The sequence below is a fragment of the Anastrepha ludens genome, chromosome 5 (assembly GCF_028408465.1).
Source record: "Anastrepha ludens isolate Willacy chromosome 5, idAnaLude1.1, whole genome shotgun sequence".
Taxonomy (NCBI): domain Eukaryota; kingdom Metazoa; phylum Arthropoda; class Insecta; order Diptera; family Tephritidae; genus Anastrepha; species Anastrepha ludens.
In genome coordinates, this window is record NC_071501.1 from 126,599,140 (window position 1) to 126,668,002 (window position 68,863).

General features: G+C 38.5%; 9 protein-coding genes across 20 annotated transcripts; 4 read left to right on the forward strand and 5 right to left on the reverse strand.

The window, feature by feature from the left end:
- The first annotated feature begins 4,286 nt into the window (after positions 1 to 4,286).
- On the forward strand, positions 4,287 to 15,457 carry LOC128863407 (putative mediator of RNA polymerase II transcription subunit 26). The gene has a single exon (XM_054102541.1). It carries the CDS (start codon positions 4,289 to 4,291, stop codon positions 7,925 to 7,927), a length of 3,639 nt encoding a protein of 1,212 aa, XP_053958516.1. The 5' UTR covers positions 4,287 to 4,288; the 3' UTR covers positions 7,928 to 15,457.
- Positions 15,458 to 17,296: 1,839 nt separating this feature from the next.
- Positions 17,297 to 35,075, reverse strand: LOC128865069 (nicotinate phosphoribosyltransferase). Of its 12 annotated transcripts, none has more exons than XM_054105016.1 (13): positions 34,918 to 35,075; positions 33,306 to 33,515; positions 28,800 to 28,970; positions 28,611 to 28,737; positions 27,282 to 27,365; positions 27,089 to 27,216; positions 26,043 to 26,183; positions 25,787 to 25,958; positions 24,728 to 25,081; positions 22,321 to 22,586; positions 22,086 to 22,212; positions 18,918 to 19,200; positions 17,297 to 18,688 (listed from the first exon to the last, which is right to left on the reverse strand). In XM_054105016.1, the coding sequence occupies exons 2-13, from the start codon at positions 33,400 to 33,402 to the stop codon at positions 18,611 to 18,613; spliced, it is 2,028 nt and encodes a 675-aa protein (XP_053960991.1). In that variant the 5' UTR covers positions 33,403 to 33,515; positions 34,918 to 35,075; the 3' UTR covers positions 17,297 to 18,610. The 12 variants fall into 12 exon arrangements, with proteins under 12 accessions (XP_053960991.1, XP_053960987.1, XP_053960989.1 ...); XM_054105012.1 differs by having other exon boundaries at positions 33,306 to 33,533; XM_054105014.1 differs by having other exon boundaries at positions 33,306 to 33,533; positions 34,907 to 35,075.
- Positions 35,076 to 36,402: 1,327 nt separating this feature from the next.
- On the reverse strand, positions 36,403 to 37,482 carry LOC128865073 (NADH dehydrogenase [ubiquinone] iron-sulfur protein 5). Its single transcript, XM_054105022.1, has 3 exons — positions 37,376 to 37,482; positions 36,946 to 37,163; positions 36,403 to 36,871 (listed from the first exon to the last, which is right to left on the reverse strand). Exons 2-3 carry the CDS (start codon positions 37,156 to 37,158, stop codon positions 36,779 to 36,781), a joined length of 306 nt encoding a protein of 101 aa, XP_053960997.1. The 5' UTR covers positions 37,159 to 37,163; positions 37,376 to 37,482; the 3' UTR covers positions 36,403 to 36,778.
- Positions 37,483 to 37,495: 13 nt separating this feature from the next.
- LOC128865071 (putative tRNA pseudouridine synthase Pus10) lies at positions 37,496 to 39,345 on the forward strand. Its single transcript, XM_054105019.1, has 3 exons — positions 37,496 to 37,745; positions 37,805 to 38,547; positions 38,648 to 39,345. Exons 1-3 carry the CDS (start codon positions 37,626 to 37,628, stop codon positions 39,252 to 39,254), a joined length of 1,470 nt encoding a protein of 489 aa, XP_053960994.1. The 5' UTR covers positions 37,496 to 37,625; the 3' UTR covers positions 39,255 to 39,345.
- Positions 39,303 to 40,199, reverse strand: LOC128865072 (probable proteasome subunit beta type-2). The gene is made up of 3 exons (XM_054105021.1): positions 40,003 to 40,199; positions 39,712 to 39,937; positions 39,303 to 39,654 (listed from the first exon to the last, which is right to left on the reverse strand). The coding sequence occupies exons 1-3, from the start codon at positions 40,091 to 40,093 to the stop codon at positions 39,363 to 39,365; spliced, it is 609 nt and encodes a 202-aa protein (XP_053960996.1). The 5' UTR covers positions 40,094 to 40,199; the 3' UTR covers positions 39,303 to 39,362.
- Positions 40,200 to 47,484: 7,285 nt separating this feature from the next.
- On the forward strand, positions 47,485 to 49,578 carry LOC128863451 (minor histocompatibility antigen H13). The gene is made up of 3 exons (XM_054102612.1): positions 47,485 to 47,817; positions 48,289 to 49,139; positions 49,197 to 49,578. The coding sequence occupies exons 1-3, from the start codon at positions 47,617 to 47,619 to the stop codon at positions 49,300 to 49,302; spliced, it is 1,158 nt and encodes a 385-aa protein (XP_053958587.1). The 5' UTR covers positions 47,485 to 47,616; the 3' UTR covers positions 49,303 to 49,578.
- LOC128863452 (tRNA selenocysteine 1-associated protein 1) lies at positions 49,197 to 51,208 on the reverse strand. The gene is made up of 2 exons (XM_054102613.1): positions 50,970 to 51,208; positions 49,197 to 50,907 (listed from the first exon to the last, which is right to left on the reverse strand). The coding sequence occupies exons 1-2, from the start codon at positions 51,006 to 51,008 to the stop codon at positions 49,906 to 49,908; spliced, it is 1,041 nt and encodes a 346-aa protein (XP_053958588.1). The 5' UTR covers positions 51,009 to 51,208; the 3' UTR covers positions 49,197 to 49,905.
- Positions 51,209 to 56,754: 5,546 nt separating this feature from the next.
- On the forward strand, positions 56,755 to 57,854 carry LOC128864936 (zinc finger protein 330 homolog). The gene has a single exon (XM_054104719.1). It carries the CDS (start codon positions 56,851 to 56,853, stop codon positions 57,751 to 57,753), a length of 903 nt encoding a protein of 300 aa, XP_053960694.1. The 5' UTR covers positions 56,755 to 56,850; the 3' UTR covers positions 57,754 to 57,854.
- On the reverse strand, positions 57,760 to 58,491 carry LOC128864937 (DNA-directed RNA polymerase I subunit RPA12). Its single transcript, XM_054104720.1, has 3 exons — positions 58,268 to 58,491; positions 57,982 to 58,201; positions 57,760 to 57,921 (listed from the first exon to the last, which is right to left on the reverse strand). The coding sequence occupies exons 1-3, from the start codon at positions 58,383 to 58,385 to the stop codon at positions 57,897 to 57,899; spliced, it is 363 nt and encodes a 120-aa protein (XP_053960695.1). The 5' UTR covers positions 58,386 to 58,491; the 3' UTR covers positions 57,760 to 57,896.
- Positions 58,492 to 68,863: the final 10,372 nt, after the last annotated feature.

Below are 68,863 nucleotides of genomic sequence, written 5' to 3' on the forward strand. Positions count from 1 at the left end.
CCCAGCCCTGAAGTGAGAACCTGAATAAGAGGAAATATTTTCTACTCCACGACTAACTCCTTTTCTGTAAATGCGGACTAGATTGGCAGAAATCCGGTAAATTGTATATGGATATACGATTATGGATTACCTTTATTTGGTATATGTGTTTTCGTTTTAGGAATGACCAATAGCTTTTTTATAATTTCATTCATTTATGTAGGTACAAAAATCCACCAGTTTCTCGAAGTTCATTTTGTTAAGTAATGTTTCAAAATATGTAATTAAAATAATCTTTATTTAAAAAAATTAAATACGAATTAAAGAAGTACTTTTTTATAAATTTGGTTCATATATGCATATTCACCATAGTGGCGCATTGTTGACACATTCTAGATATATATCTATTTGGTATTTTCTTTGATCCTGCACGATGCAATTTTTAATACCCCGTCACTTAGCATCCCCTTTTTACAAGTACAACATACAATTGCTTTACTACTTATAGTTTCTGTTTGATTGACGTTTTTCGCTTCACCCGCGGTTCTTGTGCGATCCTCCTCATCCAGGTAAATGACTATGAATGCACTCATTCAAGTGTTCTTCCTTCCAACTGGCTCTTTCTATCCGCCTTCTCAAAATGATGTTGTCAGCATTTGACAGATTTCCAAATAAACATGAGGGGCAGGTCAGAAGGCCAGAGAAATTTCCCAACTTTAGTGAACACAAGTCTGAAGTGTATGCGAACGTGCTCCTAGTCAATTCCAATTTTCTTTTATCCACTTTGCTGGATGCCGATTTCGTTTGTTTTGTTCTTTTTACGAAAAGTTTGAAAACAATATTCATATGAGTTGAGTGCCAGAAATACTCTCGCCGTTCTTGAATTTAGTTATCTATTTATTTTTTTCAATGTATGTTAATTAAATCTCACAAACTGTATAAAAGATAAAAGGCTTAATTCAAAGAAATAACAAAATGATTAAAAGCACTTGAATTTGACAAATTCACTCGGACTCAGGCACTCACATCTATAATATGTAGGGATGTACTTGTGTATGTGTTTGTCAACTAACTGAGTATGCGAGTTCAATGCAATGTGCAAACTTATTCTATATTTTGATAGGTAGAGTTGGAAAAAACGTTCAATATTATGCGTAAATAACAAAAATTATCCTAAAACGCACCCCTTTCGGGACTGGGTAGCATTTCAAGCCTCGAGTAAGCATCTTTGGTTTGGAATCCAATTTATGCTTCTCATTCAAATAGAATTGAACGGGTACAACGAAATTTTATTCGATTCGTTCTGCAACCTCTCCATTTCTCTGATCTACTACCACCACCCTTCAGTGTTCGGTGCATGCTAATAAATCTGGAGTGATTTACCAATAGACGTAGCCTTCAGTCCTTCATGTTTGTTTAGATGTTATTTGTGGTTCTGTTAATTGTCCTGAAGTTCTTGAAGACATTCGCTTCAAAGTTTCTTACAAAACTTTACGATTTTAACGTCAACGACCTAGATTTTATAATGCCAAGATTTCTTTCCCATTCGGGAATTGCATCCCACTATTCATAACGGCTCCCTTTCGTACTAGCTTGTAAGAGTTCTTCTTCTTCGCGATAACCGAGGAACTTAAAAACTGGTTAAAAGTTCAAAATTATGGGCAAGCCACTTTTTACGTCACTACTTTGTTATTGAAAGAAAAGTAATAATAATCGTAGAGCGGATGATGTGGTTGATGTCGTACCTCCTGCACATTTAGCTGCTTCCTCGATGGCCATCACTGCCATTTTCCGCATCCACATTTTTCGCACTAAGCACCAACCTTGGCCATAAATTCGAGTGATCATTAATTTACCATGCCGAAAATCTCAGCTCTTTCTCCAACATTCAACGCAACTTTCTTCAAGTATTTCCTCTCACAAACCCGCTTCCTGCATACGCTATTTATTGATATTGCTTTGTATAATTCTACCAGTCGACGTTTTTTATATTTATTGGACATTTGATATCATAACCATAGACGGGCTGCATTGTCAATTCTGTCAAGACAATGCTGGTATCGGAAATGTTAATGATAGTTGTTTCTGTTATTTGCTTGGATAGCTTATTGTGTATTTGTATGTATGGGTGCATAGCTTAAATATTTATGGCATGCAAGGCACACATCTGGACTTCAGCAGCTTCGAGTATTAACATAGTTAACTTGCGCTGAGGTCCGAGGAGAGCTTTCTTTTCCCTTAATCTTTGATATATTTTTGTTATAATTCGTCAATAAAAACTGAAGGTTGGTTTTATCCGCCTATTTTGGAGCAATGCGAGTGTATCTTCTGCTTCCAATACTCTCTTCTTGTCGAGTTCAATCTTGGTATTTTCATTAATTTTTTAACTAAGAAATATTCAATAATAGTTTCGAGTGCAGTTATGTATATGTGTATTTTTGGGCATATCTATGTGTGTCAAATATTTTCATATTCAAATAAATAATATACATATACGTGGATGGTATACGCAGAATGCACAACACTACACCCTCATCGTTTACCCGGATCGTAGATCATGTCCAAGCAGACGCTGGCTATCAGATGGAACATTTCAGTGTCCAGATGCCACAATCTCCACAGCCACACAGAGGTAGCCAATTGCATTCAACTCGCTGTCCGTTTGTCTGTCCTTTTCTTCGTCTATTTGTCTGTCTATCCAGCTTGTGACGTTTGTGGTGACAACAAACAGCTCCATGGTATTGTGCCGCCACCTTCAACCCCACCAAATACTGAATGCGCTCTACTACTGCGGCTGTCAATGCTGTTGGCCATGATTTTAAAGGTTTTATGGCGAGTGGGGCGTCTTCGTAAAAATCAAGAGCCTTTGATCAGTGCTTTAAAAAACTCGCTTTCCTCTTGCTCTCGCCCTTGCTCTGTTCGGTCTGTACCATTGTCACACGGAATGGCTGCTGCAGCGTTGTTGTTCGTTGTCAAGCTAAGCATTCTTTTACAGTTGGGCTGACATGGTGCCCCTTTGGACATAAGACTTTTCAGCTTTTGCTGATTTTCTTTATAACCCTGGATTTTTACGACTATTGCGCTTAATGGGTCGTTTGTTTTTTTGCGATACTGATATCTCGCCCGTTTGTCTGTCTGTTCTCCTGCCGCGACCAAGGCGGCGCGGTAGCTATGACAACAATCGATTCACTACCGCCATTCAGTCTCTAGTCTGTTGGCTAACCAGCAGCAATCGACAAACGCCAGTCAAGAGTCAACAGGCACCAGCCAGTAATCTGCCACCAGCAACCAGCAGTAAACTGGCGATTAACCCTGTCGCTATGCTTTGGTAAGTGGAATAAACTAGCGGCTGTTTTGCAAAGAATTGCAATTGAAACTTTTAGCTTTTTTATCCACCACTTCCAGTGCCAATTTCTTTGCGCGAATAGTTGGTCACGCTTGTTTCTTTGCAGTTGGAGAAGTTCTTCTACTACTTCATCTGGTGCTCATTGCCATCAAGGTTTCCTGACCTGCCAACTTAACAGCCAATTTCATGTTGAATTTATGTTTGAATTGTCGGCGCATCGGTTTTTACAACATGTTTACATGCTTGGCGCAACCCAATGTGTCCGTGGCTCAATGTGTTCACCCGAGCACAAGTTTACGTACAACGTAACTATGATTGTGTGGATAAGTTTACATATATGGATATATTAATAGGTATGTATGTATGTGTGAAGCTATCCTGGTTTTGCTGGAGTAATGCCGCCGTCATGCAACTGAAGGAGAAGCCAGTTCGTAATGGGCGAGAGTTGTTTTTGCTCAGCAAGAATACGAAAACTTAGAAATATTTAAGACTGTCACCAAGCGGCTAATAACGACTTCTTTCATTGGTATTTAACTAGTTTTTATTAATTGTACGTTTTGCATTTTTAATGGCGGGAGATGTACATCGAACATACAAAGTTAGATCTGATTATCTGACTACTGGTAATCAAATGTTGTTCGAGGCTACCCAATTTAATTTGTAAAGTAAAATCAGCAAACACCAGAAACGTATGCGCTACCGAGCTCAAATAATAAAGCCGTAAATGGCTCACTCATAAACTCAGGTAGCACTCCCATACTCAGTTTCACCACTCTCCCAATAGTAAGCGCAATTTTAGGATATAATCGGTATTTTTGTATCTTCCGAAGAATTTTCCCTTAAATACTCCTTGAAATTCAGAACTTTGATTTGTTAAAGGAAATTATAATTTAAAATTGTTTTACTTTTAGTTCAATAATATGGTAAATTAACTTCACATTTTTTTTTTCATTATAGGCTGTAATGCATGTGGACGACGAAATGCTCGCTTCTCAGCTTGGGCATCCACTGCCAGGTATGGCACCACCATCACACCATCAGATTCACGGTCTAAGCGACAAGCAGCGCACCGAAATGCTTGACATTCCAACGAAGAAAGCGAAAGGTCTCGATGAAACCTCTGCTTATCAGATCGAATACCAGCGCTACCAATCGCTTATGTACGCGCACTGCGCGCAGCAGCAGCGCGTTGGCTCAATGTCTGCGTTCAGGCCATGGGCACCGAAACCCTTCCTGCACCCGGCTGCTACATATAACGCGGTGGCGGCGTTCTCCACATTACCTTATCTAAGTCAAGAACCACCAGTGTTGCAGAATCCGGAAAGAGTAGTGCGCAGCACAGACCGTGAACGCTTCGAACGCACCTACCAACCAAATGTGGCGCTTGTGCCTCGTAAATGTATTTTGGCGAAGGAAAGGGAGAAGGAGCAGCGTGAGTACAAAGAACGGGAAAGAGATCGTGAACGTATCGAGCGGGAGAGAGAAGTGGTGGAACGAATGCGGGAGCGCGAACAGGAGCGTAAGTTGGAACGTTCTAGAGAGCGGGAACAGACGCGGGAACGGGAACAGCGTGAGCTAGAGCGAGAGCGAAGAGAGCGTGAAGTGCAACATAGACAGCAACATTTGTTGCAGCAACAAAATCTGCATCAGGAACAACAAACGCTACAAGAGCAGGTGACGCTTTCGAATTTGTGCGCAACTGAGGTTCAAATAAAACAAGAACGTGCCAATACACCAAACGAGACTCCCCAGTCCCCACCCCTTGACAATGCCAATGGTGGCGACGAGGAGACTACAGATCGACGCGGTAACGTACCCCTTGACGAGGACACCACATTGCCCATGATATCGTCCATGTCGTTGAAAATGAGTCAGCAGCAACGAAAAATGCCAAGCAATAATAACACGGACATCAATCACAGCAACAGCAACAGTAACAGTAGTAGCAGTCATAGTGATTTAGATACTACGCAGCAACAGCAGCAGCTGCAGCAACAACAACAACTGCAGGAGCAGCAGCAGTCACAACCGCGGCGACACTCGCTTTATACCTCAAACTCTTCCGCCTGTTCAACATCATCGACGAAATCAACAACGCCGCCACAGCAACAGCTACTGTCCGCGCACCTGCCCCCGCCACAACAGTACCAACAACAACAACAGCAGCAACAGGAGCAGCAAAGGCATATGCAGTATTTACCGCTGCAACAACAGCAGGCCTGCCTTCGTCAATCGCCCCGCACGTTTCCATCATCGCCTACAGATACGCACAGCTCCGAAGAATTTTCGGGCTCGAACGAAATCACATCTTCCACGTCCCCCGCCCCGTGTAATGAGAACAAATGCATAAGCCGCGATCACGCGCCACATCACACCCATACTCAGCAATCAAAACGAGAGCAAAAAGCGCAAGCCCTCATTGCAACAGTTAATCAGCATGCCAAACTTCTCCCGACGCCGATATCAGCAACCTTTACTGCCAGCAATAATAGCAACAGCAACAACAACAACGAATTACAAAGCCGAATTCGCATAAGTAAAAACTTAATCAATCGGGCGAATATAATTAGATCGCCTACACCTCCACCACCACTACCTCCAATATCCGCATTAGCCCAACTCCATCCGCAGCAAGAGCAGCACCGCCCACAACAACGACAACAGCAACAACCCCAGCTGCAAATATTGCAACATCACCAACAACAGTATGAATACTACAAGCAAAACCATCGACTTTTTGATCAGAAACGACAGCACCAACAAATGTCATCAATACAACACCAACACCTCATTATGCGTTCCCATCATCATTCACAGCAAACGCAACATTCGCCTTCACCCTCACAGTCTTCCACTTCAACCGGGCTGAACCTGAGCACCCACTCCACAAAAGCGACAATGCAGTCGCCGGCATCAGATGTACAAATTCAGAAACAATCTCAACAGCAACGTTCACACAACAGTCTTCCGTACGTCGGCTCCGAATTTGAATTGTCAACAGACACAGACGATGACAGTGTGAGTGGGGAAGCGGATAGCAGCAATATTTTGGCGCCTTGGGACTTAGCTGTTGAAGCGTTGCGTGAAACCAGACCCAAGGAACGAGAACGCGTTCTCGGTTTGCTCCGGAAATTGTTGCATGAAAATCAACAAATGCGTTACAGCAATCTTCAACTCAGCGAAATGGTACACAGGCGCGATACTATGATCAGAGAACTCCGAGAGCAGCTACAAACTTGCCGACATCACATGCAAATGCTCAGTTTGCAGCAAGAGATTCCAGTGCAGACGAATGGATTGCACCACAGCGAGAGTTTTCAAGACGAAGATATGCAAAAATCGCTTTCGCCGGCGGAATGTCGCTATTTAGATAACCATACCGAAACCAAAGATCCTGCCACCAATGAAAATTGTGCTAATGTAAGGAATGTTCTGAGTCCGGCGGAGGCCAGTGGGAAAAAGAACCTAAGTCAATCCGAAAATGACATGCTAAGTGAGAGTGAGGATGAAAGGGAAATTATCTGCATTCGTAAAGGAAGCGATGATGATAACGACAACGGAAGTGATGCAGAAAGTGAGAATGATGCTGCTGACGACATCCGAAATGATGTCGACATGCGGGAGAATACGGATATTGCCAGGAATAATAGAAATGACTTAAAGGACGCTGACATAAGCACACAACCGCAGGTGAAACGTTTAAGGATCGAAAGTGGCAGCGAAAGTATTTGCAGTTTAAGCCGAAAAGTTAAAGCTATGGCTCGAAGAGACGATTACCCATCGCACCAAACTCAGCATAACAGTTCTATTGACTCCGAAGATGAAACACCGAAGCCCAATGCTCAGAGGGGTGCAATAATGAATATAACCGACGAGAGCTCGAATGCCAAAAATAAAGAATACACACAAATAAACAACAACAATGGCATTGAAGATGAAGACGAAGAAGAGGCTACCCGCTTTACAGTCATAAACGGCAGCGGCACTGATACGAACACATCCGATGATAGCGGAGACGAAAACAGCCTTCACCCTATGCGCTCGCTTGCGGGCGAAACTGATGCACAGGCACCTCACAGCAGTGCGTTAGCTACGCCACCAACCGCAACCACGCCACTGTCGCCTCATTCTGCTGCAACTGCTGGACAGTTGTTCGACAGCAGCAATAGTAGTGACGAATCGTCCATGAAGAAGGCGCAAATGTCAGCATCCGACGCGCTTGCCAAAATAACTGAATCTGTTGACGATGGTAACGAGGCATTAAGACTAAAAGAAAATGCGAAATCTGACAAAGTCGAAGACGACCAAGATAGTGTCGGTGCGGAGGCAGAAACAAGTGATGACACTGGAAATATGAAAGCAAGTAAATTTGTCATCAATAAAGAGGAATACTGTACGCGTGACGCACGATACGCTGCCAACTCACGTGAAGCACACAAAACACAAGGTTGCGACGATCAAAATTTCGACGACAACATCAAAACCAGCACCACTGACATTGGTGTCGAACAGATGCCGCGCATACCACTGGCAACGAAAGCCAGCAAAAAACAAACGCCAACAACGAACGTCGAGTTGCGGATCAAAAAGGAAATAATTTAACCATTTCAAAGCACTAAAGGCCGAACTCGCGGTATTGGCGGTTCCCATCACAGGACTCATTGAGCCATGCACACAAGACGAAAGACCCTTCCATGCATACATACATACATATACTCACATGTACATGCAATATATGGATGCATATGTATGTAACTTAACTGTTCCCTACGAGGCCGTTTACTACCCCAAGCACACAGTTTCTCAAGTGCATCGCAATCGCTCCAAATCTATTAAACTCCTATGCTTATGCCGTATGTAAGCTGCACTCTACGAAAGCTGGCATAATGTTTTTAAAGCTTACAGCAAGAACAACACAAATTAGGAAGTAATTTAAAAAAAATTTTATTGACTTAATGTAGGTTGCAAGATTAAATAGAAGGCACCACAAGAATTATGAATGCTAACATTTTCACAATACGAAGAGAACATACATATATACGGATGGAGTCATAATTTATTCTCCCTTTTGATATGCCACTGAAATTTGCAAAACTAACGGTACATTATTATTAATATTACTATGTATCAAGCATAAAGTACACATGCATATATACTATGTATGTATGTATGTATGCTTTGAAGAATAAAACACAATATTTAAAGAAAACCAGGGCATAACAGTTACGCGTCTCATAACAAACACTTTGCTCTATAATAGCTATTAGATAAGAAATGCTTTTTACTTCGCCAATAGGAGTTACATCCCAACATTTAACATATTTTTTAAATTGCTGATTGCTGATATCTAACGACTGGTGCGCTTTGCTAAACTCGCCTAAAACGCTTAAGCGTCCTCAAAAGTGATAGTATCACCTTCAAAGTACATGAAACATTATTTTCGGTATAGCCAGCAGAGTCGTCTTCGATTGTTCGATTACTTCTTTCGGCTGTTGAAACGTTAAACTACGTTCCCGATAATCGTTTTTCGACTCGATCAAACAGAAAAAAACGCAGAGAACCATATCAGGTGAATTCTCTAACTTTTGTATGCTATAATTCTTCGTTCTTGATAAAAAATGCACGGATAATGATGGCACTGTGGTTTTCCCACAAATAATTTCTTTTTTGCGAATTGTCTTACGTACACGTCTCTAACGCCCATATTAACTGGCAGAAATTCGTGGTGTACAATGCCGTTGTAATCCATAAAAATCATAAGCATCGCTTTCCTTTTTGACAGAAAACGACGTGGGTTTTTTGATCTTGGTTCATTCGGAGCTCTCCACTTAGTCGCCTGATATGTGAATTGCGTACTCATAACTCTCGATTAATCTCCAGTATTAATGCGTTTGATGATTCGGAAATCATGTCTTTGGCGATATGAACGCATGAAATTCAAGTATTTTGGGGCCAACTTTGCAGCAACATGGTGCAAACCCAAATCATTAGCTACAATGTCCTGGACGCATCCATAAACAATGTTCAAGTCCTCTGTCAGCTCTCTGATGGTCTGATGTTAAATGAGTTGAACCATTAAGTAAGAGTATCATGGAGTCACAGCCTCAGTACTAGCACCCGGTCGTACTGCGTCTGGCACTCGTTCCTCGAGGTTGTCCCATTTATTTCGATTTCTGATTGTTGAAAACCGAACGAAGGGTGCAAAAAATGCCTTCGCATGATAGATAGATTTGTATGTAGGTATGTATTAATGTAGAGATGTGGATACAGATTGGCAATGTACAAAGTATTTCCCATCAAATAATTGTTACGAAACAACTTTTTCGTTAAACTTCGGAATTCGGGCAACGTTTGCAATTTATAAATGCGAGATAACTGTTATTTTTGGTCCCTGAAGAAAACAGTACAATTGTGCATGCGAGTAAATTTCGTTTCAAACAGCGAAAATTATGAATTGTGTACGAAGACACATAATATGTTTGTATATATTTATATGGTAGTTGTTTATGTATATATATATTGGTTAAATATTGAATTGAAATTGTTCAAAAGTTGTAGTCAGTGATGAGGTAGAGCTACATCCGGTTTGCGAAATTCTTTGCTTCGGTTAATGCAAATTAAAACAGCCACACCAACCGACTTAGGTGGCCACCATTAATGTCAAATCATGTATGTATGAATATGCATATATAATATACATATATGTATATGTATATATTTTCTTTTTCTTTTGATAAGTTAAGGAGTGTTAGAAAATGTTATATAAAATAAAATTCAATCAATTAAATTCTAAGTGAAATACTAAAAAAAGAGACTTAAAAATGTGACAAAGATCGAACGCCAACAAATAAAATGATTAAATGAGTGGGAGACATTTAATGTACATACGGACATAAGTGTAATTCAAAAATTCAGTTTCGTTTCCTTTTTTATGTTTTTTTGGTTTGGCTTTAGTTTTTTTACCCGCTTGGTTCTTATTCCTGTTGAATTGTTCAAAAAGTTTTCAATTTGACAAAATCAGTCTATGCATGCCGGAGCTATAACAAACCGAATTATTGCTTGATCTATCCAGGATGCTTGGGTAGGTGACAAATACTACAATTACGCACATATGACTATTTTCACGGTGCATATTTTTGTATGTGTTCTATGATTTTCCTTCGCCTTTACCACCTTTCATCTTCAGAGTCTTTCTAAAGATTTTTTTTTTGTTTTTTCTTAAAAACGTGAGGAAAATTTTGGAAAAATTCTTTGTGATCTACCATTTATCTGGACTTTCTAAACTAACTCTGCTCAATTACAACAACATGAACACAAAAGAAAAGAATATTTATTCACTGAAACCAAAGCTTTAAAAGGAATTAAAAATATTATATAATTTAAGATATGCGTGATGAATAAATATTTGTAGGTGGCACTTTTGTTCATTTAGTTTTTATTTGTATGTTACGCCATTAGGTTTTAGCTGATAACTCTATAATTAGAATTTGTAACTTATAAAAAAGGAAGTAAATTTAAAAATTTGTACAAGCAAGAATGTATAGGAAGCAGGATATACTTGCAAGTGCATACGCATATGAACTTACACACATAGGTACATGCGTACACATTCATGCAACGAAGCGTATATGCGTTTATAGGGTTTTCCGATAGCGGCGGTTCGAAATGGAGTGAAATACATTCATGCGCCATCATTCATGCAGCGGAGCGTATATGCGTTTATAGGGTTTTCCGATAGGGGCGGTTCGAAATGGAGTGAAATACATTCATGCGCCATCATTCATGCAGCGGAGCGTATATGCGTTTATAGGGTTTTCCGATAGGGGCGGTTCGAAATGGAGTGAAACAAACTGCACGTGACGTATTAATAAAATATTTGTTTGAGGTAAAAGAAATCCATTATTATTGCGTAAAATTTCGATGGTTTCTGTGATTTTATCGACGCTTTCTTTAACATCAAAACTGCCTCAACGCAAATTGTAATTAGCTGTTACAGTATCGGCCCCATAAACACCATTCACAATTTTAGCGGCTTGCAATTTCGCCTTTGTGCAAGAAAAACTGTAAAATGTAAGAAATTTCCTGTTTGCTGACTTCGATTTTTAAAATCCTGTAGCTCACAACTGAATGAAACAAAATAATTTTTTAAGTGTATAAAAACCGAGCATAAACTTCAAGTTGTTTGATCCATACTTTACGAGATGCCGCTCATGGCCGGCACAGATGCCGAAATATGGCCGGCACACCAGTTAAGATCGAGCCGTCCCTATGTTCCCATTTTAAAATAAAGAGAGTGAAGGTTGATATGGATTGGGTGTATTGGTAAACTCCTGCCCCCAAGACTTTAGCGGGGTTAACAGCACAGCTAAACGTACATACGACAAATAGTTAAAGCTCTTGTACATCTCTGTGGTTTTGAGTTTTGAAAGAATAAATCGCATATTACGAGTATAGGGCGAAACGACTTTGCGGTGTGAAAATTATACAAAAGCTTTGAAAACAATTAGATTTTAATGATTTTGCACGTTTGATTCTTAAAATTGTTAGATATTTAAAAGTAAATTTAAGTACAATAGAATTTTTACAAACGCATACATGTACGTGTATGCACATATGTACATATATTTGTTTTTATTACAGAAACAAAAACAAGCCAGATAAACCCACCAGTTAAATTATAAACGAGTTCTTTTTGAAGGATGCAAATAATAAAATGCAAGTATATTTTTTTATTCATTGAAAGGTAAAGAAACATACACACGCACGTACGTACAGGCGTGCGGGTATAAGAATTATTATGAACTCATAATTTGTAGGAGCGTCCAACTTACTTATATTTACATACATATACACACGTATTAATAGGCATGTACTGCACACATACAAACACACTATTTGGTTTGATGTTCAATTACGTTTAATTTAAATTTAATGTAAAAATTGCTCATAGTTTTTTAGAATTGATTTTAATATTTATTTTAGCATTAAAACGCTGATATGCCTAAATTCTATTGAAATGTAAATATTTGTTGTGTTTTTTTACATCTAATCTGAAATTTCTTCCTTTTGTGTGTCTTCATCACGATTGCCACTCTGTCGTTGATTTTTATATTTCTAATATACCTACTTTGTTGCCTCTTGATATTTTGACCAAATTAATATTAATTTAAAAATTAAAATAAATTTAGAAAATTGAGTGTGATTTTGTTTTGTTCAAAAAGCAAAGAAAAAAAAAACAAATTGTAACGATTTCTAAAATCAAATTAGGTTTATTAATAAAAAAGTGTAAAAATATAAAGAACCATATAAATTAGTTTCAAAAACGCCAGAAAGGTGCAAAAAACAATTTTGTTATATATTACATACATACATACATATGTATGTAATTTATGAGAGAAGTAATTACGTACGTACAATTTACGCTATCGCAGGAATGATTGGGAACGATCGGATTCTAGTGAGCTGACAAAGATAGCACAACCATCTTAAATCTAATATTTAAGTTTCACGTTTTATAGCAGATCGTGCATATAATTTTGTAAATTGTAAAAATGAAACAAGAAATTAGTAACCTAAAATCTATAATGTTAAAGTTGGAGAAGGACTTATCCAAAGTCTGTATGACTACAAAAATGCTGTAGAAGCAACTCAATATGAAATAATATGGAACATACAAAGTTTTAAACTTATGCTACTGTAAACATAAAGAGAAGTTTCAAATTTTCTGAAAATAAAATGCAATCATTTATAAACATTTTTGTGTTTTATTTTATTTTGTCAAAAACATTATTTTTCGTTTTGTTTCTCTTAGGTTCTCAATTTTAAAATCGCCCGCTACGCGCAAATGGAAACTTACGAGTAAAAGGGTGTGGGCATAATACTACAATATTAGGTCTGTTGATGTAAAAATTAGCCAGTAACTTAATTTGCAAGAATTCGCACTCAAAGAGAAAAATGTCGAAAAAGTACATGAACGCAAAACCAGCAACAATTTGCAAGTTTTACGAACAGCTGATTAAATTCTGGGCGGGAAAAATTATTATAAATTAAAGCAAAAAATTAAAAATTTCTTCAATTGAGCTACCTTGTATTAAATTTAAAAAATATAAAGCGATAAAAATGCAAAATAAAGAGCTTAGCATTACATGATTTTGTCCACTTGTCCATTTGTTTCATTTACTCCTCGTTATCAGCTGATTAACATTCCATTAGCAATGGTATTGTTGTGGCTAACACAGCTCTCTTCATGTGTATGTGTATATGTGCATATTGCCAAACTAGTTGATAACCAAGAAGTAAAAGCATAAACACAAAAGATACCTTCAATGCTAACGATTTGTATTGCGGAAACTGCAGCGACGGTGACTGGAGGCTGTAGTCATTGTACAGATCCATAAGTAAAAACACCTTCAGCTGGTTGTCAAAAAATGCCCACAGCTGAGAACACCTGATTGCGAAACGCGCTTTTATGTAACATGGCTATTACGTAAATATATTAAAAATATCTGTTATTGTAAATTTTGTAAGTCAAAGATATTATTTTATATTTTTTGTCGATACTCGCTTGTTTTTAATGTTACCATAAAAATTCTAATTTGGCAAAACCGCCAATACGTACAAGTGAAACGACCAAGCACTGACACCATCACACACTTGACTGCCTGTCAAACTCACACCAAGGGTGCCCGCCAACAATAGGAAGAAGAAGAGTGTTTTTACTTGAATTTTTGTGCAATGACTGTCGTTCAGAAGTGCATACCTCTATATCATTAGCCGATTCCTATTTAATATATGACTTCAAATAAACTTTATAAAATTGTTCTAAAATAAATTCACTTACATTCTCTATTCTAATCACAACTTTTATTTAAAGTTAGAACTTGAGTCAGTTCGCTAATTTGAATTCGTGTTTATTTTTACTTTGCGATCTGCCGTTCTTCTCACTTGCAAATTCTTACAAATACAAATGTATCCAGTAAAAAGTTGCAACTTCCCCTCAAAATGAAATGCCAAGTGAGAGATCCCCTACTTTGCAAGTGTTTTGGATTCACGAACACCAACAATTGTGACATTATTTGCTTCATGAACAGACCTTTGATAATTTCAACGCATATTTGAGTTCATTTTTTTCCAGAAAGTTTGTTAGTCGAACACAACTCCTAACCGAGCGAACAATCATTTAATCATGCGAAAAACTTTAATCCAGGTTAAAAATAGTTAAAATACATACACCAATATTAAGAAGCACGGAAATGTGCATAAGAAAAATAAAGGAAACCTAATCTAAGACCATAGAAATCCACGACGTCAAGATTTAGGCTAAACGCAAAACATTAACGTTTATAAGCATACTCAATCACACATTTCTTCATTAACATTTTTTTATAACGCTTATTGCCATTTTTATATTCCCGAAAGCGAACTTTCGTGACCCAAAAAGCAAGTATTAATGTTTAAATTGTTAAAGGGCAAAGTGCCACTAAAAATATATTAAATATAAATGCCAAAGACCTCTAACAACAAATTAAGCAGGGGGAATCGTTAAACAAAAATATGATCAATAAATAAAAACTCAAAAGTTATGTGTCTGTAACTTTTTCATTTCCGATTAAGAAAAATACTCGTAATTACTATATGATATTAAACAGACAGCTAGCGAATCGAATAGGGTTTTGTCTGCGTTAAGATTTTCATTGTACGCGTACAATTTGACTACTCAATAATTAATAAAAACAAAAGATGTACAAATACTCAAAACTCAAAGAAACATAACCAAACAATAAAATAATTATACTTAACAAAGTAATGGTTAATGATGAACACAAAATCAACTTATCTTCAACGTTAAAAAGATTCATATTGCATAGTGAATAATATACAAAATATGTATGTGCATCTACATTCTGTATTAATGAACGTAAATTAGCATACAAAATATATCTACAAACAATCCCCGTAAGACGAGTAACCGTAGGCAAGGAGAATATTTCATAACAGTGTAATAATAATAATTATTAAAGATGAATTTTTGAAATGTACAAGACAATGCAACCAATTAATAAATAAAGAAAAGTATTACAATAAAATTACTATAAAACAAATATGAAACGAGTGTTTGAATTCTCAGTGTGTACTCCTTTTTATATGATTATTTGTATGTGGTTTTGACAAAATCGAAGAGTTGCCCTACCCGCAGGAGTAGCAAAAAAGAATGAAGATAATGCCTAAATCCTAATCCCGTGACCGCAGGATAGCGGAATGGAAGGTGCTGAGATGATTTCAAAAGTGACTCAAAGTAATCTCAAGTTGCACCGCAGAGCGCGTAACGAGCAACGTGCGGATAGGGCATATTCGAGAGCTGTGACTTTGCAAGGCTTAAAAGCTCCTCAGACCGCCTCCAACCCACTTGTGGTTAGAAAGATCTCGCAATTTTCTCGCTGAGTTAGCGCGAAGCCAACTTTCCAGAAGCAGGCTACAAGTTATTAAGGGGAAAAACACCTCACGGTCTAACTCCCATTCGAATTAAGGAATGACAATTTTTATTATCAGTACCGATTCGACAAAGTCACTGTGGCGTTCATAATTCTGTGAGCCGGGTAAAATAAGGAATGTTAAAAGTTGTGGCATTGCTACCGGATGTGCTATTTATTATTGAGAATAGGTGACCTGCAGTCAAACTTACCACTGAAATACCTTACCACCAATTTATTTTGCAGCTAAAATAGCGCGTTTTTTCAACACTAGCGAATAGTATTTTTAGCATTGGCATATCTAACGAATTGTCAGAAGCTAACCCATGCAGCCTCATTACATGAGTTAATGAACAAAATCCATTATGATGATGAAGTTTAATTGTTTCCCGCGCTCAGTAACAATGTGATTTCGGAGTATTGGGCTGTTAGCTTAGAACCCCTAGAGTCCCTATCCTCGTGGTGGGCTGCCAACTTAGGCACAGCTTGTGAGGAATAGCATTTTCAAGAGACAACCGCTCGCTGCGAAACAGACGTTGCTTGAGCCGCTCCTCACATGACGACGGGTGCTGTGATGTGGAATTAGGGCAGAATACTTATTTGATGGCGGCATTGTTTGATGAACTGTCCAATCCCCACACACACCCACTGCTTCTCCGCGAATGATTAATTGTAAATAAAAATTGATAAACGTTTCAAAAATATTTTATTTTGAATTAAAATATGATGGACATAATGGACTTACCTCCAGCAAGCCTTACCATTTTTGTTGATAGTCAAGCAGCGATTAAGGCACTGGCCTCAACGCGCATCAATTCAAGATGTGTTAAAGAATGCAGGAGGTCGCTCTCGCTTATCCAACATCACCACACCACACTTTGTTGCGTTCCCGCCTACTCTGGAGTGGAGGGAAATGAAGAGCGGATGAGTGTGCAAAGAAAAGCTCTGAGCTTGACCTTCAGCGAGTGGTAGAGGTCATGAGCATTTCTCTGAACGCACTGTACACCGCGATTGGCTTGAGTATAATCGCAGAAGCTAATAGAAGTTGATCCCTGACTACCAACTGCAGGGCCCCCAAGCGCTTTGACCAAAACTAAATCTTAAAAGGACAAAATGTCTGCTTGGATCAACCCATCAACTACCAGCGTCCTCACAGGTGATGAAATGAGTCAATGCACTTTGACACTTTAGCCTGCACTGCACTTTGACACTTCTGCAGGAGCTGTGCAGATGAAGAAGAAATTGAGTCGGTACAACACCTCCTCTGTGAATGCCCTGCACTTCAAAGAAGCCTTACCAAATATCTTGGCGGTTATTTCTTTGAAGCCATGGGAAATTTGCAAAATGTCTATGTACTTAAAAAGATCTAAGTTGTTTGTTTGGCTCGGCAAAGTTTTTGACGCTGATAAAATATAATGTTTTTGAAATATCTTTTTTCCTTCCTGGTGTCCATTTTTGTTTCCAACCTTCCATTCATAGAAACAATCAAACCAAAGTGGGATCTCGTTGAACAATTAAGCTTTTATTTTTCCAATATTGTGGTCCCTAAGCTTTTGAAATTTAAATTCCATCAAACTGTTAAAAATGTACAAAATATGTTGCCTGTATAATTAATATTAACAAAAACATGACTTAAATAGCTACGGATATTTAACTGTAAAATTAAATTATGCATTTATAAAAGACACCAAAATTTCGATAGTAAAATATTACCGACTTTCAGAAGCTAGAGCTGGATGATTTGTTATATAAATCGGAATGAGCATATAATAATGCACTTGAAGCGCAATAAAACACTACACTGGTTTTTCTTTTTAATTTTAAGACAAAAGTAAATATTATTTTTTTCCAAATCCATTTAAGTTGTATTTTTCTTTCTTTTGGCATCGGCTGTAACTCCGAAATAACTGACAATTACGAGTGTACGAGTAGTACAACTGCTATTTTAAACTACATATTTATACTTGCAACGCAAATATTTTTAAAAGCTCACATACATACCTACAAAACATGCCTACTTGCATATGCAACAATTATACTTATAAATCACATATATTTATATGTATATACAATGGAGTCTGTGTACATTAAGGCACAAGACGCATTCCTGAAAAGTTGTGCTGAAATTTTGTTATATTAATTATGAAATCTTCATGATTTACGTACATACATCGTGTATTTATAAATCTATGTATGCATGTTTAACTTTACCAATCTAATATATCGTCCCCTTAGTATAACAATAGCCTATGTGCTCATAGGCCATTATTTTTTTATTGAATTTTTGGATTCTCCATCGTCGATTTTATATGTGGTCAAAATTTGGTCAAATTCTAGTTCCACAAAGTGGGTCAAAACGTCAGTCAAAAATAATAAATATTTACAGACATAACGAGATTTGAGTGAGAGCTACTTTCGACAAAAAGTTTGAAATTCATTTTCTCAAAACATCAAAAAATTTATAGGCTATTTTAATACTAAGGGGACGATATGTACATACATATATGCATGCAATATTAATTCTGATAAACGTGATACTTTATCTTCGTTTGAATAATTATCTGCAACGTGTTTAATGAAAAGAACAACTCTAGTCAATGTTAGTGCAAGTGGTAGTGGCCATTAAATTTGCTGAAACTAAGTCACTTTAATCTTAAGTCTACTCTACATATGTAGGTATGTCGTACGTAACCAATCAAGTATGCATCATAGACCTAAAACACTTTCAAATTTGTTATTCAATCAAGTTTCAAAAACTCTCCTCACAATAGGCTCGTACGATTTGCGCCAAGACTAAGCCAGGGTATTATATAGATCATGAAAGTTCCCCGATCGGTGCGTTTTGCAACCACAAATCGTGAATGAAATTATACAAATTATCGCTCACAGCTACCTGGGAAAAGAAAATCAAAAATGTTAATTTAAAAAATATATACGAGTATATGCCTAACTTTTGATTCTATGATACTTTACAAATTTTAGATTATAATACAAATACAATTCCATTTACCGATCTTATTACAACATGTAATTAAAACAAATATTATACGTCCACTGATGTTTTGTGCATATTCATATATGTATGTGTGTATATACATATATGCAGATATTCATAATCATACCTTGTAGGGTGTTGGATTGAGTGTGCGTTTGTGATCATTCCGCAAGGTCTTAAGAGAAATCTGCACTTTTTCGCGAACTTGTTCCAAGGTCGGCAGCTGTTGCACAATTTTACCATCCTTCCAATAGATTTTGTACAATAACTCAACATGTGTGGGAATCACATAGGCCCGCTTTGATTCTTGGAACGGATGGCGGCATAAGACTTTCTGACCAACACTCGGTGGTGGTTCCGTAACTTTCTGCAGCAAATCAATCAAAGCATGACCGTCGGCGCTATATAATCTGCCAAAGAGATATCCGATATGTATTTATTGTATCGCAAAGAAAATGAATGTTCAAAACAAAGCTTTGCTTTCTATAAATAATCAAATCTGAGAAATACCAAGAATAAAAATAGAACATAATCTTGACAAGTAAAAAGTGATTTCATCATGTCAAAGCATTGCCAAATACATATGTACGAGTGCATGGAAAATCCCTCTGCTGCGTTAATTTTGTCTTTTCCTTCGGACATACGGTAGTGGTCACGAATTTGGCACTCTATGCCAAGACAACATTTTCTCGATAGTTTTTCTTCTTAGCAAAACAACATTTTTCTTGGAAAGTGATTCACTAAGTAGGGGGCATGCGCTCCTATAATTGTTGCCTGATATATTCCTCTTTTTCTCATAAAACTCATTTACATGCAATCAATACCGGTTATAGCTGGAGTCGAATTTATCAAGGATAAGAAAACTTTTTTAACGTTACTTAATTTTAACGTTAAATTACTTCTACAAGCAGAGAAAAATACAATAATGTAGTAGTTCCCACGACAGTCGGTTCTACGTAACCGGAACCACCCGGATTTATATTCGGCCAAGGAATGTTTATGCACTACAACAACAACAAAAATTTAGTTATAAATCATGGCGACAGTACCCTGGTGCTATGAAGAGCAGTAGCAGTTTGCTCAGAACATAAAATTATCTAGGAGCTTATCTATGAAGCGGCCGCCGAAGCCGAAAAAGCTCCTCATAAAAAAGCCGTTCGGAGTCGGCTTGAAACTGTAGGACCCTCCATTTGTGGAACAAAATCAAGACGCACACCTCAAATAGAAGGAGGTGCTCGGTCATACACCCAAAACGGGTGTATACGCCAATTATATATATACATATTATATATATATATATACATATATATATATCTATACTATAAAGGTGAATGTCTGTACGTTGTCCGCGCATCACTACGAAACAACAAAACCAAATGACGTAAAAATTTGTATACATTCATATTTTCACCCAATGAAGGTTATAGGCATGTTTTTATGATGGAACTCCTTTCCTACAGCCCCCAGCCCGCGCCACCACTCTCATTCGACACTAATAATAGAATATTTCCTTAAATTTAACCTAAAAAATCTTAGTTTTTCCTATTTCCCACTATTTATAGCACACTCTAGACTTCATAATCCGCATAAGCTGTTCAACTATGACCCAAATGCAAAGTTCAAAACCGGTTTGAGATAGAAAATTAATAAAAATAAATTTGCTTGATATTTTTCTGATCGGTTGTTTTGATTTTATTCAACGAGGCATAGCAACGGATGCCGAGTATTGTAATATTATGGTTATTAATAAAAAATTATTTTCTATAAAACTATTGTTTGTAATTCTTTTATATACATATCCTATATCCCTCAAAACTTCTCCTACGAGCGGGGCCGCGGGTTAAAGCTAGTATATATATAACTCTGAAAATATAGAAGCATTTGCGATGTATTAAGCACATGATTTATATTGTACTTAAACTTCTTGTACTTAAATTCAAAAATGGGACAAGACACTGAGCACGAAACCACTCTTAGAGAAAATGAGTTGATATACATAGCTTCAATGGCAGACCCATTTAAAAGCTCCAGCGTGATCCAAATTGAAGTGTCGTCAACATAAGTTCCAAAACAATGTGTAGACGATTGAATAAAAAAAATGTATGTACGTGGGGCATAGCGCATCGTAAGCCACTTATTGCAAAGAAAATTAAACATCCTGACTTTTGCTCGCCATTTTGTGGAGTGGTGAATCGAAGTTCTGTAATTTTAGATCTAATGAAAAAGGTAAGGTAAGGTAAAGCATTGCGGTGGTAATGTTATAGTATGGGCATCTTTTTTTCTGGCCTGGCGTAGATCCAGATCATAAAACAAACACCTATCACAGACGTAATGATACCATAAGCAGAAGAAGATTCGGTCTTACGATAGCGTTTCATGCATGAAAATTATCGAGCAACGCTACCACGACACTAAGCCAAAAAAATACTGCAAGGTTTGCTCTGACCGTAACACGCCTGGATGTAGGCGGTTCCCGCAAGCAAAATAAGGCCTGTAGTGCAAAGGGATAGATAAATTTACGTTATAATTCTAGGAAAATATGACAATTTCCGTTATAACTATAAAAAATCAAGGCAGTTATGATTTTTTTATTCGGTTGCTGTTTGCAATATTGCATTTTACTACAGATCATTCAAGTGGTAAGTTCTAGAAATAATTGTATAACGCAGTTTTTAGTTTTGCTGTTGTTTTCGCAGTGACTGGAATTCAGATATATAGTCGTCTACAATTTCTTGAAATTATAATTTTAGGTGTGTAAATAGGTTTCTAATTTTGGCTAATTTATTTATTCCAATTTATATCTAATCCCAAGGATGTCCGGAATTTCAAAAATTAGGGAGCTATTGCAGGAAATAAATAGTATAAGATTGATGAACGTCCACAATCTGAAAGAGATAATTTGTCTGAATTTCCCGAATGTAACTATGAAATCTATGGCGAATATGAACATGAGTCGTCGAACACAGAAGAAGAGGAAAATATTTTTCGTTTCCACGACAGTCGGTTCTATGTAACCGGAACGACCCGGATTTATATCCTGCCAGGGACTGTCACTAAAGCAGCATTCCCCGTATATGTTTGGGAATGTTTATGCTGCTACACCAACAACAAAAAGTAAACTATTTCGAATGCAAATAGGAGGCGAAAAAGAATACGGTTGATAACAGAAGTTTGTTAAGTTAAAATTTTGCGATGTATAGTTATTTTGCTATGATAATATAAAAAAGCTATATATGGATATATTAAATAATTATATGCTGTATGTAGATTTCATACAGCATATATTTGAGTGTACCTGAATGCGTTTTTATGCCCTGGCATAGTGACCTTCTCGACATCTTGACTCAATTTAATACGCGGCTGTCCATTTATTTCCACCAGTTTATAAACACAACCGAGGGCTGGCTGTCGTTGACAAGTTACTGCAAAATAAAGACTATTAACATTTAAAACAATTAGGTATTTTTTAGAAATAATTTTGTATGCGTACACAAATATGTATATTTATCCAACACATATGCAGAACTCACCCAGATGAGTACCGATACCGAAGCAATCAATTTTATGGCCCTGTTCATTCAAACTGAGAATAGTGTCTTCATTAATGTCATTCGATGCTACAATTGTCAATTTATTGAACCATGGCACCTTGAAACATTCAGCTACCTTTTCGAATGTTTCGCGCGCCAAACAAGATAAATACGCCAAATCCCCGGAATCAATACGGATACCAACCGCATGATAACCCAAATCGTTGAGTCCCAAGGCGACAGCACAGAAATTCAGAAGCCCGCTTCTATTGCCAAAATTCGATTTCGAAAGAAGAGATGAAGATAAAATTACGAATGTAAACATGGGCATATATATGACATAAGTGCAATTTAATATTATATAAATGCTTTTTACAGTTAGGAGTAAACTCGAAATGCCTACGGTGTGTATCATGAACATAGAACCGCTTAAATATTGACCAAAAGGGATAATTTGGAAGTTTGAAAAAAAAAACAATTTTTTTTAAATGTAAGTTTCATGAGTTATTTAGTTTTCTAACATGAAAAATAAAAAAATGCTGGCGAATAATAAATTTACTTGCTCAAATAATCTTACAAAAGTAATAAACACTACTGGTAAAATGTTAGGAATCCGGTTGAGTTTAAAAAACTTTCGTGTAACTTAATTTCATTTATGTCTTTTATATAAAAATGTTTATTATTTTTAGTAAAGACGCTATTGGGATATACCGTACCACCATTGGACAATATCTAAGCGGCCCGAAAGCGATAGTCAATATAACGATACTAATATTGTGCTTTTCAATAAAAATATTGCTTAAAATACTCGAAAATGGGTATCGAATGTGCTTCAGAGTGAAAATACTTTTGCTGCTTTTCTTTGTAAGTCAGAAGTCGGAGATCTACAAACTGGGCTGCAATTACGCCCGATGCTACTACTATTTGCCTATTTGTACACGTGTGTGTACCTATTGCCACTAGCGAGTGATTTCATGTTGCTAATTGTTTTTGTTTTGGTAACATAAAAGTATGGATTAATATGGCGATATGATAAAATTAAATTGAACAACAACAAGCTAATAATACATAGTTAATAAGTTTTAAAATGCACAAGAAACACACAAGCCATGCAGTGTGCTCTCTCGGAAACAATTTTTTTTAACTGTGGACGGACTAGTGAGAGGATAGAGTTATAAACAGTTCGGTGAAACAAAACAAATGTATTTTTCTAGTTCTCTATTGCATGTACATATGTATTTATGTGTGTACATAATAAACACGTTTCAATGTTATGTATGTAGGCAAAATATGTACCTTTTTCAGCCATACTTATGTGTACTTATGTATGTATGTATTCAAATACATAATCGAATTGTGTTAGTAAATTTACACAGTTCACACAGCACAAAGGTATTGGAGAAAATTACTCTTTACTTAGATTCTGTAAATGTATCTGTGCAAATTATTTGTGCTTGGATTTCCCACGTTGAGTTTTGTAATATGTATGTATGTATATGATACAATGGGCGATGCGAAATTTCGTTTTATATTTTGGGTTATACGACATAAATGTGTGAATTTCGTTTTACATACCTCTGCCAAAATAGTGCCGGGAAGTCATTTGTATTGAGGTTTCGGTTTTTCCGTTTTAGTAAATATTTTTCATAAAGGAAACATAGGTTTTTACGATCAATACACGATGAATACACAAAAAATATGCACATGAAAACGCCATTCTTATTTATTTACTTTACATTTTAAATGGGAATTTCAATTTAAATACGCTTAAATGTATAAACTTTAATATTACTTATGAATGTATGTATGTATGTATATATGGTATGCATGTGCATGTGCAACACTTGCATATACTAAAAGTAAATCGCTGTTATGGTTCATGGCCAAACTAACCACTTCTGGTACCAGGCGATAATATTTAACTTTAATTGAAGTTCCAAATTGGATGTCAAATGAGAATACTTTTAGCAGATCGCAACTTGTTTATATGTATATAATATCTGAGATTTTGTGAATTTTGATCATTTAGCTATTCACATTGAGTATGGTCATATACATATATTGATTATATATACATACATAAATAATTACTTAGGTGTAAGTGTGCGCAGTTGTGTTAAAAAATGAAAACATTAAATTATATGAATGCAATATTGTTATGGGTAAATAAATTATAAATATGCATATGTGGCCATGTTGTGAAAAAGAAAATTCATTTTTTTTAATTGACTGTAGCATTTAGAGAGATTCGGTCGAAGTTAGGAACTGATGTATCGCAGCAAAGCACATAATTAAGAATATACATATGTATGCCAATGAGACATAAATAGATATGAAATTTGGATCACACAAAATATTATATTTGAAAACAGCCTCGAGGAATATTAAAATCCTATTAATGATTTACCTGAATGACTTCTCGACACTTTTTGGCAGATACGCGCTTGGAGTAGATGAGGATATAGTCTGATTAGACTTAGGATTTTTGAGATCATTCGGCGATTGTACAGAAATTTTGTTTCGGATAATCATGTTAGATTTACTGGTTGAATTCAAAAGCGAACTTGACTTAGTTGAATTATGCTCCACTAAATCACCAACATATGCTCCGCCGTTAATAGTAGCAGCTTGAAGGTTATTATAGGTGACATGTTTATTAGCCGCCTCCGGAAGATTGTGCCCGTTTAATTGTGATAAGTCGGTTTGAATTTTGTTATCTGTTGTACTGTTGTCTTTATTTGATTTTGAAGTTTGAACTTTGCTGTTAAATACATTTGGTTTTATTTGCACTTCTTTGCAAACTAATTAAGATACTCAAATAAATAGCGAGACGACACACAGGTTCAATTGCACACGTAATAAAATGATTAGGATAAAATTATAAGATACTCAACCTACCCGATTTGGATATGTATGTGCACCTTGTACTCAAACAGTATTGGCCAAAACATTAGCACCCATTTAGTATACGTTTTTTAAAAAGGTTTTTTTTATGAAATCGACGTTATTTATTTCTACTTATCCATATAATATATTATTTATTTAATTAAGCATTAAAATTCAACGTTTTGTCAATAAAAAAATTGCAATTAACTATTTTTAACGAAATTGTATCGCGATAATTGTTAACAATAGCATTCAGAAACGCTTGCTTGAAGCTTTTGCAAAAGTAGTAGCGCTAGTTACATTTTTTTTATTCCCACCTTTCTTTCAGATGAAGTTTTTATTTATGGAACGCTTTATGCTCCATGTATAGGAAGTTCTAGCCAATACTGTATAAATGAACGCACGCGTGCTATTTATAATCTATAAATTACTGTTTTGATTGGATTTAAAAAAAATAGTATAGTATTGGATATAATAAAATTTAACGACAAATATCTATAAGTATGTATACGTCAACAACAAAATAAGGAAATTAAGAAAAAATTGTTGTTCCGAGAGAATCTGCCTAGAAGCGAAATACCTCTTAACATCATACGTATCGACAAGCGCCATGAATCCATCTGGAAATGCTATTGCGTAGGACACCATTGCCGCCAGCTCGCCTTCGCTTGACTCCTCTTGTGATACATCGAGTACATGTGCCAACGCCTGGCGATGTCGCACTGCATGATCCAGCAGATCACCGGTAATACCTATTGGTTCAAATAAATGTTTCCGATATTTTAAAGTTCGTTTACTTTACTAAGTGCATACGACCACAATCTGGCCGCTCATACCTGTTGTCTTGTGCCTTAACAAACGCGTCTTTAACTCGCCAATACCGGAAAATGAAGTTATGTAAGCATGAGCATGAGTACCCTTAACAGGTATGTTGAAAAGCTTTCCTGCCAGTACATTGGAAGTGCCATCGAAACCACCTTAATTACAAATATTAGCTTTAATTAACAAAAACGTGAAATCTTGTGTAATCTTGTGTAATCTCGAAATTGGCTACACTCCCAGCTTAATTTTATTTTTATTGAAAAAAGCTGAATCTATATTTATGTAAAAATTGTGCACTTATGAGTTTGGAGCAGGCATATTCTCGCTCCAGTAACTTTTACATAACCAAAGCTTTCGCAATGTTGGCAGTTTTGTGTTAGCCAATCCTTCCGAGAAAGTTTACGTCACACATAAAAAATAACCCGACACGGAATGGTATACAGCAAAATAATTGCATACAAACACCTTTTCTACGTTAACTTTTTGGAAGGGAATTCCCGGACACATTAAGGGCACTTTTTGCTATTTATTGCCTTGAGCATTACTCAATAACAATGAATGCGCATACATACATACTGAAGCATATATACAAAATCGTAATGCATATATATATTATATATGTATCAGTTTTAAACATGAATAGTGTGTGTACGTGTGTAGAAAAGGTGTTACTTCACATCTGACTCATGCCCTGTCAAATTGTAACACATTAAAGTGATTGCATGCAAGCACATCATAAAGTAGTTGGTGAAAAAACTTTTGCACAGCTGAAACGGCTTAGGCATTTAAATCAATGAGGCACCTACATAGGTGGTGGATCCGCAGCGTAGTATTTTTAATTGATTATAAGCAATAAGCATGCGATGTACTAGTACCAACTCGCAACAATTTTCTGCTTCGAACCTTTTCGATTGTATTACAAATTAAAAGAAAAAAGTATATTCTCCTTCTTTTGGCCTTCACTCTCATATTGATTTGTTGTTTTTGTGGATACAGCCATAAAGCAGCGATCGAAAAAATTAAGTCGAATAAAAAATGCATGAAAGGATATTACAATTACCTGTGTAGGAATATTTTGAAGCCGATAGCCCGCCATCGGGCCCTTGAGCGCGTCGCAAGCCAAATTCCAACAGCTTTACATGCTTTCCAGCCACCATGCGATAACGTGCCGCATTCGTAGCCATTAAACTGCAATTGACAAGGGATTAGGATGGAACATTCACAGAAACGAATAAAGAACTTCAAATAAATACCTCGCATAATTTACCAGTGTTAATAATGTTGTCTCCAGTAGCTGCACAATTATCAAGGGGCCTTCAACTTTGATAATGGGGACCCTATTTCATTAAATGCAGACACATATGTACGTACATATATAAATATGCTGTTGTAAATTATTTCAATCTTTAAATAAAGATGTAATTCACTTATTTGCTGTGATTAAAATTTTTTGCACTTTCATATAATGTATAAGTCTACTGTAGAGATTACGAGTGTAGGTATACATATATCTTAAGAGTTGGGTTTTTTTTTTTATTGTATATACGCGAAATTTTGTGCGAATAATCGAATAATCAGTAGGGCATATTTCGTCTGAGCTCTATTTTGCTTAACTTCAAACCTTTTCTTTTCTTGCAAAACTATTGGATTAATTCAACCGTGAACTTTTCACAACATTGCTGTCATGAAAAATATTCGATATTCTTTACTCATGCGTTTCTTTCAGGATTTGATATTATATAGATTTTTAAATGGTAATAATCAAAACTATTCATTTATAAAACTTTGGCATCAAGCAGCTGATTTCTGAAAATTATATATGATCTATAGCTTTTTCACCCTTTGCACTCGAGAGGTGAGTCCCGCTCACCACATGATTTACATGATTTAATGTCGCATCTCGAGAGTGAGCGCACATTGTTTGGTGCGGAAATTCGATGGGAACGCATCTCGGCAGTGTCACATCAAATATCATTCGAAGAAAACTTACAAAGACTAATGTTTAAGAAATGGTTACCGCCCTAGCCGAACGGGTTGGTGCGTGACTACCATTCGATAGTACGTAGGTTCGAATCTCCGTGCATGAAACTCCAAAATAGTAGAACAAGTTTTTTCTAATAGCGGTCGCCCCTCGGCAGGCAATGAAAAACCTCTGAGAGTATTTCTCTCATGAAAAATATAATTATAAAAACCCCGATCTGGAGTCAGCATAAAACTCTAGATCCCTTCATTAGTGGAAAACATCAAGACGCACATCACAAATAGGAGGAGGAGCTCGGAGGAGCTCATTAAATATTGAAAATTAAAATTTTTTGTGTTTCTTATGTATGTAATAATTTTTAGTTAGCAGTAATTTCACCAAAAGCGCTACGAAACGCTTCGAGTTGCTGTGGGATTGTCTGCGCGGAAATGGCCTCAAGTGCAAAGAGTTAAGCCTTCACGCTTCTTAAAATAACGCCAATTATTGACATATAAAAGGCAATACTTATTTCTTGAATAGAAAACATCATCACTTATCAAAATTAGCCACGTATCTGCAGCCTTTTCACCAGCAACCAAAAGAGAAGTCATAAATGTATTACCTTGGAAAAGCTACTGTACCCTCGTCAATGGCATATAAAGTAACATCTTTTGCTGTCAAACTGGCCAAGTAGTTAAAAAACTCATTTTCTACACCTTCGGGTAGTGTCTGTCGGAGGTATTCAATATCTGCGAGTAAAGAAGAAATATAATTTCGTATTTAAGCAATAAAAAAACATATAATATATTACCGCTATCGGAATAATGAAAACTGTCCAAAAACTTGAGACATTCCTCCAATCCAGCAAATATAGTGAATTCCCCGTGAAACGGATTTGTGCGGAAAAACAAGTCAAACACAGCGTGGTCGACAGTTTTGCCTGACTTCCAATAAGCATAAGCCATAGTTATCTGGTATAAATCTAAAAAATTCAATTGTATTTAAAATTAATGATCGAATGAAAAATGAAAGTATAAAAAAATAAACAAAATATGTATATACTCATATAAAATATAATATATACTTTATTTTTGCATAGGGAAGAATAAAAATCTAGCTACACTGTACAGTTCTTACTGCACCTGTTTCTTTTACTGAATACAAATTTGTCCTTTTGGCCTTAAACATTTTGCACTATTCTTGCAACTGTCTCACCGAGCTCACATAAGTATTGGCATGTGGAGATGGACAATTAAATATTTAAATTTTTGTATTGTTTATAAAGTATTTTATAAGTTACTAAAATTAGAGGATTATACTACATAAATAATTCACCAGAACTTAAAAATAATTGTTATTTGTCATATAAACTTAACAACATATAAAAAAATCAGAATTCATCATATTTAATATATCGCAAAAAAACCATTATTTGTGGAAACAACCTAATTTTCAACAAATCTCGGGAGGCATATTTCTCCATTTCTCGCGGGAAACAGCGTTAAGCTCACTTTTTGATAAAATTTTGTGTTTCCTCTCCTTATCCTCGAGATATGACCAAACATTTCCTATCGGGTTGATGCCAGGACTTTGGGGAGGTATTTGCAAGTGCTTTGTGTGGAAAAGTATCCACATTTTAACGCCATAGCTGTATGCCTGGTATCGTTGTCGTGTAAATAAATAAAAACTCGCTTTTTGAGTGATTTTCTGCTCCAGAATAAAGACGCTTATCCATCGTTAAAAAAAATAGTTTTCTGAAACTCTTAGCTACCATGACAGATTCTCAGTTTTGATTCGCTCCGTTTTTGATTCCCAGCACTTCATTTGGCTTCCGCCACGCTGACTATCCGATTCAAAAATGTGATACTTGCGTTTGTCACTAAAGATTACGGTTTTCTATAACTCAAAACTTTTTATTTAGGTGCTGGAGAATAAATGTTGTTATTCTTTATTTACGTACAATATTTTTATAAGACCGGTTGTTGTAGCAGTATGAACATTCCCCATAAATATACGAGGAATGCTGCTGAAGTGACAGTCCTTGGCCGGATATAAATTCGCTTCGTTCCGGTTACGTAGAACCGACTGTCGTGGGAACGTATCAGACCGGCTTTTGCCGTGTTACCCGACCAGGAGTATTATTACTCCCGATTACTGTGCGCCAATTCTCATTGGATATTTGGGTGTGAAGTATTGTATTTAGTTTGTCTTTAGTGTTTGGGTCTAATACATGTGGGTTTTCGCAACATTCTTTTAAAATATGGAGTTCTTCTCTGACTGCCAGCAACTTTAACCGACCACCTCGTGTTATATTTCCTAAATTACTGCGTTCTTCACGCCGTTTTATTACGTTTTCTATCATTTAGCGGCATCGGCCAAAGATTTTATAAATGTATATTAATTTCTAGACTTTCCTTCATTGTGAAAATACATATAAAATAATTATTTTTCCAGTTGTAGTTAATTATTTACCTTTTGGCATTTTCGATATGAATGGTAGCAAAATTGCAAACGAAATGAATTTAAATATAAGTAGAATTAATAATAATATATGTAATAAACTAATAACAATAAATACTTTTGTGAGCAAATCTCTAAGTCTAATTGTAATGCACGTCATTTGTTACAATTACTTAACCGTATATTATTTCTACTGCTGACTACCGAATTTCTTTAGGAAATGCACAGCAATTATAATATCCATTTAAAACAGTAAATTAGTTTACTTAATAAATTAAAAAAATTTAATTTGTGCATACAAAATACTTCGGTGAGCCACTGTATTGGTGTATAACAAATAATAGGCCACAAAGACAATCTACGGCCATTTGTGAACAAAAACTACCCGACGGTGAGGCCGGGGCATTGTAGATATGAAACACAAGAAGATAGCAAAGGTTTTTTCTAATAGCGATCCCTCGTCGACAGGCAATGACAAACCTCCGAGTGCATTTGTGTCATGAAAAATCTCCACATAAAACAAACCGTCTGACGTACAGAGGCGGCACCAATTCAGAGGTCTCTAATTAAGGGGGGCTGCTCCTCCAACACTTTCAAATTTTCCTTTATTTTCGTTTTAAAAACTCATTTACAATCTAAAGAATATTTTTTCAATGTTTTAAGCTTAACAGAAAGTCTAAAAAGTTTCTATAAAGTCAGTGAAGTGATAAGCGTCGAACGAAAGATAAGTAAGAATGAAACCTTTAATCTCGTTTTTCTCGAAATACGTTTTTACGCGCTGTCGAATATAACTCAAAAAGTAATCAAGATATCAACTTAAAATTTTACAGGGATTTTCTTTAACACATTGCTTTTGCATATACCTCAAATTTTATATTAATTATCACTAAAAATATTGTTTGGATCAATTTGTTTATAAAAAAGTGTAATTTTTATCTTTTTCAGTTCAAATTTTCATTTTTCTTTTATTTTGTTAAAAATAGGTAAGTGCAAAACGGAATAACTTATTTTAATGAAAAATGTTTGTCTGGTTGATTTCAATTGATTACAAGAGGCTGTACATTTCACGGCGCAAATTAAAGGAGCCACGTTTAAGCAGCTGTAGCGCAGCCATTTTTTATTTAAAAAACAACTTTTGAAAACATGATTAAGATAATAAATACTCTCAGTTTTCCACAAAAAATTATTGAAAAGCCTGATCTGGAGGAGCTCCCCCTTAAAAATCAACGGTTGAACGAATTTTCGAAAATGAGCGGTTAACCGAATAGTCGATAGCTTTCGGCTATTCGAATAGGTAATCCCGACCGAGTATTTTTATCCAACGAATATGGTATTCGAATATCGATTGATAGCAAGAGCCCTAATCCCAAGGTTAAGTAAATTTATATATATAAAAGGTAGTTAACCTCACCACATTTGTGTGCGATAACAGGCTACCGAGACATATAGTAATTTTTCGTAAATTAAGTTTGGGGATGTTTTTCCAATTTGTGTTTTTTTTTTGTTGTTTTGCGTTTGCGGCGGCCGCCGTAGCCGAATGGGTTGGTGCGTGATTACCATTCGGAATTCACAGAGAGACGTCGGTTCGAATCTCGGTGAAAGCAAAATTAATAAAAAAACATTTTTCTAATAGCGGTCGCCCCTCGGCAGGCAATGGCAAACCTCCGAGTGTATTTCTGCCATGAAAAAGCTCCTCATAAAAATATCTGCCGTTCGGAGTCGGCTTGAAACTGTAGGTCCCTCCATTTGTGGAACAACATCTACACGCACACCACAAATAGGAGGAGGAGCTCGGCCAAACGCCTAACAGAAGTGTACGCGCCAATTATTATTATTATTATTTGCGTTTTTTATTTTGCAAAATTAATTTTTTTTGTTTATTTGCTAAACTAGTAATAATTATATTACATTCCACAAAGACACTCGTAACTAAGACTCTCGGCTATTGGAAAGACAAATTTACACTAAGGACTTTCAGCATATACTACGAGACACAAATTGAACTTATATATATTAGAAGCAGATGTTTTGGAGAAAATTTAGTTTTCTAAATCCTCTGCAGGGTCTTGAATAATTATTTATTAAAGAAAGATATTTGAATCTTTCGAATATATTTATATAACAGTTATTGTAACAAAAACCCATAGACTAGTATATCTTGCGATAAGCGTGAGCTCATCAACAAATAGACTTGCAAAATGTTAAGTAAACATGCTCCACAAATAGAGATTCCAACAGGACAGCAGCCTAAACATGCTTTTAAAGTGTATAAGTAAGACCTGCCGCCTTCAGAACAAATATAATTATATCTCTTTATTACCTTGCCTAATACCTCTATCTTAATCCTATTGAGAGCATGTGGAAAATTGTTAACACGAATATCAACAGAAATAATTGGGTCGTGAAAATATCTTCGGGAGGGATATAACCGTATGCCATCCTCTATGCCAAAGAGATGTCCAGGTTGCATCCAGAATAATGTTTTGTATTACGTATTCTAACTGAAGGGACACTGTCTCACTCCATCGTACGCGGCCAAACTGAAGCTAGTGCCGAACGATATATGCACAATATGTAACAAAGTCAACGCGAGAGGAACTCTGAAACACCTACTCTGCCGCTGCCATGCCATTAGCAAACCACGAATATACTGCTTAGGTTCGGCATCATTTTCAACCTTAGAAAGAGTGGCAGCCTACTTAAATTAACTAAACTGTCTATTAAAGACAAATACTTGGTATCACTATAGATGAATATCTGTTGTATACGTGCCTACTGGCCAAGTCCAACCTAGCCTAACCTACGTATTCTAATTTGGAAAGGAACATACAACAGTAAAACCGTTAAGCCGACTTACCTGTTAAAAGAGGTTGCACAACACCATTTTGATTCATGCGTCCCCGATCCATAAATTGACCACCAGAATTACAACTTTGTTGTTCACGGTCACCCATTTTAATTTTTCTGCGCTTTTTATTGCTTTAGATACAAAACAATGTCTTAGGAACACGATACACATGCGTCGCTGAATTATTTTGAATTTTATATATTTTGATTATTAACTCTTCTGAAAGTAAATTTTCTTCTGCAAATATAAACCAGCCCAAAAGTACTATACTATCTATCACAGTTTAAAAGAGTAAAATTAAATTTGAACATTTGTTTGTATATTTCCTATTACATACTTTAATAAATTGAATATGAACATACATATTTTACCTATTTCAATTATATTATGTACTGCGATCGCATTAAACTCTTATTACAGCATATGAAACTTAATTCACATGAGAGAGATTGAAATTGAAGCAAGTGCGAAAGCATAGGGAGTTAGATATACATATATACATACATAATATACATATATACATCAAAGATAATCCAAAAGTAACTAGTATTAAATCCCAATATAAAAGTTATTTAACCGGTTATTTCCGTTGAAAAAAATAAATAGATTTAAAAAAAATCTAGTACAATGCTGCCTCCTATGAGCCCTGTTGATATGTTTATGCAAAAAACCGTTTCAATTATACTATCCTTTTTTAGTCCGTAAAATTTTACAGAAAATTTAAAACATTGACTAAAATAAAAGCATTTGCATCATAAAAATAGAAAAGTTCTGAATGGTCACAGTGATTCAAAATTTCACACGAGTACTGAGACTTGAATATGTAGTTAACACATCCATAACAACATAAGGAAATATCGGTTATCAGTTCATCCAAATGCAAGTGCAAATACTTTACATATGTAGGCACTTGTTTTAAATAAAAACAAAATATGATTATGGCACTGTGGGCAGGCTTATCACTGGAAGTAAATGTTGAACTTTTTTTAATTAGTATACAAGATACCTAGGTTTTTTTTATAATGGTGAAATGCAAATAGAAGTTTATCCTAACTATATACACGTACATAGTATACACATATATGTATATATATATTTTTTTCTCACTTTAAAATAAAATTATTATCCGCCGGTTTATGTTAATAGCTGTTGGTTCACTACACTGTAAGCACTAAACAAGTCTTTGACGACTTTTTAAAATTTATAACCCTAATTTTGTTTATTTTGGGTTACTTAGCAGCGATAACAAAACAGTAATTCACATGAAGTAAGCAGTGCAATTGCTTAATGCACAGCGCCAATAAGAGCATCAAACCAATCAAATGTGAGGCACACGTGAGGTGTAGCTGAAGGTTACCTGAAGGTCGGAGGGAGTCACTCCTTTCGACTTATTTGGGGTGGTTAAACCTTGTTCAAATATATGTAATCTATTGCCAAACCAGTAAAGCTCACTAACAACTTACGGGCTGTATGACCCAACAAATCAACATTTGATAAATCAACAAATTGCAGTTAACTTTGCATTTTAGCACCACAACTATTGTGACTAAACTTATTAACTTGTTGTTAATAATTTCCACCTATTGGTACACTTTATGCGAACATCCTACTTTGCGCTAACATTTCACAACTTCCTTCCGCCAATTTACGAATCTGTAAATAATTTTCCCTCTTCGGTGAATGTTATTTCTGATAAGAACAGATGTCAAGTGTGTATAAATATGTATAATGCATAAATGCATATGTAAACTGATTTGTCAATTTTAAGGCTGCCGTATTTGGCACTTGAGAGCAAATGAGTTCAGAAACCTGTGATAGTGTCGATACGGCAGTGATCTGGTACTTTACCACGGTATACAGAATACTGAAGGTGGCGTCTTCCGAAAACCGCTACTTTATTTTTCGCGGTTTTGACAACCGGTGGACGTCACTACTGGAAATAAAACACAACAAACTAAATTATTTGCTTTTAAATATTTAGTCTTCTCAATACCTGAAGTAGGCACAATCAAGGATGATAGATTACAAGGTTTAGCCATCCGAAGAAAAATTGTGACTCGGCAGCGAAATTCTGCCCGCCCATTTCAAATGCATTCTTACAGTACAGTGATTTAGACTACAAGAAAGTAATATGATTAATGGCTGTGTTAATTTTTTTATTATATCACTAACACAATCTCAGTTTTGTCGTAAACACTGTGTAACATCAGCAAATCAGTTGATTCCTTCAAAATCGCAGAGAGTCGGTTAACGGTCTAATGTTCACCATACCATCTGTATTTTCTCCTCGGCGGGCCAATAATGCGAGCCAATCGAGAACGTACCTCTCGAGCCCGATCATACGAAAAATACATAAAAATAACGTAGATATGAACATTCGAATAAAGAAATAGGATTGGTCCGCCGTAGCCGAATGGCTGGGTGCGTAACTAACATTCGGTAGGGCGCAAGTTCGAGTTTCGTGCATGAAACACCAAATGATAGATACAGTTTTTCTAATAGCGATCTTCCCTCGGAAGTAATGGCAAACCTCCGAGTGTTTTTCTGGCATGAACAAACTCCTCATAAAAAAGCATTTGCCGTTCGGACTCGGCTTAAAACTGTAGGTCCCTCTATTTGTAAAACAAAATCAATACGCACGCAAAGATTCCGCATACAAATTTAGAGAGTAAGAGAGACACTTATTTTGTGTTGGAAAAATTTGAAGAGAAACAAATTTATTTTTTGATGAATGTGGTCTTTTGTATAGGTACTTCCGCCCTTGTGCCGACCTGAAATTTTTTAGTTTACAGTTAGATGCGATAAATGGAAAATTTGGCAACAAAAATTATATTTATGGTAATTTTTTTGGACAACGCAAAATTGTAAACAAGCTTTGCTGATATTTCTTCTTCTCCCGGTTTTTGCAAGATATAGGATATCTTGAGTTCGTTAACTTGTTGCATTTTCTTCTCATTGGGAGAGAATATTCGTTTTCGGTATTGACTTGAATTAATGATACCACTAATTTTGTTATTGAACAATTAAAACATAAACTATTCTATGCCAAAACTTACATTAAAAGAGGAACGGTTCATAATTTGAGATTTGGGAATAAAATACATCATTGGAATATAATTGCATTGCTCCAAACAATTATTTATTTTCAAGAATTTTTTCTTTTTATTTTTAAACACAAAGCGTTCTCTCTTTATATGGTTTCAACTTTCTTACTCGTATATCCAAACAAATTATCACTTTTTGACCGTCAACTATTGAATAACATTTCCATTTTACTTACTGCACCTGCATCATGTGAAATAGGCAGCGTTGCTAGTTGTTCACATACTGCAAATCTTGATGCATTTTCGAACAGATACTGAAAATCTAAAATGTATTCCTTCTCAGTAGAGATTTTGTTTATAAAGTTGTGACTTGCGTTTTGTTAATTCTTGAAATAGGGTTTTTATTTACCACGAGGCTACCTTAAAAAAAATATTATATTAATAAGCGTCAGCTCTGGGAGGCTCAGCAAATAGTTCGTCCTTTTTGCGATCTCCAAAATAGTACTGCTTTAGGCGTTCACCACGCATTGCCTGGAAGTTTTAAATAAAGGAAATTTGCATACTATTAATCAGCTTTTATATATGCATAGACACCAACAACTTACATGGAACCTCAATAGTTGTTTGCGCACACCAACACATTCACTGAAATCCGCTATAATATCAGCACACATCTTCTGACCTTTTTCAACTCCATAAGCTTCAAGGCATTCCATCATTTCCATTTCCATTTTGCCGCATTTTTCGTAGCTTTGGTGATTGATCAAACAACCAGTTAAATCGGTAAATGGCGTACGCAAAAATGGACCCAGAGACATGGCAACTGAAATAAGACAATGCAATTATCAAGATTTTAAAACAAAAACCTTCCGAGCAGGGCCCATGATGATAAATTGCATGCTCTTTTTTTTTGTGAAAGCAGTGACGTAACAATGATTTAAATCAAGACATGCTCGTTTCATATTATCAAACTTAATTTATGTTGGATAATTATTAAGTGAAAAATCTACAGTTTTCACTATTTTAAATAGTTACCGATTTACAAGAACAGAGTTTTTTCCGAAATAGCAAGAACTATTGCAAAAGAAAATGTACTAAAATATTTTTATTTTTGTTTGATGGAACCATCAATGCAAACAGCTGATTTGTGACAGCTACATTGTCGGCAATAGAGTGTGTGTTCTTAAAACATTTGGACTTTTTGAGGTTGGTACTGCACTGCGACATCGTGGGTTGTGTTTACATCGTCTAAATACTTAGTGTTCAATATAGTTGAATTGTAAAAATGAAGAACCAGGATCTAGTTGACTATCTCAGAGAGTGTGGTGTATGTCAATTCTGCCAGTTGCGTTATCTTAAAGCCCGCGGCAATGAATATCAAAATCAAAAGGAATATTTTGAGCGGGTACAGATTTGTGAATTATTTATAAATTGAAAGTAATATTTAATTTTTTTTTATTTCAGGTCAGTGTTGAATTTATAGATGAATCCAATGGAACTTCTGACCCTGCGAATAAAAAAAAACGTCAGAATGTTTGTCCAACATGTTTAGATCTGTTTTCAAACAGTTTTAAGGAGCAGCTCCTGCAGGCAATATTATGTACCGACATTGAAAAATATGAATGCGCCGGTATTGTTGTTGCTATCAGTATACCAATAGTTCTGCAGTTACGGCAATTGTCCATGTGGTACGCACTTTTAGACAAATTTGGCAGCGATATTAGTCTGGATCGGTCTCCAGATGTTTCTTTGAAAGAAGCAATAAAGCTCATTTTGAACCCAACAATTTGTGAAAGTCTGAGAAAAAATTATGATATCAATAATGGCCTTATGATAAACATAAATTTATGTCATGCACAAGAAGAAGAAGGCATAGCTCGATTAGGGAAACTAAATAACGTGGTTCATCCTCCCAAAAAAGGGCATAAGTTGGAACCAATTTCGCGTTCGTTGATTGAGAAAAAATATACACCTTTAAGAGTCGGTTCGGAATTGTTTAAAGAAGTATTTCCTGTTCCACCCTCAATACCAAATGAAAGTCTGAAATTGGATAACATTTCGCTGCTCGGTCCTTCAACATATGTAGCTGGGCGATATAGAAAGATTTCAAGGCATCTTTCACATACTCCATGGGTATTAAATGGTGAAAGAGTCATGAGCGACAGTATAGAAGAGATTATTATACGTAATATAGCTCCACACTTTTGGCAAGTGCAATTTTTCCAATTTATAAACATATATGTATTAATATAAATATCTACATGCATAATGTATATATGTTTAAATTTGATGATTTTCTTTTCGCAGCGATGATACAAAAAAAGTAAATTTTATGTCGAGCGGTAGAGAGGACGTAGATGTACGATGCCTTGGCGCCGGCCGCCCGTTCGTATTGGAAATACAGAATGCTTTTCGCGTGTCTTTGCCACCTGAACAAGCTCGTCAAATGAAGGGATGTATCGATGCCTCACAAAAAATATCTGTCCGCGATCTCCAAGTAGTGGCACGAGAAGATTTGTCCCACATTAAAATGGGAGAAGAACAGAAACGAAAATGTTATCGTGCACTTTGCCAACTCTCTAGACCTGTGACGACAGATATTTTAAAAAAATTGAATCTAGAACAAGGGTTTGAAATTCAACAAAAAACGCCAATACGAGTATTACACCGTAGACCCCTACACACACGTCCTCGAACTGTATACAGCCTTAAAGCGTCAGTTTGTCAACAAAATAAACGCCTAATAATACTTGATGTTGTGACACAGGCTGGAACATATATCAAAGAGTTAGTATATGGAGAATTCGGACGCACAAAACCATCAGTAGCATCAGTGATTGGCCAGCCCATTGACATTGTCGCACTTGATGTAATGGAAATAGATTTAGATTGGCCACCAACAGTTACGGACTAATACATTACCGTTTAATCATAGTGCTTGTTTTATTTTAAAGAACACAAATTAATCGATTAATTTTTATTAAAATTTCGTATAAAGAACAAAATCAACTTAGTTCATAAGTTAATTACATTCTATCTTCGCTCTAATATCGGGCATTGACGCCACTCCATCCTTATTCACAATAGAGACTTTAAAATTCTTTTGATTTATTACAAGTCGTTTCTGGATTTCCTTAACACAGTGTTCCAAAATTTTGTAAGCTTCATCTTTGTTTAAACCCTTTTTATATTCTCTATCAAAGATACTTTGGCAAAACATAGCACCGTAGCCTTGCCCGCTGTATTTCACCTCAACAGAATTAGCCAAATAGTCAATGAAGTACAAAGCGGATTTCTGCGACTTTTCGTCGTATCTGAAAAATATATATTATTCTTTCGGCAATATTCACTATTAGTCAAATGTTTCTTACCCCGCTATCATCATATTCACTTGGTAGGGTGTTCTGCTGCGCAGATAATCGGAAAGATTCTTACGAGTAAAATGTGCAGCCTCCTTGGGAGACAACTCATAGTTGTTGCGCATCTTATATAGAGCAATATTTTTCGAAATGAACTCGGTAAACTTCACTGTATCACCAGATTCACCCATTGTAGCAAATACAAGACTGTCGGAAATCTTGTGAATTTTAATTTCATCTGTCAGAAATGAGAATTGTAATTTCATTACAAGAAGGATCAAATATCAATTCTTGTTTATTCACCTTCCTTCATTACAACTATGGAACGAGCCTGAGTTGTATCAGCAGCAACAATGGCAAAATCATCTCCTCGTATACCCAAAATTGTCTCCATTGTTATAATTTATATTTATTTGTATTAAAATATTCAATGAAATTGCAATCAAACTTTGTTATAACCGGGAATGACAAGCAATTCATAAGTTGTCTCATTTATAGTGAAGTTGGCTGCTCCCAAAGCACTATCGATAATGAAGTGCAAGTAGGGTATTCTGAGTTTTACTTATGTATCGTAGTAAAAACCACTTCCTATTTCACTCAACATTAAAAAGTTGAAATTGAAGATTATTCAATCTGAAGCTCAAAAATTTATTCGCAAAAAATTTAACACGTTTAAAAAAATATTTACTGCGATCACTTTATGTAAGTAACTTTGACAAAGTTTCCCTTCCTCTTTTGTTGGGAGGCCCAAATTCTTTCAGCACGATGATAATATTCAGTTTGAAATTAAATATCAAATTAACTGCACCTTACATAATTTTTTGCTGTCAATTCATATCACGTCAATCCATGTGAACGTGTTAACAGCCGCGTGATTGGCTATCATTCGGAAATACATAGGTTCAAAACCGCGGGCACGAATTATCAAATAATAGAAAAGTTGTTGTAATGGTCACTCGTCCGCTGGCAACGGCAGACCTCCGAGAGTATGTTTGTGATGAAAAAGCCTCCTAAAACACTATCGCCGTTCGGAAACGGTTCAAAACTGTAGATCCCTCCATTTGTGGAATAATATCAAGACGCACACAGCAAGTAGGAACAGAAGGAGCTCACCATTCCCATGGCAGCCGGTTCTACGTTACCGGAATGACTCGGGTTTTTATTCCCGACCAAGGGCTGCCGCCCCAGTATACTAGTCCTGTCTAGTGTACCGTATTTTACCCTAAATCTATCGTCACAGGAGCAACTCATTGCAGCCAGTTTGCTCCAAATACTTCTCTTCCGGGCTGGCGTCGAACCCAACCCCGGACCTGAAGTATTCTACTGCTGCATTTGCCACAAACGGCTCCACCCGAACTCCACCTCGGTTAGGTGTAATCAGTGCAACGGGTGGTGCCATCTTAAGACCTGCTAAGGCCTTAAGACACACAGGGAGTGGTCCACAAGGTATGTGGCCACGTGTTGCTAACGCTCACAGGCGGTCACCGCCTCTACGGCTACACTGCCCTCAGTGCCGGCACATCACACTGCCGCCACTAACAACACCTTAACGGTAAGGAGCCCCCAAGAGCAACACGACTCCCTCTCTAACCCACAACCCTCCTGCTCCTACCCCAGTGCGGGGACAAACCAGCAGCTCTTGGTCCCCCGCACAGTCTGCTCCGTGTGCCAGACCGTAGTACCTCGGAACCTGACAACTGTCCAATGCAATTCTTGCAGTGGCTGGTGTCACTTTCGGAGGTGCTCCGGCCTGCCCACCACCCGTGAGTGGACACGCGACTACGTTGCCCCTGCTGCATAGCTCTGCACCCGCAACCGCCCCCCGTGGCGCGGCCATCTGACAACATCAGGCCACTCCCCATTTTGCGGAACGCACAGCAGGACCAACGCAGATAACATCACGCATCCCTCACCCCCCGAATTACGACGACACTCCCGCGAAGCTTTAAGCTTCTGCAACTGAACTGCAACGGACTCACGAGCAAGATTGACGAGATAGTCGACTTCATGAGTCGGTTTGGAATCAAGAGTCCAGGAGACAAAACTGCACGCTAGCTCCCCCCTGATTACCAGGGACGGCTACAATGTGCACCGAAAGGACCGCGAGCGAGACAACGGTGGTGGCCTAGTGTTCATAGTACACCATTCAGTGCAGTATCGTCTTATTGATGAAGGCATCTACCGCAGGGACAGCACCTTGGAACGTCAAGGTATAGCTGTCCGGTCAGGCGATGCCGAGCTCGAAATTTACAATATTTACATACCCCCTGTCACCTGCTGCCCGGCAGGATATCTCCCCGATATTGGTGCGCTCATCAGGGGAGAAAACCGATTGGTAGTAGGTGACTTTAACGCGCATCACGATCTTTGGCATTCAAGCCTGCCAAATGATCGTAGGGGACAGCTATTGGCAGAGCAGATAGACGATTCGACGTTCAGCACTGCAAACGACGACGCCCCCACTAGGGTAGTGGCTTTCGATACAGTCAGCCACGCCCCGCTACTAGATGACATTTTACAGTCGACGCTCCCGCCAGGGCTGAAGAGGTGGACCGCGAACTACCTGAGTGGTCGTCACTCGTCGGTAGTATTTCGAGACCAAACCTCAAAACAGAGAAAAATAAAGCAAGGAGTACCGCAGGGTGGTGTCCTTTCACCCTTGCTTTTCAATTTCTATGTTTCGAAACTCCCCCAGCCACCAGAGGGAGTCTCACTGGTCTCATATGCCGACGACTGCACGATAATGGCGTTGGGCAATGACATTGATGGCCTATGCTCAAAAGTAAACGACTACCTCGCCCGCCTTTCTCGCTTCTTCACTGCGAGAAACTTAAAACTTTCTCCCACTAAATCCACGGCGACCCTTTTTACCACCTGGACAAAGGAGGTCAAGCTGCCACTTCAGGTACACGTCGACGATACCCCAATACCGACGATAAAGAACCCCAGAATTTTGGGAGTCACCTTTGACAGCTTGCTCTCCTTCTCGGCGCACACAACCGCTATTGCAACGAGAGTACAGAATCGCAACAAGGTCCTCAAGTCGCTTGCCGGTAGTACTTGGGGCAAAGACAAAGAAATGTTGCTGTCGACTTTCAAAGCAATAGGCTGACCGGTTCTGAACTATACCGCGCCTGTCTGGTCGCCTGGAACCAGTGATACGCAGTGGACGAAGCTTCAGACCTGCCAGAATACTGCCATCAGGACCGCGACAGGATGTCTCCTGATGTCCCCTATCCAACATTTGCACGACGAGGCGCACATGCTCCCGGTTAAGGAGCATAACAAAATGCTCGGCAAGCAGTTTCTGCTTGGGTGTCACCGTAGGCCTCACCCATGCAGACACCTGCTCGAGCCCGAGCCACCCCCCAAGCACATCAGGAGACACTTCCTCAATTACGTGGACGAGATCCAGGACAAAACGGACAGACCACTCCAGGATCAGACAGTATACAGACAGGCAATTAACGAAATTCATCGGGAGACCCTTACCACCTTCCTAAGCTCCCGACCCCCGAATGCCGTTATCGGAGTCCAACCACCACCTATCGCAGATGAAGAGCTCCAGCTTCCTCGAGAGTCCCGCGTAATCTTGGCACAATTACGTTCTGGATATTGTAGCAGGTTAAACTCCTACCTATCCAGAATCGACCCCGACATACTAAACATATGTCCAGCATGTGAAGGTACCCCGCACGACACTAACCACCTCTTCACATGCCCCATCAAACCCACTCATCTAACACCTCTCTCCCTCTGGACCCAACCCGTCGAAACTGCCAGTTTCCTGGGCCTACCGTTAGATGAGCTAGACGAAGACGACCGGTAATTACACTACACTGACAGGGCGAAGATACTGCTACAACAACAACAACAACAGAAGGAGCTCACTGCAATGACATTCCCTGCACGTTCCCATGGCAGCCACGTTACCGGAATGACCCGGGTTTTCCCCGACCGAGGGCTGCCGTCCCTGTAAACTAGCCCTGCCTAGCCCACCTGGACAAAGGAGGTCAAACTGCCTTTCAAGGTATGAGACACCAATTCCGACGGTAAATAATCCCAAAATTTTGGGTGTAACCTTCGACAGTTTGCTCTCCTTCTCTGCGCACACAACCGCAATTGCCACTAACGTCCAAAATCCCAACAAGGTCCTCAAGTCGCTTAGCGGCAGCACTTGGGGCAAAAACAAAGAATTGTTGCTATCGATATTTAAGGCAATTGGCCGGCCGGTTCTAAACTATGCTGTTCCTGTCTGGTCGCCTGGAACCAGTGGCACGCAGTGGATAAAGCTCCAAACATGCCAAAACACTTCCTTTCGGACAGGGACGGGCTGCCTCCTGATGTCCCCAATACAACACCTTCACAACGAGGTCAATATGCTACCTGTTAAGGAGCATAAAAAACTGCTCAGCAAGCAGTTCCGTTTAGGGTGCTACTTGCTTGAACCAGAGCCGCCTCTCAGGCACGTCAGGAGACACCTACTACACTACGCAGACGAGATCCAGGACAAAACAAACAGACACCTACTGGACCAGACAGAGTTTACACAGATATTCAACGACATTCACCGGGAGACTGTTACCACCTTCAAAAGCTCCCGTCCAGTGGATGCCGTAATTGGAGTCGAACCACCACTCATTGCAGATGAGGAGCTCCAGCTTCCCCGTGAGACCCGCGTAACACTGGCACAATTACGTTCTGGATATTGTAGCAGGTTAAATATTGTTGCGATTCTGTACTCTCGTTGCAATAGCGGTTGTGTGCGCTAAGAAGGAGAGCAGAGAGGGAGACGACTCCCAATATTCTGGGGTTATTTACCGTCGGTATTGGGGTATCATCGACGTGCACCTGAAGTTGCAGCTTGACCTCATTTGTCCAGGTGGTAAAAAGGGTCGCCATGGATTTAGTGGGAGAAAGTTTTAAGTTTCTCGCAGTGAAGAAGCGAGAAAGGCGGGCGAGGTAGTCGTTTACTTTGGTGCATAGGCCATCAATGTCATTGCCCGACGCCATTATTGTGCAGTCGTCGGCGTATGAGACCAGTGAGACTCCCTCTGGTGGCTGGGGGAGTTTCGAAATATAGAAATTAAGAAGGCAAGGGTGAAAGGACACCACCCTGCGGTAATCCTTCCTTTATTTTTCTCTATTTTGAAGTTTGGTCTCGAAATATCACCGACGAGTGACGACCACTCAGGTAGTTCGCGGTCCACCTCTTCAGCCCTGGCGGGAGCGTCGACTGTAAAATGTCATCTAGTAGCGGGGCGTGGCTGACTGTATCGAAAGCCTTTTGTAGGTGAAATGCTACCAGGACAGTCCTCTCGCAGGGGCGGTTTTGGTTTAGTACACGGTTTACCTGGGTGTTTATGACGGTGAGTGCCGTGGTGGTGCTGTGCACTCTTCGGAAACCATGCTGGTGTGGGGCCGGAGTCAGATGTTCTGTGAGGAGTGGGAGTAGAAGGGCTTCAAGCGTCTTCACTACTGGGGAAAGGAGAGTTATCGGACGATAAGACTCCCCTAGGTTGGCGGGTTTCCCACTTATCAGGAATGATGAGAGTGGCCATAGACAGGTTGAAGACCTTGGTAAGGAATTCTACTTCCAATGGACCCAGCTTTTTTAACATTAGCATGTTTAGTCCGTCAGGGCCAATGGCTTTAGATAGTTTCATATGTTTGATGGCCCCCTGAACCTCGTTGCTGGTGAAAGTAAGCGGTGCACTGTTGTATGGCAGTTTGTGCAGCCGTCTGGTGGCACAACGTTTGGATCTGTCGGCCGGAGGATGCAGTATAAATTGCCGGCTAAAATAGCTCGCGCATCTCTTCGGATCCGACGAAGTACGACTGTTGAAGGCGATATCCACCTTGTCGTTGTGCTTCGTCGGGTTCGACAGGGACCTTGCGGTGGACCAGAGCTTGCTCACACCAGAGGTGAAGTTACAGGACTTCAGATGCTCTACCCATTTGGTCCGCTTGTGTTGGGTTACCAGTTGCCGGATCTCCGAATTGACGTCCTTTATTCGAGGATCCCCGGGATCGGCCTGAACGGCTGCTTCAGCTGGGAAATTGGGACGCTGTGATCGCCTTGCGGAATGCGCGTTCGCCTGCGCGCACATCGGTGGGAGTGGGTAGGGCTGCGAAGATGTCCTCAGTAAATTTCGCGAATCTGGTCCAATCAGCTTTGTAAAAGTTGATGTATGACCGGTGGTCCGTGGAAACAAAGTCGGCAGGTTTCTCGATCGAGATGATAATGGGCAAGTGGTCTGATGCAAGCGATAGCATAGGTCTCCAGGTTATGCTGTTTATCAGACAAGCGCTAGCAATTGTTATGTCAGGCGAGCTGCTGCAATTGCCCACTACCCTAGTGGGGGCGTCGTCGGTTACAGTGCTGAACGTCGAATCGTCTATCTGCTCTGCCAATAGCTGTCCCCTACGATCATTTGGCAGGCTTGAATGCCAAAAATCGTGATGCGCGTTAAAGTCACCTACTACCAATCGGGTTTCTCCCCTGATGAGCGCACCAATATCAGGGAGATATCCTGGCGGCCAGCAGGTGACAGGAGGTATGTAAATATAATATATATTTCGAGCTCGGCATCGCCTGACCGGACAGCTATACCTTGACATTCTAAGGTGCTGTCCCTGCAGTCGATGCCTTCATCAATAAGACGATACTGCACTGAATGGTGTACTATGAACACTAGGCCACCACCCTTGTCTCGCTCGCGGTCCTTTCTGTGCACATTGTAGCCGTCCCTGATAACCAGGGGGGAGCTAGCGTGCAGTTTTGTCTCCTGGACCGCAGCTATCTTGATTCCAAACCGGTTCATGAAGTCGACTATTTCGTCAATCTTGCCCGTGAGTCCGTTGCAGTTAAGTTGCAATAGCTTGAAGCTTCGCGAGAGTATTGTCGTAACTCGGGGGGTGAGGGATGCGTGATGTTGTCTGCGTTGGTCCTGCTGTGCGTTCCGCAAAATAGGTTGTGACCTGATGTTGACTGGTGGCCGCGCCACTGGGGGCGGTTGCGGGTGTAGAGCTCTGCAGCAGGGGGCAACGTAGACGCGTGTCCACTCACGGGTGGTGGGCAGGCCGGAGCACCTCCGAAAATGGCACCAGCCACTGCAGGAATTGCATTGGACAGTTGTCAAGTTCCGAGGAACTACGGTCTGACACACGGAGCAGACTGTGCGGGGGACCAAGAGCTGCTGGTTTGTCCCCGCACTGGGGTAGGAGCAGGAGGGTTGTGGGTTAGAGAGGGAGTTGTGTTGCTCGTGGGTGCTCCTTACCGTTGAGGTGTTGTTGGTGGCGGCAGTGTGATGTGCCGGCACTGAGGGCAGTGTAGCCGTAGAGGCAGGGGCCGCCTGTGAGCGGTGGCAACACGTGGCCACATACCTTGTGGACCACTCCCTGTGTGTCTTAAGGCCTTAGCAGGTCTTAAGATGGCACCACCCGTTGCACTGATTACACCTAACCGAGGTGGAGTTCGGGTGGAGCCGTTTGTGGCAAATGCAGCAGTAGAATACCTCTGGTCCGGGGTTGGGTTCGATGCCAGCCCGGAAGAGAAGTATTTGGAGCAAACTAGCTGCAATGAGTTGCTCCTGTGACGAAAGATTGGGGGTAGGACACGGTACACTAGACAGGGCTAGTTTACTGGGGCGGCAGCCCTTGGTCGGGAAAAACCCGAGTCATTCCGGTAACGTAGAACAGGCTGCCATGGGAATGCCATAATATAGTCTGGCATCCTGCTTTTGCTGACACGTTTTCACAGAAGTACCAACCTATTTTGACACATCATTTACTGTGTTGTTAAGAAGAAGAGTTAGTGCAACAACTGGTAGAATACTTTCCTTTCTATATGGTTCCAATTGCATGCGTGGTCATTTTGGCAAAATATTGTTACACGAAATATACAAACTAAGATAAATGTCGGAGAAAGTTGCAGAGACTGTTGTGGAGGCCGTAAAAGATGCCGTGGAGAACGCAACCAGTGAAACCATAACAAATGAAAAGGTTCCAGCAACACCAGAAGGCATTGTGGTAGCTTACGGCAGTTTGGTAGTAATGGCCATGCTCCCAATTGTGTTCGGTTCAATGCGTTCTGTCAAATTGCACAAGCTTAAAAAGGCAAGTACAAAACACTAAATATAAAATATTTCATAATGCAGATGCCCATTAAGCTACGTTTCGCTACTGCTAGTAGCTCAGAGTGCTAGTTAAAAAAATTTTTTCAGTACTCTGTGTAGTTGGAGTAGTAGCAGAGAATTTGGAATCGGCCGGAGCGCTATTTATGAGATTATTCATGTATACTCCAGCTAGCGCTAGTACCCTCACTTTTGTTGCGCTACTACTACTCCCGTAGCGGCTACTTGAACAGTGGAAAGTAGAAGCGCCAACTAAATATATGTTTGAACGTACGTACTCCGAATGGCAGGTATGCACCCATCCATTCAGCTACGGCGGCCGACTATAATAGACGCATATAAAGTAATGTTTCATTGTTATTTAAAAAGCAATTTGTTCCTGTTCCATTTTAGTGTATTTATGACTGCTCAAAAATGTATGCATTTCTTTCATTTACATTGTCTTGATTTCCAGGTGACTGGCGAAAAGGCGGAAACCATGACTAAAAGAGATGCGATGTTTTTCCCGGTGATCGCCTCGGCCGCTCTCTTTGGTCTTTACATGTTCTTTAAAATTTTTTCTAAAGATCATATAAATCTTCTACTCACTGGATATTTCTTCTGCTTGGGTGTGATAGCCTTAGCGCATCTTCTAAGTCCCATTGTAAATTCACTTATGCCTACAGCAGTACCGAAAATACCTTTTCATATGCATTTCACAAAAGGAGAGGGCAAGCACAAAGAAGACATTATAAACTACAAGTTTTCAACGCATGATATCATTTGCTTGGCTATTTCGTCTTTAATTGGCGTGTGGTATTTATACAAAAAACATTGGATTGCTAATAACATGTTCGGATTAGCTTTTGCCGTGAACGGAGTAGAACTACTTCATCTCAATAACATTGTAACTGGTTGTATACTGTTAAGTGGCTTATTCTTCTATGATATTTTCTGGGTATTTGGAACAAACGTGATGGTTACAGTAGCAAGAAGTTTTGAGGCACCAATCAAATTAGTTTTCCCACAAGATTTACCAACAAATGGCTTAAGTGGAACCAATTTTGCTATGTTGGGCCTGGGTGACATAGTAATACCTGGAATTTTTATAGCATTACTTCTACGCTTCGACCACAGCTCCAAGCGCAAGAGCCGCATTTATTTCTATTCTACGCTAGTAGCATATTTTCTTGGACTCTTGGCCACTATATTCGTAATGCACGTTTTTAAACACGCGCAGCCTGCATTGCTTTACCTGGTTCCCGCCTGTATGGGAACTCCATTACTGGTAGCTTTAGTACGTGGCGAATTAAAGACACTTTTTGCGTAAGTTTGTGGTTAGTTTCTCAGCAAGCGTTAATAAGTCATGATTTTTTATTGCAGTTACGAAGATCATCCCGAGGAGAAACCTGAGAAAAAAGAGAGTAAAGAAGGATCTGGCACTATCAGTGGAACAAATAAAAAAAAGGAATCGAAAAAAGCCAAATGAATTTCTTAGGCTCTAAGAACGTATGCAGAACTAATATAGATCGTATCTGGAAATATTTATTTTTATAAGTCTATATGACTTGGTCCAAGGTTATTTCAGATTTGTATTTTAAATCGGTCCAAGCCAAAGTTTGAGTAGAAATGTATTTGAATACACTTCCATTTAACTTAGCAATTAGAAAATCTTTTAATTTAACTTATTAGAAGCACAAAATTAAAAAAAATAGTGTAAAAAAAAACTGTTCTAAGGAAAGAAAGAACAATATATTAAAGTTTATATATGTGTTTTTTTTCGTCCTCAGGCTTGGCATATTGCAATACGAAAAGTATAATAATTGTTCCAAAATTGAACTTTGTATTTAAACGCTATAATCGTTAACGCGCAAATAAACATACATACAACTTTATAATAATCTAAGTATGTACACAAAGAGTTAAAAATCCATTTTTATTTCCAATTAAAAATCTTTTAAATAAAAAAAGCTTACGACACAAGCCTAACTTTTGTGATCCCGATCTTGGAAGAGAGTGAAATTTTTATAAAATTTACAATTATACCAAACAAGAAATGCTGAAGATGTCCATGTTAATATATTTAGTTTGGTTAGTATGTTTCTAATTGCTCAAGTGGTAGCCATTTTGAACTTTCAAGGGCGTCATACAGTAGCCGATCGGCATCCAATGTCTCCCGATTCAGCTTCTCAATATCTAAAGTATACTTGTGCTCTACTAAAGCATAGTCATCATCCTCATTGACGTTGGGTACACTGGTTGCGGCAGCAGCTGCTGCTTGTTGCTCGTATTGAGCTGTGCGTTGGGCGCTCCACGCTTCTGCATGCTGAGCCAATGTTTGCGGATTTGCATGCGACTGAGCCATTGATTGTTGATAGTAAGTGTTGTTTGGATCTGTCATAGCCCCTGCGCCACTTTGATCATAGTATCCTTGCCAAGAGTTGTAATTCTGCCAATATGTGCTTGTTGGATCATAATATTGTGAATAGTCCGCACTTACTGCTGCAGTGGTCGAGGCACCGCCAATACCACCACCGCCATAACCATAATTACTAGTTGTACCAAGAGCAACGCCCAGCTCATTCTTTGGTTTTGGCACAGCGTTGCAAATTTTAATAGGTTTTGTGCCTAATCCAATGTATCCGTTCATATCATATAAAGCAGATTTCTGTTCATCTTCAATTCCAAATCTTACGAAGCCATAGCCTTTCGAAAATCCCGAGCTATCCAAAATGACTTTAGCGGTTTTGATAGAGGTATATTTTGTAGAAAAAACCTTATACAACTGATAATCATCAACATCTGAGCTTAAGTCACCCACCCATACACTGAATTCTCGCTCATTCCCGGGTAGTTTATACGAATTGCTGGCGCTATTTAATCTGAAGCGAACGATTGGATTAGTTCCAGGTATTGGTTTGCCATTAAGTTTATGCATCGCATCCATGGCACTCTCATCTGTGGCAAAGTTGACAAAGCAGTAGCCGGCAGGCTCGCCGGTGTATTTGTTTCTCATTAAGCGCACTGTCGTAGGTTCCTCTCCCATTTTCCGAAACGCAGCGATTATAAAGTTTTCGGTCATGTATGGCTCCAACTAGTAAATATAATTACAAGTACCTTTGTATTTAGAATTACACTTTTTTTTGCTTTACTTACACTTCCCATCCACAATTGGCAGTGCACAGAGGACGACATATTGAGTTTTCTTTTTAACAAATTAATTAAGTGCCCAAAGCTAAAATAAAATAATGTATTATTTCTTCAAACTTGTTTCTCGGATCTCCTTAAGTATTTTTCTTGATTGGTAATCTAAACAAAACATAAAGAGATGCATGTAGCATCTATGGCATGTAGAATTAAACGATGCTAGTCGAGGCCTATGGTGTAATAATACATGGTGAAATCAGTTTGAATTCACCATGTGGCCTTAATGTCGCATGCATTAAAGTAGCAGAAAGGGGAAAAATAAGTCCAAGTTTGGTGTAGTATAAAAGGAGTATGAAGTAATTTCATGTGGTCTGACTTAAATATTATACGATTTTAATGGAAACCGGGAATAACCTATTTACTTCCCATGTAACAAAAATTAAAAAAAAAAAATGATACATTTTATTTACATTTCTACAATATTCTCTGAGTTTGCTCTTATTGAAACATTCTTCTAATTCATTTTAAGGCTTTAGGTAAAAACTAATTTCACTAAGAATATTAAAATTTATTACTTTTCACCAAATATGTATAGCCAAATTCTAATTTTTATGTTTTAAATTTCGTATTTATTTATTACTAGCTGACCCGGCGAACTTTGTTCCGCCCTAGAGACAATAAAAAGACAGATTTTTGATTTTGTTAAGTTAATTTTTTTATTAATCAAGTATTTCAATGAAGCTTTAATAGATTGCACTCTTTTTTTTGTTTTATTATCAGATTCAAGAACAAACAACGCAGCTAGTTTTCCGACCCGTGAACATGCCACATATAATTGACCATGTGAGAAACATTGATTTTCTAGATTCAGACCACAAACTTTCAAGGATTGGCCTTGTGAATTGTTAATGGTCATGGCAAATGCAAGACGGATCGGAAATTGATGTCTTTTAAACTCAAACGGAAAATCGGTTGGCATCATCAGGATCCTCGGAATGAGAACTTCTTTACCTTCGAATTTTCCTTTGAGTATCGTCGCGTAAATCAAATTGTTCATCAATTAGGTAGGTAGGTAGGTTTGGCAGCCGCATCGCACATAGAGACAACGATGCCACTTAGACCACGGAATGGGCCCGTTGTGAGCCACGGGGGCTGGGCTACATTTCTCTTTCCATATTGAACCATCCTGAGCTTTTGACAAAGCGTAAAAGGTTGTTGATACCTAAAGTGTATAGGTTATCTATATTCGTTAAGAAGTAGGATTTTAAAAATCGGTTTCTGCTTCTGGCTAGAGCCGGGCATGTGCAAAAAAAGGTGTTGAATTGTTTCCAATTCCTCCTCATTTCTGCAGCTACGACAGAAATCATGCGTGTATACGCCTAATCTCCTTGCATGATTTCCTATGAGACAATGTCCTGTGAGGGCCCCTACTAAGGTCCTGATTTGAAGTCTACTCAGTTTTATAATACTCTTGGACCGACGTAAATTTAGCCTTGGCCATGTTTGCCTAGCAGTTTCGCAGGTGTTAGCGCTAATCCATCTCTGATTTGCAGAATTGATTAGTGCGTCCTTAATGAGTAGCTTACAAGTTGCGAGAGGTATCTCCAAAAAATTACTTATGTCTGGCATATAGGTACCTTCTCTTGCAAGTTGGTCTGCCCTACAGTTCCCTGGTATATCTCTGTGGCCTGGGACCCAGCATAATATTATACGATATTGTTTGGCCATCTCATTTAGAGATTGGCGACAACGTAAGACACTCCTTGATGTTGTTTGGAGTGCATCCAGGACTCGTAGGGCAGCTTGGCTGTCTGATAGAATGCAGATATCCGTTGATGATATTCTGTTTATCTTTAACCATTTTAAGGCTTCATGAATAGCGTTTATTTCCGCTTGGAAAACGCTAGAGTGATCCGGTAATTTAAAAATTTCACTAATAAAAAGCCCTTCGCAAAATAACCCTGATCCTACACCGGTATCCATTTTGGATCCGTCCGTGTAGATCTTAACGGGTGTGTTGGGTGTTGGATCTTCTTCAAGCCATTCCAGTCTAGAAGGGATTTTCATTAGGAAATTCCTTTCGAAGCAAAGAATGGGAGGGTGATAATCACAGTCACTGGGTATATCCGTGTAGGAGTCTAAAATGGTTGAATGTCCATGTGTGACAGTTCTCCATTGTGAGCTCGCTTTGAGCTTTAAAGCAGCGCAGGCCGCTGAGTATTTGCAGAAGAGATCTGGGGTGGCAGATGTAGCATGATGTCCAAAGCCATGGATGGCGTGGTTTTCATGGCGCCACATATTGCTAGTTCCGCTGATATCTGCACCTTATTCAATAAATTAGAATAGGTTTTTTTCTGCATAGCACACCACCAGACAACATTTCCATATAGAAGAATGGGTCTGACGACAGCAGTGTAGAGCCAATGAGCAACCTTAGGTTTAATTCCCCAGGTCTTACCTAAAGCTCTCTTACAAGCATAAAAAGCTAGGTTCGCTTTCCTGACTCTTTCTAAGGTGTTTGACTTCCAAGTCAGTTTCCTATCTATGTTAAGTCCCAAGTACTTGGTTCCTTCCGAAATCACAAGAGCTTCCCCTTTGAGCATAATTGGACTTAGCTGAGGGATTCTGTGTTTCCTCGTGAACAATATGAGTTGTGTTTTGTCTGGGTTGACTCCTAGACCACACTTTCCTGAGACAGCAATAACAACATCATCGGCGTAAGCTATCACCTTACAGCCCACCGATTCCAGTATTAACAAAAGTTTATTTACAACTGCGTTCCATAAAAACGGTGAGAGGACTCCACCTTGCGGTGTACCTCTACTTACCAATCTCCTGAGCACCGATTTTCCTAGTTCCGCTTCAATGATTCTGCTATTTAGCATTTTGCCAATGAAGCCTACCAAGCCCGGTTCCCTCCCTAAGATCAGTGAGTGCTGCAGTAATTGGCCCCCCCTTCAACATTGTTAAAGGCCCCTTCAATATTAAGGAAAGCGGCTAAAGTAAATTCCTGTTTGTGCAGTGAACTCTCTGCCGTGTAAATAAGGTTATGTAGAGCTGTCTCTACCGATTTCCCTTTCGTGTAGGCATGTTGTGACGTAGAGATAAGATTTCTATCTATAGTTAGACTTAAGTGAAATTCTATCAACCTCTCCAAAGTTTTCAATAGGAAGGAGGAGAGAGATATCGGTCTTAAGTCTTTTGGATGGGTATGTGAGTTTCTACCAGCTTTTAGAAATGAAAACAATTTTGAGTTGTCTCCACCTAAGAGGTATATGACCGTAGAGAAAGCAACCTTTGAAGATTGCTAGTAGCCCGTGTGCTAGATATCCGGCGGCCTTTTGCAGTTCCACCGGGTAAATATCATCTGGGCCCGGTGATTTAAAAGGTTTCAGATATAGCATCTATTCTGACTTCACGACAGTGTACTGTATCTTCCATGTCGTGCCCAGTAATGTCTGAGCAGCCTGGAAAATGAGTGTCGAGTAAAAGTTCTAAAGACTCTTTACATTGTACTGAAAGTACCATCACTTTTCTGTAGCAGTTCCCAATTTTGAGGGCTTCTCGCTAAAATCTTACGAAGTCTGGAGGCCTCAGTTGCCCCCTCAACCTCTTCACAAAAGGATTTCCAAGATTGCCTTTGGGCATTTCTGATTTCCTTCTTGTAGATTCTCAGAGCATCTTTATAGCCTTTCCAATCTTCATCGAGACGTGTTTTCTTTGCCTCATTAAAAGCGCTTCTGCTTGTTTTTTGAAGCTTGCTTAGTTCAACCGTCCACCACTTAGGCTTGGGTTTACCCCTCAGTCTTCTTATGGGACAGGCTTCCGCCAAGGCAGCATTCATGTTGTAGGTAATCTTGTCAACCAAATTTTCTAGTCCTTCTATGCTTTGTGGTACCACAGATGGACATGTTCCTAGGGTAACCCCGATACAATCTATACACTTTTCTCAGTCTGTTTTTCTGATATTTCTACCAGGCTTAGGTTTCGGTAGATTTTTACTAACCTCAAACGAGATATATCTATGATCAGAGAAGGAATGTTCTTCCAAAACTTTCCAGTTCCTAATTCTGTTAATAACGGAGTCAAAAGCAAAAGTAGCGTCTAACACTTCCTGTCTATTACTAATGACAAAAGTAGGTTTATTACCTTTATTGCAAATCTGTAGTTTAGTTCCTATCAGATAATCAAAGAGACACTCACCTCTAGCGTTAGAATCAGTACTGCCTCATATCTCGTGATGCGCATTTACATCCGCACCAATAATTAGCTTTGCGCCAAGCTTTTGCGCCTGCGCTACCAGATCTTTCAATATTAATCTCGGTAGCTCCTCATGGTCATGTGCGAGGTAACAGGAAGATAGCCACTTGTCGGTGTCGCTGTAATTAGAGAACATGAAAGCATTTATCCCTTTTCTTATTAGTACGCACGCTCTAGGATTACCTTTGTTGCGAGCATACATCAGTTTATATTTTTGAGTCCTTAGTCCGCACACAAGTCCATGTGATACCCATGGTTCTTGAATCAGGACAATGGACACCTTTGGCCAGGTGGATTATGAGGTTGGCGGACGCAACCTTTGAGTGCTGAAGGTTAATTTGAAGAACCCGTAACATCATGGATTAAATTGTGCGGTGGTAAGCCAGGGACATCCAAGGAGCTTAAAAATTCAATTGGATAGTTGGTGGCTTCATCTTCATTTTCTACACAGTCAATCGATTTGAACGAATGCATTGTTCCAATGATATCATTTTGAATTATGTAGTTTAGGTCATCTACATCTTTATTTTTAGCCGCTAAAATTGCTCGCTCACTCAACCATTCATTATTTTTGTAGTTTTTAATGATGTTTGCGAATACTTTATTGATAAGTTCGTCTTTCGATGAGACAAAGTTACAGAAATTCTGAGGAAACGAAATCAATCCGCTCGATTCGTCGACAGGTACTCGACCATTACCGATAGTCAGTAATTGCTCAGAGAAATCTTCAGTAGATGTATCATTAAGTAATGCTACTCTCATGTTTGTTGTCAGCTGAAATTTCTCCACATAGCGCCATAGATTCGATGATTTGTTTCGTATCCTTCTTGCATTACGGCTTTGTCGGGAAAGATACGATCGTCTTGGTCGCGGTATTGATAATGATGATTCAAAGAGAATACAAATTACTGTGATTATATATTTCTGACAAAATTTATATTATCAAATTTTCTACTTAACCATAGACAAAATTACGTTTAGCTGTCATTTGCGTTTTGTTATTCCATATCAGATGCGTTTTTGTTATACCACATTTTATAGTGACTTCAGGAAAACGCGTTCGAACGGGATAAAAAGTATCCTATGTCCGTGTCCTGGTTCTAAGCTACCTCTCCACTAATTTTCAGCCAAATCGGTTCAGCCGTTCTCGAGTTATAAATAGTGTAACTAGCATGTCTTTCTCTTATATATATATAGATAATAAATGTAGGTATGTACTTTTAATGAAAACTTTGTTCTGCAAAAATAATTAATTTATGGTAAAAGTAATACTAGATATGTATGTTTTTAATAAAATAAAAAGCAAAGAAATTAAGCAATTCATCACAAATGTTGCTGTGTTTTTGTGTTTCTGTGCTCACATACATTTGCATGTGAATACATTTCCTTACAAAGGTTTGTTTCTTTTTCAATTTCGCCAAAAATAAAGCAGCTTTTTCGGAAGGCGCCACTTTCTGGTATATAATTCACAGACACTGTCATGATGGTATTCAATTCACAATAGAACAGATCGCCGTTTTAGTCGATAAAGTGGTCGATATGGAAGTACAAACTTGTCCATCGCAAATCGCAAGTAATAGGTTATTTAATAAATTGCTCAGGTGGCATTTGTGTAAGAAAAATCTAAAAAATGCCAAAAAAGAAAACGGGCCAAAGGAAAAAAGCTGAAAAGCAGAAATTACGTCTTAAGGAAATACGGAGCCGTGAGACTTCTCTTGCTGATATGCCTTGTAACGCACCCATGGAGTGCGAGAAGTGTGAGAAAAAGCAAAAGAGTAGGGCTTTTTGTTATTTTTGTCAGAGCCTCCAGCGCTTACCAATTTGTGCTCATTGCGGCAAGGTAAAGTGTATGCTGAAAACCGGCGATTGCGTTGTAAAACATCCAGGAGTGTACACAACTGGGCTTGGCATGGTTGGCGCAATTTGCGACTTCTGTGAAGCTTGGGTTTGCCATGGGCGAAAATGTCTCCAAACACATGCTTGCACTTGTCCTTTGCAAAACGCGAATTGTCTCGAATGCGAGCGAGGAGTTTGGGAACATGGCGGTCGTATATTCAAATGCTCATTTTGTGATGGATTCCTATGTGAAGACGATCAATTTGAGCATCAAGCGTCATGTCAGGTCCTCGAATCTGAAAATTTCAAATGCCAGAGTTGTAACCGACTTGGACAATATTCTTGCTTGCGTTGTAAAACATGTTATTGCGAGGATCATGTACGAAGGAAGGGATTTAAATACGACAAGAATAAAGCCATTCCCTGTCCGAAATGTAATTACGACACATCAGTCACAAAGGACTTGAGTATGTCAACAAGGTCGCATAAGTTCGGACGGCAACAGCAAGGCGGGGCGATGGACAGTGATGACGAATATGGAGGGTATTCGTATTATAGCGGAGGGGCTTATGGTGCAGGTTCTAGTTACACCCAGGAAAATGATAGTGACGATGATGAAGACTATGAAGTAAGCGATGAAGACTCTGAGGAAGGAGACAGTGATGAATTACATCAAGAACAAAATAAAGCTAAATAACGAAAATGGCCTGCCAATTAATGATATATTGAAATTATTAATCGTAGCATTTAATATCAAATAATAACGTGCATGTATTGCACATGAAAATAAAAAATCAACTGATAGGCTTTTAAAATCTAGGAGTAGAAACATTATTCTGCTTATGAGTTTTCCGATTCCTTAAACCTGTAATTGAGGTGATACATTAATATGTTACATATATGTTTGGGCACACGTTGAACTTACTTGCATTTGAGACATGTGAAGAACACGGTTTGCCCCTCATCGGCAGAACGAAGTTGTAACGTAGCGTAAGACATTTGCATGTGACCACATTTTGAGCATTTGCGTTCAACAACAGGTCCATCCGCTTCATCATCCGAACTGCTTTTAGTTTTGCCAAATACCTTTTCAGGATCGTAATTATTGAAGTGTATGATAAATTCAACTTCTTGTGCTCCAAAAACTGATAAAAAGTAAAGTATGTTTTTGATAATCCGAATAGAATTAATAAATGCACAGTTAGATTCACCATCTGGAGGAAATTCTTTTTTGCAGTTATAGCAAGCAACATTTCCCACTGTATTTAAAGGTGGTAGGATGGACCCACATACTGGACAAAATCCGGGTTGTGAGTTGAACGTTTCCATACTTTTGCTTTGATAGACCCAAATACTATTATCCAACACAGACAACAATGGTTTGTAAACACACGTGAAACTTTGACTGCTGTTCTTTATTTCGCCAGATCACAATAGTTTTATTTATTGTAGACCACTCGCCGATAAAGAAGTTGCAAATACAGTAGCGTGTGATTGAAGTTATACAGGCACCAGAGAAAGGCACGATGCAAGAATGATAGATTACAAGAGTGCGCCTTCCGAATTCGCTGTGTAGTTAGTCTACATGAGTAAACAATCAAAAGGAAAGAGAATCACTTGTTTGGAAATAGAATAGCAGGCGAAAGCTATAGAAATTACCAAACACAATAATGCTTTATATTTATTTGTGCATTCACAATTTAACAAGAGGCACTTCATTAGGTTGTATAGTTTAAATCTTACAATACTACCAAGCCATTCACTGAATTTTCACAAACATGTAATTTCTCCTGTTGTTGTTGCTGTAGCAGTATCTTCGCCCTGTCAGTGTAGTGTAGTTACCGGTCGTCTTCGTCTAGCTCATCTAACGGTAGGCCCAGGAAACTAGCTGTTTCGACGGGTTGGGTCCAGAGGGAGAGAATTGTTAGATGAGTGGGTTTTATAGGGCATGTGAAAAGGTGGTTAGTGTTGTGCGGGGTGCCTTCACATGCCGGACATATGTTTGGTATGTCGGGGTCGATTCTGGATAGGTAGGAGTTTAACCTGCTACAGTATCCAGAACGTAATTGTGCCAAGGTTACGCGGGACTCTCGGGAAAGCTGGAGCTCTTCGTCTGCAATAGGTGGTGGTTGGACTCCGATAACGGCATTCGGGGGTCGGGAGCTTAAGAAGGTGGTAAGGGTCTCCCGATGAATGTCGTTTATGGCCTGTCTATACACTGTCTGATCCTGGAGTGGTCTGTCAGTTTTGTCCTGGATCTCGTCCACGTAGTCTCCTGATGTGCCTGGGAGGTGGCTCAGGCACAAGCAAGTGTCTGCATGGGTAGGGCCTGCGGTAACACCCTAGCAGAAACTGCTTGCCGAGCATTTTGTTGTGCTCCTTTACAGGGAGCATGTGAGCCTTGTCGTGCAGATGTTGAATTGGGGACATCAGGAGACATCCTGTCGCGGTCCTGATAGCAGTATTTTGGCAGGTCTGGAGCTTCGTCCACTGCGTATCACTGGTTCCAAGCGACCAGACAGGCGCAGCATAGTTAAGAACCGGTCAGCCTATTGCTTTGAAAGTCGATAGCAACATTTCTTTGTCTTTGCCCCAAGTGCTGCCGGCAAGCGACTTGAGGACCTTGTTGCGATTCTGTATTCTCGTTGCAATAGCGGTTGTATGCGCTGAGAAGGAGAGCAAGCTGTCAAAGGTGACTCCCAATATTCTTGGGTTATTTACCGTCGGTATTGGGGTATCATCGACGTGCACCTGAAGTTGCGGCTTGACCTCCTTTGTCCAGGTGGTAAAAAGGGTCGCCGGTAATTTGTAATTTCTCCTCCTTTTGTTTGGTTTGTTCGTTTGTTTTGTATTGGAGAAGCCTGACGTCAGTCTTGTCAAAATCTCAATCTCAAATCTCGTACCTCTATTCTGCTCACAGTGAATTTGGCAGGATCATATAATTTTTAAATTAATAAATTTAAAATCTCTGCAGAGTAGGTGAACATCCCGACTTTGTCATTCGTTTTCGATATACTACGTGTGATTCGCTCGTGTTCAATCCACAGAGTTTCTCGATGTAGGCCTTGTTAGGTATGTAATGCTCTTATTACCATAATCTTAGCACATTGCTGACCGGGCAGGGTAAAATCGCGATACGCTTTTTCCCGCATCTTTATCGTTTTCACGGAATACTGTTCAAAATCTTGCAGTGTAATTATTTGGTGTGCATGTCTTAGAAAAAATATTTACTACTAGAAAAACAAGTCCGACTAGAGCGTGTAGGGTATGATTTACACGTAGGTGATTGTTGTACTTTTTATCGCACGAAAATAAATATTAAGAGTTGAATAATAAACGAAATTTATTACAATTTATTTATATTGTTTTACTTTAACATCCGCTTTCAAAACAATAGTCAATTTCAAAACAACTATAGCAACATAGCGTGCACAGTTTGGAGACAAGATGAAAGAAACGTATTCAAGCCTGGAATAAATGAACGAAATAAACAAAAGCTTCACACGACCTAGTATTTATTATTGTATATTATATACATTCTTTATCTTTATGTTTAGCTGATGTCGTTGCAGAAACGCACTCTGTAGTTTCCTATTGGCAGTCAATAGGCGACCGTTGTTAGAAATCATTTTTTCCATCATTTGAGTTTTCATTACCATCGAAAATATAATTTTTTTCATATTTGGTGAGAGTGTTTTTTTGCACATTCATCCATATCAAAAAAAAAATTCAAACCTTCTTTGGGCTATGAAAAATAATTAACGATGACGATTTCCGATTGTGTTACCCGCTTCGTACTTCTTATCCTTTTTGATTGGCTCGATTTGAGTTAACAAAGTCGGTGCTAGTTGGACACACCAACAGATTTTTTCAACACAAAGGATTTTTTTCTCCTCCTCTGGTACCGCATTGAATACTTGCACAGCTAGAGCTTTGTATCCATTCGGACGACATAACCTAGCCAGTTCATTGTTCCACCTTCTGAGTTATTCGCCGTCGCCAACGTGCAAAACTTCAAAAATCTTTACCCGCAGGCGTAGCAAACAAGTGAGAACCAAGATGCCTATGTTTTAGTCCGGCAAGAGCAGGTCGGCTCGGGAGACAGCGGTTGAAAAGAAAGTCAGGAATTCCCCGACACCATCATTGAATCCAGAAGGATGTCACTAACGAAGGAGTGCTACCAGCACTGCCACCAGCACTGCCAATAACACGGATTCCACATCAATGATAAAAGGAAATTCCTCTTACTTGCCAAGAGGAGTTTCCCTAACTTCTTCTACCATTTGTAGATTTGGCATCGGTTTAGTAGACACACAGAACTATCCTCTCGACAACACTGCTTGACTCTTTCTGTTCCGGCGAGAGGCCGGAGAGACTCTGCATTTAACAGAATCACCACCTTTCAGTTGTCCGTCTGTAGCTTAGGAGCGAAAGTCGGAGCAGGGAGGGAAGCCAGATACGTGCACGCGGACGCAAAGTCAGATCCTTCTCGTCCACCGTCTCCAGTATGATCCTATTTCCAAAGCCATTGCCTCCTCATAGGTTCCATAATACCACCTGGCACTTTTATATCAAAAGGTGGCTAATACTCCGGCGACGTCATGTCATTGTTATTTGGGCAGACCGCTATTAATTTAGGCAGACGTCCACAAATCTTGAGCCTCTTTTTGAGGAATTTTTCCTGCTCCTGGGAGCGCTGTTTCTTGACCCCTGCTTCCAGTCGTGGTGCGCTCTTTGCTTACCAACTTATCTTAACCATTCATTTTTGTTTACAAATCTTAGGTACTTTAACACTCTTCTTAGTTCTCTGACGTCACAGCATAGTTACACTATTTGTTCCACTTCAATTTGCCTAATGCTTTTTCTATCATAGTAAAGTTCTTTAAAACCTATTTTAATTGCACTCACCCAATAAATAATTAATTGGTTTTAAATAAGCCCGGGAATATTGCCACGTTGCGGTAGCAAATAAGGGCGTCACTTGCAGTTTTTGGGTGTTGGAAAAGCCAGAGAAACGCTTTTTTCAAAAGAAATGTGAAAAATAGTTTTTGAATAGTGTTTGAAATTGGTATAGTAACCAGCGGAAACGTGTGATGACATTTTTTTGGAAAATTTTCGTCATTCACTCACACTCACATTAGAACCTCCTTAGGCCGAAAAATGTGGTATATCTTTCTTGCCAGTGCCTTTGATTGTGCATTGTTTAAGAACCTACCTGTTACCTGTCTTGACATTGTTTTGGTTTACTATACTCCTCCTAATTTGTTAAAAGACGAAATTATCTTAAAATTAATCTGGACTTAATTTTCGGTGGTAAATACCCTGTGAGTTTGCTTTGAGCGTGAATAGCCCTTATGTGCATACATATGAACATGCGAATGCATGAACGTAAGTTTGTCCGAAGTACTTTGTTTAATAGAGCGATGCGTCATCAAATGCCTTAGTTGCTAGTAACTATAGGCAAAAAGTTGCGCCACCAATTGGCCATGAACTTTATATAAATAAAGTTACCATTTTTACATATGTAAACTATTATGAAATGTGAAAGCGAAATGACAAAACCTACATACACACATGTGAACATATACATATTCTGAACAAAATAGTACATAGGGGGTAAATTGCTGAAATTGGCGCATTTATGTATGTATGTCCCTATGTAACCACGTATAACCGCAGCTTGAAAGGCTACGTTAGCTGTGACTCTTTGACCGAAATTTGATGACTCATTTTCAAGCAAATACACTTACAATTCACAAGCTTAAGTACGATATGTATACATGCGTCAAGGCCGTGGCTACTTGGGACGTGGTGGGGGTTCCTGAGCAATCTCAACAACAAGTAGGCTAGTTGAGCGAAGTTAAAGTAAACATTTTAGCTCCACAACTGCATTTGTGAAGTGTTTGTATTGTTTATGGAACTCACAGTAATTTTTGACACTTTCGGCTGCGCTCTTAAATGCGGTAGAATAAAGTATCCGAAAGTCAGTAGCAAATAGTATGTGGAATTGTCATCCGGATAATTAATAAACATTTCTTTGTTATAAATTTTCGGATACTCAACACATTCTTCCTACTGTACACATTTTTATGTATATGGGTGTACATAATATATAATATAATATACATAGTACGTATAGTTCATGAATCGAGGCCATAAATATGTCTGTCTGTTTTGTGATACTACGATGAATTATACATAAACATTTATTTTATGAAATAGTAATAATATTTGAAACAATATCAAGAAATAGGAGGAGGAGCTCGGCCAAATACCCAAAACGGGTGTACGCGCCAATTATATATATATAATAATATTTAAATTCCAAACACTAATACATTCTGGATATATACATTCATGAATATTTCATCCGAGCTTCTTCTTCAGTTTGACCTGTGCTTGTCGGGTGACACTCGTACTTGCTTCGTGTCACATATACTTGTTGTCGGCTTTTGCATGATGTCGTCATGCATCCGACACGCACACATATAAGCAGCAGGACATGCATGCTTGAGCGTCACCAGGAGCTATTAGGGCAGGGTAAGGTAATATTTAAACTTTTTAATTCTCTTTATATGATGATATGATTTTAATAATGAATAACAATGAATATAATAGTCTCAAGAATATTGTGTCAGAATTTCAAGTCGATCGGAGTAAAATTGACGAAGCTATGAGCATTTGAGCGTCTGTTGCTCCGGACCGGGTTTCTATACGTGTTAGTTTTATCCTCACGTATGTATTTCTTCACATAGTTCACCAGGTATCCAAGGGAGCTTTTGTTTTAATTTTTATCCTATCACCGTAGCCGAATGGTTGGGGCGTGACTACCATTTGGTAGTTCGTAGGTTCGAACCGTGCATGGGGAACACCAAAATGATAGAAAAGTTTTTCTGCTTAAAATTGTAGGTCCCTCCATTTGAAGAACAACTGCAAGACGCATATCACCACCAGGAGGAGAAGCTCGGCCAAACACCCAGCGCCAATTATTTATTTTTATTTTTTATCCTACAATAACACAGACTATTTCGTTTTTTAAGAGAAAATCGGTTTTTTGACAAGTTTTTACTGTCTAAAACGATAATCTAAATTAAAATATTTTGAGGGAAGTACTAAAATAATATTGAATTTATGAGTTTAAAAAACACGTTTTTTAAAAAGGAAAATTCAAGAGTAGTAGGATGGGTTGAATAATTCGTATTACAAACGAAACAAAGAGTATACTCCTTTTGCTGTCAAGGTTCTTTAGTTTAATTAAAACGAGAAGTGATTTATAGATTCAGACGTAGATTCACCATTTTATTTAGAAATTTTTTCAATGAGTTGGAAGATCTTAGTAATGTGGAAATCAGGGATCTCCTAAAATTTTTTTAAAATTTACCTTTTGGTTTAAGGAGAGATAAAGGCAAGTTCCCCACGCACCGTCCCAATGGGCTATGAGCCTGAGTGTGTTCCATAGTGGACAACCGCTACAACCTAACCTAGGGGCATATTTAAGGACAAACCCTTCAGGTTCTATTTCGAGGTATGATGTAAATAGCGGAACAAAAAATAATGCACCCATATTTAAAATTTCTAGTGCACATGGCATTCAATATAATGAGCAGACCAGGCAACTAGGAAACTACAAAACGTTAAATATTTCAAAAATATGCAAAATAGGTAAAAAAAGAGAAAAAGGTTTGTGTTTAAAATGTAGCATACACATTTTATTCTAAAAAAAAAATAAAAATAAATATATGCACATGCATATGAATGTATAAATACTATTGCAGTATTGCCAAACTGTAAAACAGAAATATGATACGAATATTTGGATGTAAATTGCTCCACTTATTGCGCCATCTTTGCTTAAATGTTTTATACAGCGGTCAGGAAATGAGTTCAAAAGAGAGAGCTGCTATTGCAATTGTGTCAAATTTGCTAAATCCTTTCCCGAAATGCTTCCAAAACCATGTTTGATGATTCCATGCGCAAGTGAAAGGTCAGAGTGGACTTTCCCTAGAAAAAATCGAAAAAATGTGTGATTACATTAAACATGTAAATATAATTATGGATTCCTCAAACAGATTGCATTTGACGGGAACTGCAGATTTTCTTTTACTCAATCCAAGCTTATAGACAACGATAATGCTCCAACTCATCGATCAAGAGTTGAAAATTTATTTCTAACAAGAAGGTAATGACATCCCAAAAAATTACATGGAAGGCTCGTTTGATAATTTCAAAAATTATACAAAGGTATTTCGGAACAGAAGCCAAATATGCTGATTAATAAAAAATGTTTGAACGATTGTCACCTCATAAACTAAATCTACTTCAGTATAGCTCCATAAAAGTAATGTGGATACCTGTACAGGATACAGGCATTAGAGGAAAAGAATGAAGTAAATACAGGCATTTCAAAAATATAAAAACGTTTGTCAGGCTCAGAATAGGGCACACGATTACTACACATACACATCTACTTAACGCCCACACTGCACCACTACGAGGGGTGCCTTTTATATGTCGGGATTTGGCAACCCTGGTGTTGCAATCTGGCAACTGACAGCTGTATCGCAAAGTTTGACATTTTTTGGCTTTTACGTACTCAGAACGTTTTGAAATACCAGTGCTATTTGTGTTGTTTACAGTAACTTAAAATATTAATCTCGGTCCAAAAATGGAATTAAATCGTGAACATTTTCGTGCGATTATTTTTTACAACTTTCGACGTGGATTAACTCAGCAACATTGCATGGATGAACTTAATTCATTTTTTGGCGATGAAGCTCCACCAAGGACCAGTGTTTATCGATGGTATGGTGAATTCAATCGAGGTCGTAGTTCAACCCAAGACGAATTTCGTGAAGGTCGTCCAAAATCAGTTGTTGTTCCGAAAACCATTGATGCTGTGCGCGAACTGATATTGCAAGATCGTCATGTGACCTATCGTGAGATTGACACAATCTTAGGCATTAGTGGGACCAGCATACATTCAATATTTGACTGTCAAAAAAATTTGTTCGCGTTGGATCCCACACAATTTGTCAATCGCTCAAAAAAAGGCTCGTGTCGATTGGTCGAAGGAAATGCTCAAAAAATACGATCGCGGGGCTTCGAAACACGTCTATGACATCGTGACAGGTCATGAATCATGGATTTACGCGTATGAGCCCGAAAGTAAACAGCAGTCGACTGTATGGGTGTTTCAAGATGAGCCAAATCCAACAAAAGTTGTTCGCGCACGAAGCACTTCCAAGCAAATGGTCGCCTATTTTTTCGGAAAAACTGGACATGTCGCAACCGTACCACTAGAACAACGCAGAACAGTAAATTCTGAGTGGTACACAACCATTTGTTTGCCAGTTGTCTTCCAAGAAATTAGGAAAACCAATCGCCAAAGACGGATCACTCTTCACCAGGACAATGCGAGCCCTCACACATCGGCTCAAACAACTGCATTTTTGAGCACCCAAAACATCAAATTAATGGGTCATCCGCCGTATACTCCTGACTTGGCACCGAATGACTTCTTTTTATTCCCGTACGTAAGAAACAAACTGAGAGGTCAACGTTTTTCGACACCTGAAGAAGCGGTTGCGGCATTCAGAATGCATATTTTGGAGGTACCTCATTCAGAGTGGCAAAAGTGCTTCGACAATTGGTTCAAACGCATGCAAAAGTGTATAGATCTTCATGGAGAATATTTTGAAAAACAATAAAGTGATTTTCGATGATTAAAATTTATTTTTGTTCTCTAATCCCGACATATAAAAGGCACCCCTCGTACCATATCCCTCTTGCGGAGATAGCAACCACATAGTATCTCACATGCTCGATGACTGATCAGAGTATCAACAAAACAGAACAGCTCTATTTACTAACTCTAAACCTTCTGATCATCCTAAATGTATTAATGCCATCAATTTTAATATTCTATCACACTTTGTATCTCTCTCTCAGTTATAAATATACTAATTTTTATCTAGCCGACGACCCTGGCAGCCAGTGCTTTAGATTTAAGTGTAGCAATTATTTATAATTGTTTCTCTTTAAACAAATAAAAAAAAAGATTTGTCACAAAATATACACGCGTTTTTGGAATATAGAGTATACATACATATTCACATATGCTTTTATTTACAGTGGGAGTGAAATTAAGTACCCATAAATTTTCCGCAGAAGCTTTATCTCGATACTGCAAATGCCTTTCCATCGGTTTTTGTTGTTGGTGTTATAGCAGTTCATTAAGACCTGTCCTTGTGGTATAATCACGGATCGTCATCGTCTAACTCATCTAACGGTAGGCCCAGGAAACGTGCTGTTTTGACAGGTTAGGTCCAGAGAGAGAGAGGGTTGTTAGGTCCGCATTCGCTTATTAGGCGCAGTGCGACAGAAAATACAGTTACTGCCGTGAAGTGCATCTCGGCGACCTAACTACTGATTGTACTACTGTGGGCAAAAAGTAAGATGAATTTGGTTGTAAAATGAAAAATCTTAATTTATTCTTGTAAATCAATTTCATCCCCTTCAAAATAATCCCCTCTCGATGAAATACACTTATGCCAACGATTTTTCCAATCCCCGAAACGTGCCAAATAGTCCATTTCCGGTATAGCCATCAGCACCTTCTTCGATTCAGCTTTTATCTCCTCAATCGACTCGAAACGCGTTCCCCGGAGTGGTCTCTTGAGTTTTGGGAATAGCCAGAAGTCACACGGAGCCAAATCAGGCGAATACGGTGGTTGCGGAACGATATGCGTGGAATTTTTGGCGAAATGGTCACGAAGAACGAGTGCAGTGGGAGACAGTGTATTATCGTGATGCAAAAACCAAGAGTTGTTGGCCCATAATTCTGGTCTTTTTAGACGAATTGCTTCACGTAAACGACGCATAACGCTCAAATAATATTCTTCATTAACAGTTTGGCCAGGTGGAAGGAATTCATAGTGCACCACACCACGAAAATCGAAAAAAACAGTCATCATGACCATTATTTTTGAACGACTTTTACGTGCTCTTTTCGGTCTGGCCTCGCCTTTAGCACGATATTCGCTTGATTGGTCGGTTGTTTCAGGGTCGTAAGCATAAATCCAAGTCTCATCTCCCGTAATGATGCATTTGAGCTTGTCCTGATAGTCTGAAAGCTAAATGTTTCCGCAGCCGAAATTTCATTCCGCAAACTAAATATGATCGCACTTCTCTGCTCAATCAAATCAGACATTGTAAAAATCGAAAAATGCACTCTTGGTCGTTTGGTAAACACAAGCGCAAATATATTACTGATAATGGTTTTCACATGAAAGTTGGTCCAGATGTTATTAACAGTGCTGCCAACACATGAAAAAAATAACTAGAGCGAAATTTTAATCCCGCGAAGTTTGACAAATAAATTCACCTTACTTTTTGCCCACAGTGTTATATTAATTTAAGAATTACAGAAGGTTGTAAATTTAACTTGTCCATATTTTCTCCTGAAGTTAAATTAAAAGTACTCGCGAACACCCATCAATTTGCGTAACCTATCACATTTCGTGGAACGAACCATAATTCTTAGGGGTATGTACTGTTCTTTCACCATTGTTTAACATATCGAAAGCACAACATCTAAACAGAAAATCTCCAAATATAACCAATTCTCTGATTATAGTGAGTAATCGAAGAGACTGAATAATAGCACAAATAAGAGATTGCTGAGAGGAATGAGACAAATAATAGCGGGTTATTATAGCCATAACTAGTATTTTGTACTGCGGAGAGAAGCATTTCTTGTATTTGCCAAATGTATGGTTTAACAATATGTTGTCGAACATACATCTGAT

Excerpts from the sequence above, each read along its gene's own strand:
- LOC128865069 (XM_054105016.1), bottom strand. The coding sequence starts at position 33,402 with ATGGGTGACCGTGAACAACAAAGTTGTAATTCTGGTGGTCAATTTATG. Across the intron at positions 27,366-28,610 it reads GGTACAGTAGCTTTTCCAAG|GGTCCCCATTATCAAAGTTG; the intron begins GTAATACATTTA and ends TTAATGAAATAG. Across the intron at positions 25,959-26,042 it reads GTTAAGGCACAAGACAACAG|GTATTACCGGTGATCTGCTG; the intron begins GTATGAGCGGCC and ends TTGAACCAATAG.
- LOC128863407 (XM_054102541.1), top strand. The coding sequence starts at position 4,289 with ATGCATGTGGACGACGAAATGCTCGCTTCTCAGCTTGGGCATCCACTG.
- LOC128865072 (XM_054105021.1), bottom strand. The coding sequence starts at position 40,093 with ATGGAGACAATTTTGGGTATACGAGGAGATGATTTTGCCATTGTTGCT. Across the intron at positions 39,938-40,002 it reads CATAGTTGTAATGAAGGAAG|ATGAAATTAAAATTCACAAG; the intron begins GTGAATAAACAA and ends CATTTCTGACAG. Across the intron at positions 39,655-39,711 it reads GTGAATATGATGATAGCGGG|ATACGACGAAAAGTCGCAGA; the intron begins GTAAGAAACATT and ends TATATTTTTCAG.
- LOC128864937 (XM_054104720.1), bottom strand. The coding sequence starts at position 58,385 with ATGGAAACGTTCAACTCACAACCCGGATTTTGTCCAGTATGTGGGTCC. Across the intron at positions 58,202-58,267 it reads AAAAGAATTTCCTCCAGATG|TTTTTGGAGCACAAGAAGTT; the intron begins GTGAATCTAACT and ends ACTTTTTATCAG. Across the intron at positions 57,922-57,981 it reads TTCACATGTCTCAAATGCAA|GTTTAAGGAATCGGAAAACT; the intron begins GTAAGTTCAACG and ends CCTCAATTACAG.
- LOC128865071 (XM_054105019.1), top strand. The coding sequence starts at position 37,626 with ATGAAGAACCAGGATCTAGTTGACTATCTCAGAGAGTGTGGTGTATGT. Across the intron at positions 37,746-37,804 it reads AAAAGGAATATTTTGAGCGG|GTCAGTGTTGAATTTATAGA; the intron begins GTACAGATTTGT and ends TTTTTATTTCAG. Across the intron at positions 38,548-38,647 it reads AATATAGCTCCACACTTTTG|CGATGATACAAAAAAAGTAA; the intron begins GCAAGTGCAATT and ends TTCTTTTCGCAG.
- LOC128863451 (XM_054102612.1), top strand. The coding sequence starts at position 47,617 with ATGTCGGAGAAAGTTGCAGAGACTGTTGTGGAGGCCGTAAAAGATGCC. Across the intron at positions 47,818-48,288 it reads AATTGCACAAGCTTAAAAAG|GTGACTGGCGAAAAGGCGGA; the intron begins GCAAGTACAAAA and ends CTTGATTTCCAG. Across the intron at positions 49,140-49,196 it reads GAATTAAAGACACTTTTTGC|TTACGAAGATCATCCCGAGG; the intron begins GTAAGTTTGTGG and ends TTTTTATTGCAG.
- LOC128865073 (XM_054105022.1), bottom strand. The coding sequence starts at position 37,158 with ATGTCTCTGGGTCCATTTTTGCGTACGCCATTTACCGATTTAACTGGT. Across the intron at positions 36,872-36,945 it reads AACAACTATTGAGGTTCCAT|GCAATGCGTGGTGAACGCCT; the intron begins GTAAGTTGTTGG and ends TAAAACTTCCAG.
- LOC128864936 (XM_054104719.1), top strand. The coding sequence starts at position 56,851 with ATGCCAAAAAAGAAAACGGGCCAAAGGAAAAAAGCTGAAAAGCAGAAA.
- LOC128863452 (XM_054102613.1), bottom strand. The coding sequence starts at position 51,008 with ATGTCGTCCTCTGTGCACTGCCAATTGTGGATGGGAAGT. Across the intron at positions 50,908-50,969 it reads GCCAATTGTGGATGGGAAGT|TTGGAGCCATACATGACCGA; the intron begins GTAAGTAAAGCA and ends TATATTTACTAG.